Genomic DNA, 72,089 nt, shown 5'->3' with positions numbered 1-72,089 from the left:
TTCAGGCAGAGTAGCTACGACTTTGATAGATACTGGTGCTACTCATTCTTTTATGTCTGAATTGTTTTTGAGATCTTTGGGTATAGTTCCTTCTGTTCTTCCCCTCCAACTTAGTGTTGTTTTGCCTTCAGGAGATGTCTTGTGCCCGACATCGATAGTGTATGCTTGCCCCGTTCGTATTGTTGATAGGGAGGTTTTTGCTGATTTGATTGTCATCCCGATGGTCGCCTTTGATGTTATTCTTGGCATGGATTGGCTTTCGACTTACCGTGCAGTTATCGATTGTGTTGCTAAGAAGGTGACTTTTGCAGATGATGGCCAGGGAGGAGTTCTCGCCAGCACAGGTACTTCGCTGGTCCTTCCTTTTATTTCTTGTCTTGAGGCTGATAAGTTGATGTGTAGAGGTTGTGATGTGTTTATGGCTTCTATTGTGGATGTGGATAGACTGATTAAGTTGAATATTGATGATATCGATGTTGTGAGGGAGTTTGCTGATGTGTTTGAGGATGATGTTCCGGGTTTGCCGTCGGATAGGGATGTTGAGTTTTCGATCGATTTAGTTCCAGGTACGGTTCCTATTTCTAAGGCTCCGTACCGAATGGCTCCTACCGAGATGAAGGAGTTGAAGGCGCAGTTGCAGGATCTAGTGGACAAGGGTTTCATTCGACCGAGTTCTTCGCCTTGGGGAGCTCCGGTTCTTTTTGTCAAGAAGAAGGATGGTTCTTTGCGTCTGTGTATCGACTACAGGGAGCTCAACAAAGTGACTGTCAAGAATAAGTATCCGTTGCCACGGATAGATGATTTGTTTGATCAGCTCCATGGTGCTACTGTCTTTTCGAAGATTGATCTTCGGTCGGGCTACTATCAGTTGAAGGTTAGGGAGTCTGATATCCCTAAGACAGCGTTCAGGACCAGGTATGGTCACTATGAGTTTCTTGTTATGTCTTTTGGTTTGACCAATGCCCTTCAGTCTTTATGGATCTGATGAACCTTGTGTTCAAGCCTTATCTGGATAGCTTCGTCATTGTCTTCATCGACGATATCTTGATCTATTCCAAGACCAGAGAGCTTCATGCAGAGCATCTCAGAGTGGTTCTTCAGTTGTTGCGAGAGAGGAGGTTGTTTGCCAAGCTGAAGAAGTGTGAGTTTTGGCTGGATCAGATTTCTTTCCTAGGCCATGTTGTTTCGAGGGATGGCATTGCTGTTGATCCATTGAAGATAGAGGCGATTCAGAATTGGCCTATTCCTACCACTGTCTCTGAGGTACGTAGTTTTTTTGGTTTGGCGGGTTATTATCGTTGTTTCATTTCTGATTTTTCCAAGATTGCCCTGCCATTGCCCAATCTGACGAGGAAGACTGTGAAGTTCGAGTGGTCCATCGATTGCCAGAGTGCATTCCAAGAGCTGAAGGATAGATTGACGACAGCTCCTGTTCTTTCATTGCCCAGTGGTTCTGAGGATTTCGTTGTCTATACCGATGCGTCGAAGAGAGACCTTGGTGCAGTGCTGATGCAGCGAGGTAAGGACATTGCCTATGCTTCTCGCCAGTTGAAAGACTATGAGAAGAATTATCCGACGCACGATTTGGAGCTAGCAGCTGTGGTTTTCGTCCTGAAGATTTGGAGACATTACTTGTATGGCGAAAAGTGTGAGATCTTCACAGACCACAAGAGTTTGAAGTATCTGTTCTCTCAGAAAGAGCTCAATATGCGGCAGAGGAGGTGGTTAGAGTTTGTCAAAGATTATGATGTGACTATCAGTTACCACCCAGGGAAGGCGAATGTTGTGGCTGATGCTTTGAGCCGGAAGTCGAGTGCTTCTTTGAGTTCTTTGATTCAGAGGCAGTTGTTGATGGATTTGCAGCGAGAGGATATTTCTTTGGTAGTTCCGGGAACCATTGCTCGCCTTTCAGCGTTGGTCATTCGGGCTACATTGACGGACAGGATCCGTAGAGAGCAGTCGACTGATGTTCAGTTGACAGAGTTGAGAGCTAGAGCAGAGGAGAGAGGGAACTCAGAGTTTGGTTCGGATGGTGACGGTTTGGTGACTTTCAGAGGCCGTATTTGTGTTCCTGTTGGCGATGATATTCGACGGCACATTCTGACAGAGGCTCATACCGCGCCATATTCGATTCATCCAGGCAGTACGAAGATGTATCAGGATCTTCGTCGACTCTACTGGTGGCCAGGTATGAAGAAAGATCTTGCTTTGTTCATTTCTCAGTGCCTTACTTGTCAGCAGGTGAAGATTGAGCACCAGAGACCTTCTGGGACATTGCTATCTTTGCCGATTCCTCAGTGGAAGTGGGAGCACATTACGATGGATTTCGTGACTGGCCTTCCCAGAGTGCAGAAATGTTATAATTCCATTTGGGTTATCGTTGATCGATTGACCAAGTCAGCGCACTTTCTTCCAGTCAAGACGACGTACTCCATGAATCAGTATGCCGAGGATTACATAGCGGAGATTGTTAGACTTCATGGTGTGCCTGTGTCGATTGTGTCTGATCGTGACCCCAGATTTACCTCCGAGTTTTGGAAGAGTCTGCACAGAGCTATGGGTTCGCGGTTAGCGTTCAGTACAGCTTATCACCCTCAGAGCGACGGTCAGTCAGAGAGAGTCATTCAGATTCTTGAGGATATGCTCAGAGCTTGTACTATTGATTATTCTGGTAGCTGGGATTCTAAATTGCCACTTGTGGAGTTCACGTACAACAATAGCTACCAGGCGTCGATAGGGATGGCACCGTATGAGGCACTTTATGGCAGGAAGTGCAGATCACCTTTGTATTGGGATGAGGTTGGCGAGAGGAAGATGTTGGGACCAGAGTTGGTCCAGCAGACGGCCGATGTTGTTTTTGTGATCAGAGAGAGGATGAAGACTGCTCAGTCGAGACTGAAGAGCTATGCAGATGTTCGTCGTAGACCTTTGCAGTTCGAGGTTGGCGATCATGTGTTCCTTAAGATAGCACCTCTCAAGGGTGTGATGCGTTTTGGCAAGAAGGGTAAGCTGAGCCCGAGGTTTATTGGCCCTTTTGAGATCTTGGACAGAGTTGGTGACAGAGCCTACAGATTAGCCCTACCGCCAGATCTTGACAGAGTTCACAATGTGTTTCACGTATCGATGCTAAGGAAGTATGTTGCGAATCCTTCCCATGTCCTCCACCACGAGCCATTGGACTTGACGCCGAATTTGACTTACCAAGAGATTCCGATTCAGATTCTGGATCGCACAGTTAGAGTTTTGAGGAACAAAGAGATCGGCATCGTTAAAGTCCTTTGGAGGAACCATTTGATCGAAGAGGCTACGTGGGAACCAGAGGATGAGATGAGAGAGAAGTATCCTGAGTTGTTCGTGCAGTGACGTCAATTTCGCGGACGAAATTCCTCTAAGGAGGGGAGATTGTAATAGCCGAGCCTGGTGTACGCTACGATTTAAGTTTCGTGTGTTTATTGGGTTTTATGATTTAGATGATTTGAGTCGTGTTATGGGTTATAGTTTAGTTGGTATTATTGTTTGTGGCTTGGTTGTTGTATTAGATGTTGTTGGTTGCATCGTTTCAGCGTTACGAGTCGATTTTAGTTGCATTGGTTTTGTTCATTGCCGAAGCAAGAGTGCACCCGCGCTCTTAGAGGAGTGCACCCGCGGTGTACTGTTCATGATTTTGGTTTTGGGAGGCCGTGGCATCACCGCACCCGCGGTAGTGCAAGGACCGCACCCGCGGTGAGCACCGCACCCGTGGTGTTAGCAGCGCCGCACCCGCGGTCATCGTGCATGGGAATTTGGTTGGAATGCCGTGAGCTCAGCGCACCCGCGGTGCTTGTGGCAGCGCACCCGCGGTCAAGGTATGGGCGAGATTTTAAGTGACTTTTTGGGAGTTGTTGGCCATTCCTTACCTTATCTTCTTCCTTCATTTCCGATTTCCTCTCATTTTCTTAGGGTTTTCTACCATTTCATTCACTTCCTACCTTTGATTCTTGGATCTAGTTGGATTTTCGACTTGAGATCGAGCTTCTACGTGGTGAGAGGAAGCTTAGGTAAGTTTTTGGTTGAGTTCTACATTGGTTTTTGGTAATGAGATGCTATAGGTTGATGTATTGATTGGTTTAATGGATTATTTGACTTGTATTTTTGGATATAGAGATGATTTTTGGTGTTATTTATGGATTATTGTTGTAGGTGGTGTACCAAGAGTATAGTTTGGAGGTGTTCTATTGGTTGTAAGTGGAATTTCATCCCTTTGCTCACATGATGTTATATGTATTGTATTTCAAAGATTTTAAAGTGATATTCCCTTCAATTGATTCATTGTTATGTATTGATCCCATTGATTATCTATTGGAGGCATTGATGTCTCACTATTGTTAAAAGGGAATACAAGAGAAAATAAGAGATTGTGAAACGACGGCTTTAAATGCTACTCAGAGTTCAAATGTTTTATTGGATTGATTGAATCATAGTCAGAGCATTGCATGCAATTAGTTGATGAACGACCATAGGCTTTTATCCCTCACAGTTATCGATTTATATCGATAGGATATTTGCAACCACAGTCAGAGATACTATTGATATCAATCCAATCAGAGAAAAGAGAATACCATCGTATTCATATCTATTGCTATTGCTATTGCTACAGTTATTGCTACAGTATTTATGTTTCAGAGCTGATGGTATTTATGATTCCAAAGTCATGCTTTACAGAGTATACTATGTATCATTGCTATCTAGAGTTCCACTTGCTGAGTTTTTATACTCATTTCAGTTATTTTCATGTGATACAGATAAGAGTGACGGACCAGGACGTTGACTGTGGTCAGAGGTCATATGCATACGAAGAATGGAAGGATGATGTTTTTGCAAGTATTTTGGGACATGATCATAGAAATGATTGTTTTGTATTTTGTATATCATTTGAATGATCATGTATTTATTTTGTAAACATTTTATGAAATGTATTTTTGTAATGTCCAGAACACTGAGTGATCATTTTAAATTGATAGATATGTTATGAATAATGTGCATAGAGATAAGAAATATGAGATGAAGAAGTTTGGCTTGAAATGTAGAATTATGCAATTGTAATTCGAAGCCTTACCGCACCTGCGGTATAAGACAGAACCGCACCCGCGGTGTAAAGAGGGAAAATAAGATTTGGTGCGAAGCAAGACCGCACCCGCGGTCTTAACCATACCGCACCCGCGGTGTAAGTCCCGTAGGGTTATCGCACCCGCGGTCCCAACCTCACCGCACCCGCGGTCGATGCATTATGGAAAAAATAAAAAGTTCTGCCGAGAGCATGGCGCACCCGCGCTCCTAAGATCACCGCACCCGCGGTCATGCGTGGCTTTTGAAGAATAAGCCATGTGTTTGTTTCATGCAAGATATATATAGTGTTGTCTTCATTTCCTTCCTTGGAACAGCAGATGACCGAGAGCAACTAAGAGAATTCGGCAAGTTCTTCCAAGTTTCATTTGCTAGTTTTATACGATTCGATTTCCCGAATTTAGTTCCGAGTTCGGATTTGAGTTCCTGGCATCAAGAACTTCAAAAGGGTATAATTTTTATGTCTTTTCAGCCTGTTTTGAAGTTGACATGTTGGGGAAATTTTGATATGATTGTGAATATATGTTATTTAGATCATAGATGTTATAGAATCAAAAAAGTATCGAAGAAATGTCATCATATGCAATTTATATGAATTTCCAGCATATATATGTTGAGCTTATGCAAAATTTCAGAGTTTTAAGTGAATAATTGGATTATGAGTTGAGAATGTTATAGTATTGTAGTGACCCGTTCCAGAATCACCTACTAATCAAGAACTAAGCATGCAATTAACTTAATTAAAAACAATCAGAGATAATTGCAGAAAATGGTCAACAAATGATAGTTATACAACCCAAAAGATATCCAGAATAACTCAGAAATAAAATATGCGGTACAACCATATCGAATCAAATGGTACTGAAGAAATAACTCAACCGGCTACTCCACGTCCTCCTCATCCTCCTCCTGAGCCATCCAACCTGAGGCCTGCCCCGTGGGAATGGGGTGTCCAAGATAAACAAAACCGAGGACGTGAGCGATAAGAACGCCCAGTACAAAAGCATGAGTATACAAGCCTATATGAAATGCACATGCTATGATATGATACCAGGGTAGTCAAGAAACAGGAGTCACAAAAGATCTCAATATGCTCAGTCTAGAGGCGCCAAGTGGATAGTGCCGCGCGGTACTCCTCTGGGTCACTGCATCCACTACAAGATCAGACGTGGACCTAAAATGTCCCGGATCACCGAAGCCCTCCGGACCGGTCGGCCACTGTGTACTCTCGGTGTCCATGCGTCCACAAGACAGGGCTGAGCGGCCCCACAAGATATAGCTTATCTCGAAAGAGATACAGCTCAACAATAAAGGCTATCTCGAAAGAGATACGGCTCAAGATGAAAATGTAACATGCAGTAATAAACGTGACATAATAGCATGCATCATATGACATATATCAATGCACCAAATAATCATGCAACACATATAAGAATGTATACTCGACCAGGATATCTCGGATAGTACTTTCGTACCTCAAACCAGCAGATCCTAACAATCAGCCCTAGACTCACGCCTGCGTCCGCAGTCAGCCCACTGATGCCGCTAGCTCCCAACTAGAGCACAGCTCCGCTACAAAACCAGTAGCTCCCTGCTAGTGCCTGAACCTCGGGAAAAGACTAGAAACCCATCAGAAACGACTAAAACGCTCTGGAACGCTCGGAATTGGCGAGTAAGAAGTGAAACCTCGCGCCTCTATTTATAGCCAACGTTCGGACGATCCGATCCACTTCGGAAGATCCGATCCGGTACACTTCGGACGATCCGAACCCTGCATGTCTTCTACGTGTCCAGCCACCTGGCTCGGACGATCCGAATCCTGATCGGACGATCCGAACCCTGCATGTCTTCCACAGGTCTAGCCACCTGGCTCGGACGATCCGAATCCTGATCGGACGATCCGAACCTTGATCGGACGATCCGAACTCCGTTCGGTCCTTCCGATCCCACCGAAATATAATTAATCCAATAATTAACTCAAATTAGGCATCGGGATACTACAAGTATTGATATCTATTGAGATTTGGATTGACTGGTGTTAAGAATATACGTCGTTATGCCGTCAAATTGTATCGAGATCACGTAGTGACTTAGATATGTGTTGATTAGATAAGAGATTGATAGATTTTGTATCAACATTTCCATTTCAGATTCGTATTGTCAACCGTGACAGCGACTGTGCGACGAAAGGTATAGTACATGTTTTGTTTGGGGAATTACGACTCAAATGAGATCACAAAATAGTTTCCCAACCAAAATCACATACTTGTTTTATTGTTGATTTCTAGACATGATTATGATTGTTTATAGATTTGTTTATAGAACTTGTATACAAATCTTGCTATGCTTTGTTTACAGATCATGTGGCATTGCATTAGAATGATTATGCTTGTTTACAGATTGTGTATTCATGCATTAAGATAGGACAGTCTGGAGATCAGGCAGACTTCTAGATGTTCGGCGATATCTCAGCTTAGGGGAAGATCACCGCCCCTTTGTAGACGTGGATACAGATCAGGCCGAAGTCTAGGAATAAGACGTACAGCACCTCGATTGGTAGAGTAGGTGACAGCCAGTGACGTCTTATTCACAACGGGATCCCTAGAGTTCTAGTCGAGTCGCATCTAGACATGATTAGAATCGCATTGCATGATTTTATATGAATGACATTCATATTAGCATGTTTCATGTTTTAGATTGTTTCAATGCATGTATACATGTTTATATTGGGATTTGTTCTCACCGGTTTTCCGGCTGTTGTTATGTCTGTATGTGTGCATAACAACAGGTGGGGCAGGATCTGGGTCGAGACAGAGATGATCGTGTTAGCGTGGAGATCATTGGCGTAGCAGATGGACCAGTAGTTGTCTTTTATTATGTACTGTCTTTTAATACTGGTTAGTTGAGGACATACGGAATAAGACATGTATATTAGGTTTGTATGTTGTAAATTAAATAAAGATTGATACTTGTTTAATTACATTTGATTAAATGTAAAAGCGAAAATTTGACCCACGTTTTATAATAACGATCCATTTAATCCCAAGAAAAAGAGTTAGAGCCCGGGTCCCCACAACAGGTGGTATCAGAGCGATAGATCCTTTAGAGTAAGATAAGATAGAATGAGCGGGGTAGATCGAGTCTTCTTCCTTGCTTATGATGTGCTAGCATGATTATTGCTTGCCTTATTACATGTTGTTGTTATTTGATTTCGTTCAGCATGTGATTGACTGAATCAGAACTGATTCTAGATCACAGGTAACTGACTAGAGGATGGCTGAGACAGTTGTATATTTGTTTACTAATCCGTTGGTTTATTAGATATGCCTCCTAGAAGAGCAGCCGTACCTCTACGACCAGCAGCGCCAGAATAGGGGAGCACATCCGGAGATCCTATGGATGTTACGGCGACCCCTATGGAGACGTTGCTGAAGCGATTCCAATCCTTTCGACCTCCCACATTAAAAGGTACCGAGAATGCCATCGAGTGCGAAAGTTGACTTGAGGACATTGAAATGTTATTCGACTCTTTGGAGTACAGTGACGAGAAGAGAATAAAGCTAATTGGCCATCAATTGCAAGATATAGCCAAGAATTTGTGGCTGAACATTAGGAGAGCTTTAGAGCAGCGGGGTACCGAGATTACTTGGAAGGTATTCAAGACGGAGTTCTATCAGCGTTTCTTTCCCATCTCCTATCGCAAGGATAAAGGTGCAGAATTTGCCAATCTAAGGCAAGGGCCACTGAACATTGAGGAGTACGTTGCCAAATTCTCTTCTTTTCTTCGTTTTGCACCCCATGTTTCAGGTAGTGACGAGGCGGTGGCGGACCAATTCATAAATGGCTTGAACCCGGACATCTTTACCTTGGTAAACACGGGAAGAACTAATAACTTTGCGGATGCATTGAATCGAGCCAAGGGTGCAGAAGAAGGATTGTTGAGGCAGCGGAGTGCTCCTTATGTTGCTCCGATACCGAGACCACCAGCACCTACCATTCCACCCCCTCCAAGATTTGATAGTGGCGGTAGTAGCAGTGGCAGAAAGGAACAGCTGAAGGCGAAGGGGAAACAGTTTAAAAGACCAGGGAGCAGTTCGTCGAGCTCCAGCGGATCAAGACAGACGGGTTTTGATCAGAGTACCAGGTATTCAGGTGTTTATTGTAGTTCCTGTGGAGGAAAACATGCGACTGAACAGTGCCAGGGAGTTACAGGCCGATGTAACATTTGTAGGCAACCGGGGCATTTTGCCAAAGTCTGTCCACAGAGAGGTGTACAGCAATTCCAGAGTGGAAGAGTACCCGGTTCCGTACCTCAGATTGAGCGGCAGGCATCATCGGTTCACTCTTTTCAGCCTCCACCAGCACCGACTCCACCCAGAGGCCGAGGTAGTCAGACGGTGAGTCAACCTCCGAGGCAACAGGCTCAAGTGTTTGCATTGGCAGAAGAGCAAGCACAAGATGCACCAGATGATGTTATAGCAGGTAATTGTCTCCTTTATGGTTATCCTGCTTATATCTTGATAGATACGGGTGCATCGTATACATTCATTTCAGAACGATTTGCATTATTGCATTCATTGCCTGTTGAATCTTTGTTAGATGTTGTGTCTATAAATTATCCGTTGGGAAGTGGATTGATATCTGTAACTACGGTTAGACATTGCATTCTACAGTTTGAAGGGCATGAGATTGACCTAGATTGTATAGTGTTGGGTCTAGCTGATTTTGATTGTATAGTCGGTATTGACATGCTAACAAAGTACAGAGCTACCGTGGATTGTTTCCACAAGATTGTCAGATTCAGACCCGAGATGACAGACGAGTGGAAATTCTACGGGAAGGGTTCCAGATCTCGGATTCCCTTGATTTCAGCTCTTACTATGAACAGATTATTGCAAAGAGGAGCAGATGGTTTCTTGGTTTATGCTGTAGATATGCAGAAGACGAGTCCAGCATTGGCAGATCTGCCAGTAGTGCGGGAATTTGCAGATATTTTTCCAGATGAGATCCCAGGATTACCTCCGATTCGAGAGGTAGATTTTAGCATTGAACTTGTACCAGGTACGGTTCCTATTTCGAGAGCTCCGTATAGGATGACACCCATCGAACTAAAAGAATTGAAATCACAGTTGGAAGATCTTCTAGCCAAAGGATATATCAGACCTAGTGTATCTCCTTGGGGTGCTCCGGTGCTGCTCGTGCGAAAGAAAGACGGTTCGATGCGATTGTGTATAGACTACCGGCAACTGAATAAGGCAACGATCAAGAACAAATATCCTTTGCCTAGAATTGATGATTTATTTGATCAGTTGCAGGGATCCTCTGTGTATTCGAAGATTTATTTGCGTTCTGGGTATCATCAGCTCAGAGTTCGAGATGTAGATATACCAAAGACAGCATTTCGAACCAGGTATGGACATTACGAGTTTATTGTCATGCCTTTTGGTTTAACAAATGCTCCTGCGGTATTTATGGGCTTGATGAACCAAGTGTTTCAGAAATATTTGGATGAATTTGTTATTGTCTTCATTGATGATATTTTGGTGTATTCAAAGAATAGAAATGAGCATGCAGAGCATCTCAGAATTGTTTTGCATACGTTGAGAAACGAGCGACTGTATGCTAAATTGTCAAAGTGTGAGTTTTGGTTGAATCGCGTTGTATTCTTGGGGCATATCATTTCTGGAGATGGTATTTCTGTTGATCCGGGTAAAGTGGAAGATTTGATAAGTTGGTCGAGACCGACTTCTGTACCAGAAATACGCAGTTTCATGGGCTTAGCTGGATACTACAGAAGATTTATCAAAGATTTCTCCAGTATTGCAAAGCCAATAACTCAATTGACGCAAAAGAATGCACCATTTGTTTGGTCAGAGGAGTGAGAGTCTAGCTTTCTAGAGTTGAAGAAAAGGCTGACCAGTGCTCCAGTGTTGACGATACCTTCAGGTACGGGTGATTTTGTTGTATATTGTGATGCTTCTCATAGAGGTTTGGGATGTGGTCTTATGCAGCGAGGTCATGTGATCGCATACGCCTCGAGACAATTGAAGCCACATGAAGTTCGATACCCCATTCACGATCTTGAATTGGCGGCTATCGTATTTGCATTAAAGATTTGGCGTCATTATCTCTACGGCGAGAAAGTTGAGATCTTCTCCGATCACAAGAGCCTGAAGTACCTATTTTCTCAATCAGAACTGAACATGAGGCAGCGTAGATGGCTTGATCTATTAAAAGATTTTGATTGTGAAATCAAATATTATCCAGGAAAGTCAAATGCAGCAGCGGACGCCTTGAGTCGAAAGGTTTGTTCCCTATCCTTATCGACGATAGGTGTTACAAAACTCGTTGAAAGTTGCTGTCTCTCTGGATTAGAATTTGATACAGATAAGAGGCCACTACGACTTGCTGCTATTCAAGTTGAGCCTGACTTGATCAGGAGGATCAAAGAAGCTCAACGAACCGATCAGAATGTGCAAAGATCGATTCAGATGGTCAGAGCAGGACATTTATCAGAATAGCAGGTACGTGATTATGTGCTGTATGTGAATAACCGCCTTGTAGTGCCAGATGTTCCAGACTTGAAACATCAGATTTTGTCCGAAGCACACTGCAGTCGGTTCAGCATCCATCCTGGTGGCAGGAAGATGTACAATGATCTGAAGACACAGTTCTGGTGGAAACAGATGAAGTCAGACATCACAGAGTATGTGTCTAAATGTTTGAACTGCCAACAGGTGAAGGCCGAGAGGAAGAAGCCGGGAGGGTTACTTCAGAGTTTATCTATTCCAGAATGGAAATGGGACCACATTTCCATGGATTTCGTGACGAAGTTACCTCGATCATCCAGAGGCTGCGATGCGATTTGGGTTATTATTGATAGATTGACCAAATCTGCTTGTTTCATTCCGTACAGAATGACGTATAGACAAGGTCAAATGGCGGAGATTTATATTCGAGAGGTAGTCAGATTGCATGGAGTGCTGAAGTCTATCGTATCAGATCGTGATCCACGATTCACTTCACACTTTTGGCACATCTTATAGCAGGCCTTAGGTATGACATTACACCTGAGTACTGCTTATCATCCTCAGACAGACGGACAGTCAGAGCAGACTATCCAGACTTTAGAGGATATGTTGAGAGCCGTAGTGCTAGATTTTGGCACTAGTTGGAAAGATTCCCTACCTCTTTGCGAATTTTCTTATAATAACAGCTATCAGACGAGCATTGAAATGGCACCATTTGAAGCTTTGTATGGCAAGAAATGCAGATCACCGCTATATTGGGATGATATCTCAGAAGTACCGGAACTGGGGCCAGATATGATTCGTGATATGACAGAGATGGTGAAACTCATTCAGAAGAGGATGAAGACAGCACAAGATCAACAAGCAAAGTATGCCAATATCAGACGTAGACCGTTAGTATTTGAGGCAGGAGATAGAGTATTTTTAAAGATTTCTCCATTCAGAGGCGTTGTTCGATTTGGCAAACGCGGTAAACTATCTCCTCGATACATTGGTCCTTACGAGATTCTTGAGAAGATTGGCGAACGAGCTTATCGACTTGCACTTCCTCCTTCTCTATCCGGAATACATGACGTGTTTCATGTATCAATGTTACGAAGATATATGCCAGATGTTTCTCATGTCATTCAACCTGACGAAGCTGAGCTTGATCAAACTTTGAGCTACGTGGAACAACCGATAAGAAATAAGAGATGAAGAAGTTTGGATTGAAATGTAGAATTATGCAATTGTAATTCGAAGCCTTACCGCACCTGCGGTATAAGACAGAACCGCACCCGCGGTGTAAAGAGGGAAAATAAGATTTGGTGCGAAGCAAGACCGCACCCGCGGTCTTAACCATACCGCACCCGCGGTGTAAGTCCCGTAGGGTTATCGCACCCGCGGTCCCAACCTCACCGCACCCGCGGCCGATGCATTATGGAAAAAATAAAAAGTTCTGCCGAGAGCATGGCGCACCCGCGCTCCTAAGATCACCGCACCCGCGGTCATGCGTGGCTTTTGAAGAATAAGCCATGTGTTTGTTTCATGCAAAATATATATAGTGTTGTCTTCATTTCCTTCCTTGCAACAGCAGATGACCGAGAGCAACTAAGAGAATTCAGCAAGTTATTCCAAGTTTCATTTGCTAGTTTTATACGATTCGATTTCCCGAATTTAGTTCCGAGTTCGGATTTGAGTTCCTGGCATCAAGAACTTCAAAAGGGTATAATTTTTATGTCTTTTCAGCCTGTTTTGAAGTTGACATGTTGGGGAAATTTTGATATGATTGTGAATATATGTTATTTAGATCATAGATGTTATAGAATCGAAAACGTATCGAAGAAATGTCATCATATGCAATTTATATGAATTTCCAGCATATATATGTTGAGCTTATGCAAAATTTCAGAGTTTTATGTGAATATAATTGGATTATGAGTTGAGAATGTTATAGTATTGATATCTGTTGAGATTTGGATTGACCGGTGTTAAGAATATACGTCGTTATGCCGTCAAATTGTATCGAGATCACGTAGTGACTTGGATATGTGTTGATTAGATAAGAGATTGATAGATTTTGTATCAACATTTCCATTTCAGATTCGTCTTGTCAACCGTGACAGCGACTGTGCGACGAAAGGTATAGTACATGTTTTGTTTGGGGAATTACGACTCAAATGAGATCACATTTGAGTTTCCCAACCAAAATCACATACTTGTTTTATTGTTTATTTCTAGACATGATTATGATTGTTTATAGATTTGTTTATAGAACTTGTATACAAATCTTGCTATGCTTTGTTTACAGATCATGTGGCATTGCATTAGAATAATTATGCTTGTTTACAGATTGTGTATTCATGCATTAAGATAGGACAGTCTGGAGATCAGGCAGACTTCTAGATGTTCGGCGATATCTCAGCTTAGGGGAAGATCACCGCCCCTTTGTAGACGTGGATACAGATCAGGCCGAAGTCTAGGAATAAGACGTACAGCACCTCGATTGGTAGGGTAGGTGACAGCCAGTGACGTCTTATTCACAACGGGATCCCTAGAGTTCTAGTCGAGTCGCATCTAGACATGATTAGAATCGCATTGCATGATTTTATATGAATGACATTCATATTAGCATGTTTCATGTTTTAGATTGTTTTAATGCATGTATACATGTTTATACTGGGATTTGTTCTCACCGGTTTTTCGGCTGTTGTTATGTCTGTATGTGTGCATAACAACAGGTGGGGCAGGATCTGGGTCGAGACAGAGATGATCGTGTTAGCGTGGAGATCACGGGCGTAGCAGATGGACCAATAGTTGTCTTTTATTATGTACTGTCTTTTAATACTGGTTAGTTGAGGACATACAGAATAAGACATGTATATTAGGTTTGTATGTTGTAAATTAAATAAAGATTGATGCTTGTTTAATTACATTTGATTAAATGTAAAAGCAAAAATTTGACCCACGTTTTATAATAACGATCCATTTAATCCCAAGAAAAAGAGTTAGAGCCCGGGTCCCCACAATTTTGAAACTCCTTCCATTTGAAAGAAAAATTTTAAATTCCGCTGTATTTTTGTCGTTACGGGTCAGGGTGTCACAGATATTATGTTACTTATTATCAATTTTGATATGCCGTTGAAACATCAGTTGAGTCAGATTAATCAGATTCAGTATTGTTATATTATGATACTGTTGATATGAATCAGATTGTATGTTGTTCAGATATTGATCAGATTTTATACTGATGTGGGTATTTGTAAGGCTCGAGAGTAATAGTTCTCATTGACATAATACTCGGAATATATGAGTATGTATATATATATATATAAGGAGGAGTGTTAAGTGATATGTGAATAAGAAATACTTGGACAAGAGGAGAAAATCTTAAAATTGTGGACAGAACAGTTGGCGCATATGCGCGAAGATGAGTGGCGCATATGCGCGACAATTCCAGTAGCATTGGCGCATATGCGCGGAAAGAGTGGCGCATATGCGCGGAAAGAAGCGGCGCATATGCGCGACACCTCCAGTAGCTGTGGCGCATATGCGCGAGATAAGTGGGCATATGCGCGAGCGTTATTTTCTGCCAAGCTGCCGAGACAGTAGGTCTCGCGCATATGCGCGAGTAGTGACCGGGCATATGCGCGAGACGTGTACTTCAAAGGATTTGCCATGTGTGTGTAGGCATGCAAGATATATATATAAGATGGCTTTTCTTTGCCATTTCATCAGAGGAGACCACCGAGAAATTTTAGGAGAAGGGGTAAGGTGATTTCATCCTAGAAGCAAGATTGTGTCACTTTTATCCATCCAAACTAAAATCTAAGTATAGATTTGGATTCCTCTCTTCGAAAGCTACAAGGTGATGTAAGTATTGTTCACTTTCAACATGATTTGAGATATTGGGGTTAGGGAAACTTGGATATGCTTGTAGATATATGTTTTTATGAGTATAAGCATCATATATTCGCAAACGGATCGATTATCGGATGTCATATGCCATTGTTACGATTTTTATAGCATGTTTAGAGCTAAATATGCAGATTTTGAATACTATGACATGTTTAGGATGATGATTATGAGTTGATGAGTTTAGATTGATAATGTGTTGATATGTGTTGAGAATTTGATTGACCGGTATCGAGAATTACGTCGTTATGCCGTCAAATTGTACCGAAATCAAGTATTGACTTGGATAGGTGTTGATTAGATTAAAGATCGATAGATTGTGTATCAACATTTCCATTTCAGAGTCGTCTTGACGACTGTGACAGCGATTGTGCGAAGAAAGGTATAGTACATGTTTTGTTTGGGGAATCACGACTCAAAGGAGATCACATTTGAGTTTCCCAACAAAAATCACATACTTGTTTTACTATCTATATCTTGATATGATTATGATTGTTATAGAATTGTTTCTAGAACTTGTATGCAAATCTTGCTATGCTTTGTTTACAGATCATGTTGCATTGCATTAAGATGATCATGCTTGTTTACAGATTTTGTATTCATGCATTAAGATAGGAAAGTCTGAGAGATCATCCTGACTTCTAGACGTTCGGCGATATCACAGCTTAGGGAAAGATCACCGCCCCTATTGTAGATGTGGATACAAATTAGGCCGAAGTCTATGAATAAGACATACCGTCACCCCGATTGGGAGGGTAGGTGATAGATCGTCTTATTCACACCGGGATCCCTAGAGTTCTAGTCAAGTCGAGTCTAGACATGATTAGATTCGCATTGCATGATTCTATATGAATGATATTCATATTAGCATGTTTCATGTGTTTAGATTGTTTTAATGCATGTATACATGTTTATACTGGGATTTGTTCTCACCGGTTTTCCGGCTGTTGTTATGTCTGTATGTGTGCATAACAACAGGTGGGGCAGGATCTGGGTCGAGACAGAGATGAGATCGGGATAGTGTGGTGACTTCGGGCGCAGCAGAGGACTAGTGGTTTTACTCGCTTTGTACTACTTGTAGATAGTGGTCGGTTTAAACCCTAGTTTGTATGAATGTATAATAACAAGACTTGTATGTACATTTGATGAAATAAAGTAGAAGTATCTATTGTGCTTAGTTGATTACATTTGATTTAATGTAAAAAGCGAAAATTTGACCCACTTTTTATATTAATGATCCATTTAATCCCAAAGAAAAGAATTAGAGCCCGGGTCCCCACAACAGGTGGTATCAGAGCCATAGATTCTTTAGAGTGAGATAAGATAGAATGAGAGGGGTATATCGAGTCTTCTTCCTTGCTTTATGATGTGCTAGCATGTTTATTGCTTTCTTTATTACATGTTGCTTGTTATCTGATTGATTACAGCGTGTAATAAACTGAATCAGAGCCGATTCTGGATCAGAGGTAAATGATCAGACGAGGGCTGAGACAGTTGTATAGTTTGTATACTAATTCGTTTGAATAGCAGATACATGCCTCCTCGAAGAGCAGCAGTGCCTCTACGACCCACCGCAACAGAACAGGGTAGCACATCCGGGGATCCAATGGAAGTTACTGCTACGCCAATGGAGACGTTGCTCAAACGATTCCAGTCCTTCAGACCTCCTATCTTAAAAGGTACAGAAAACTCCATCGAATGTGAGAGCTGGTTGGAGGATATCGAGATGTTGTTCGAGTCTCTCGAATACAATGACGAGAAAAGAGTGAAACTCATTGGCCATCAATTGCAAAACGTGGCTAAGAATTGGTGGTTGAACATTAAAAGAGCATTGGAACAGCGTGGCACGGAGATTACATGGAAAGTGTTCAAGACAGAGTTTTATCTGCGATTCTTTCCTATATCCTACCGTAAAGATAAAGGCGCTGAATTTGCAAATTTGAGGCAAAGGCAACTGAACATCGAAGAGTATGTCGCTAAATTTTCTTCCTTGCTTCGCTTTGCACCTCATGTTTCAGGTAGTGATGAAGCCGTGGCAGATCAGTTCATAAACGGCTTAAATCCCGATATCTTTACGTTAGTAAATACTGGAAGACCCAACAATTTCGCTGAGGCATTGAACCGTGCCAAAGGAGCAGAAGCAGGATTGCTTAGGCAACGGAGTGCTCCGTATGTTGCTCCGAGTCCGAGACCGCCACTACCTCCAGCACAACCTCCTCCTAGATTTGATAGCGGCGGAAGTAGCAGCGGGCGAAAGGATCAGTTGAAAGCAATAGGGAAGCAGTTCAAAAGACCTGGGAGCAGTTCTTCAAGCTCCAGTGGATCCAGACAGGGTGGTTCTGATCAGAGTACCAGGTATACAGGTGTATACTGCAATTCTTGTGGGGGTAGACATACGACTGAACAGTGCCAGGGAGTAACAAGGAGATGCAACATATGTAGACAACAGGGGCACTTCGCCAAAGTGTGTCCCCAGAGAAGCTCCCAGTGATTTCTAGGTGCAGGGTCATCTGCATCCGTAGCTCAGCCGGAGAGGCAAGCTTCATCTGTTTACTCCTTTCAGCCACCACAGACACAGACGCAGCCCAGAGGCAGAGGTAGCCAGACCGTGAGTCAACCTCCAAGGCAACAGGCTCAAGTGTTTGCATTGACGGAAGAGCAAGCACAAGATGCACCAGATGATGTTATAGCAGGTAACTGCTCTCTTTATGATTATCCTGCTTATATATTGATAGATACGGGTGCATCGCATACATTCATCTCAGAACGATTTGCATTATTGCATTCCTTGCCTGTTGAGTCAATGTCGGATGTAGTGTCTATTATTTCTCCGTTGGGAAGTGGTTTGATAGCGGTGACTAAGGTTAGGCATTGCATCTTACAATTTGAGGGTCATTAAATTGATCTAGATTGTATAGTGTTGGGTCTAGCTGATTTTGATTGTATAGTCGGTATTGACATGCTAACGAAGTATAGAGCCACCGTGGATTGTTTCCATAAGATTGTCAGATTCAGACCCGAGATGACAGACGAGTGGAAATTCTACGGGAAGGGTTCCAGATCTCGGATTCCCTTGATTTCGGCTCTTACTGAACAGATTGTTACAGAAAGGAGCGGATGGTTTCTTTATTTATGCTGTAGATATGCAGAAGTTGAGCCCGGCATTGGCGAATCTACCAGTAGTACGGGAATTTGCAGATATTTTTCCAGATGAGATCCCAGGATTACCTCCGGTGCGAGAGGTAGATTTTAGTATTGATCTTGTACAAGGTACCGTCCCTATTTCGAGAGCTCCGTATAGGATGGCACCCATCGAACTAAAAGAATTGAAAACACAGTTAGAAGATCTTCTGGCCAAGGGATATATTAGACCTAGTGTATCTCCTTGGGGCGCTCCGGTGCTGTTTGTGCGAAAGAAAGACGGTTCGATGCGATTATGTATAGACTACCGACAACTGAATAAGGCAACGATCAAGAACAAATATCCTTTGCCTAGAATTGATGACCTATTTGATCAGTTGCAGGGATCCTCTGTCTATTCTAAGATTGATTTGCGTTCTGGGTATCATCAGCTCAGAGTTCGAGATGTAGATATACCGAAGACAGCATTTCGAACCAGGTATGGACATTACGAATTTATTGTCATGCCTTTTGGTTTAACAAATGCTCCTGCGGTATTATGGGCTTGATGAACCAAGTGTTTCAGAGATATTTGGATGAATTTGTGATTGTCTTCATTGATGATATTTTGGTGTATTCGAAGAACAGAAATGAGCATGCAGAGCATCTCAGAATTGTCTTGCAGACGTTGAGAAACGAGCAACTGTATGCGAAATTGTCAAAGTGTGAGTTTTGGCTGAATCGAGTTGTATTCTTGGCGCATATCATTTCTGGAGATGGTATTTCTGTTGATCCGAGTAAAGTGGAAGCTGTGATCAACTGGCCAAGACCGACTTCGGTACCAGAAATACGCAGTTTCATGGGTCTGGCAGGATACTACCGAAGATTTATTCAAGATTTCTCCAGTATTGCAAAGCCAATCACACAATTGACACAGAAGATTATGCCATTCGTTTGGTCAGAGGAGTGTGAGTGTAGCTTCCTAGAACTGAAGAAAAAGCTGACTAGTGCTCCAGTGTTGACGATACCTTTAGGTACGGGTGATTTCGTTGTCTATTGTGATGCTTCTCACAGAGGTTTGGGATGTGTACTTACGCAGCGAGGTCATGTGATCGCATACGCCTCGAGACAACTGAAGCCACATGAAGTACGATACCCCATTCATGATCTGGAATTGGCGGCTATCGTATTTGCATTAAAGATCTGGCGTCACTATCTCTATGGCGAGAAATTTGAGATTTACTCCGATCACAAAAGCCTGAAGTATCTATTTTCTCAGTCAGAACTGAATATGAGGCAGCGTAGATGGCTTGATCTACTGAAAGACTTTGATTGCGAGATCAAATATTATCCAGGAAAGTCAAATGCAGCAGCGGACGCCTTGAGTCGAAAGGTTTGTTCCTTATCATTATCGACGATAGGTGTTAATAATTTAGTTGAGAAATGCTGCTTGTCTGGATTAGAATTTGATACAGATAATAAGCCACTCCGACTTGCTACGATCCAAGTTGAACCTGATTTAACTAGAAGGATTAAAGAAGCACAAAGAACGGATCAGAATGTGCAGAGATCAATTCAGATGGTCAGATCAGGGCATTTGTCAGAATACCAGGTGCGTGATCATGTTTTGTACGTGAATAACCGTCTTGTAGTGCCAGATGTTTCAGATTTGAAACAACAGATCATGTTAAAAGGCGCACTGTAGTCGGTTTAGCATTCACCCTGGTGGCCGAAAGATGTACCATGACCTGAAGACACAGTTCTGGTGGAAGCAAATGAAGTCAGATATCGCAGAATTTGTGTCTAAGTGCTTGAATTGCCAGCAAGTGAAAGCCGAGAGGAAGAAGCCCGGAGGTTTACTTCAAAGTTTAGCTATTCCAGAATGGAAATGGGATCACATTTCCATGGATTTCGTGACGAAGTTACCTCGATCATCCAGAGACTGCGATGCGATTTGGATCATTATTGACAGATTGACCAAATCTGCTTGTTTCATTCCGTACAGAATGACGTATAGACAAGATCAGATGGCGGAGATATATATTCGAGAGGTAGTCAGATTGCATGGAGTGCCGAAGTCTATCGTATCAGATCGTGATCCACGATTCACTTCTCACTTCTGGCATAGTTTACAGCAGGCCTTAGGTACGACATTACACCTGAGTACTGCTTATCATCCTCAGACAGACGGACAGTCAGAGCGGACTATCCAGACACTGGAGGATATGTTGAGAGCCGTAGTGCTAGATTTTGGCACCAGTTGGCAAGATTCCCTACCTCTTTGCGAATTTTCTTACAATAACAGCTATCAGACGAGCATTGAGATGGCACCGTTTGAAGCGTTGTATGGCAAGAAGTGCAGATCTCCGCTATATTGGGATGATATCTCAGAAGTATCAGAACTGGGGCCGGATATGATTCGTGACATGACTGAGAAGGTGAAAGTTATTCAGAAAAGAATGAAGACAGCACAGGATAGACAAGCGAAGTACGCCAATATCCGACGTAGACCATTAGTCTTTGAGGCAGTAGATAGAGTATTCTTAAAGATTTCTGCTTTCAGAGGCGTGGTTAGATTTGGCAAACGCGGGAAAATATCTCCTCGATACATCGGTCCTTACGAGATTTTAGAGTAGATTGGCGACCGAGCCTATCGACTTGCTCTTCCTCCTTCGTTATCTGGGATACATGACGTCTTTCATGTATCAATGTTGCGTAAATACATGCCTGATGTTTCTCATGTCATTCGTCCTGACGAAGCTGAGCTTGATCAGACTTTAAGCTACGTTGAACAACCGATACAGATTCTTGATCGGAAAGAAAAGAAGCTCAGGACGAAGACTATTCCGTTAGTGAAAGTCCAATGGAGTCGTCATGGCATCGAAGAAGCGACTTGGGAAACAGAAGCGGATATGCAACAGAAACATCCTGAATTATTTACATGATGTAAGTAAATTTTCAGTATTGATTATATTACTTGTCATGTATGTTTGATAATTTGCCTGGGATTTCGAGGGCGAAATCATTTCTTAGAGGGGGAGAAATGTAAGGCTCGAGAGTAATAGTTGTCATTGACATAATACTAGGAATATATGAGTATGTATATATATATAATGAGGAGTGTTAAGTGAGATGTTAATAAGAAATACTTGGAGAAGAGGAGAAAATCTTAAAATTGTGGACAGAACAGTTGGCGCATATGCGCGAAGATGAGTGGCGCATATGCACGACAATTCCAGTAGCATTGGCGCATATGCGCGGAAAGAGTGGCGCATATGCACGACATCTACAGTAGCATTGGCGCATATGCGCGGAAAGAAGCGGCGCATATGCGCGACACCTCCAGTAGCTGTGGCGCATATGCGCGAGATAAGTGGCGCATATGCGCTAGCTTTATTTTCTGCCAAGCTGCCGAGACAGTAGGTCTCGCGCATATGCGCGAGTAGTGACCGCGCATATGCGCGAGACGTGTACTTCAAAGGATTTGCCATGTGTGTGTAGGCATGAAAGATATATATATAAGATGGCTTTTCTTTGCCATTTCATCAGAGGAGACCACCGAGAAAGTTTAGGAGAAGGGGTAAGGTGATTTCATCCTAGAAGCAAGATTGTGTCACTTTTATCCATCCAAACTAAAATCTAAGTATAGATTTGGATTCCTCTCTTCGAAAGCTACAAGGTGATGTAAGTATTGTTCATTTTCAACATGATTTGAGATATTGGGGTTAGGGAAACTTGGATATGCTTGTAGATATATGTTTTTTATGAGTATAAGCATCATATATTCGCAAACGGATCGATTATCGGATGTCATATGCCATTGTTACGATTTTTATAGCATGTTTAGAGCTAAATATGCAGATTTTGAATACTATGACATGTTTAGGATGATGATTATGAGTTGATGAGTTTAGATTGATAATGTGTTGATATGTGTTGAGAATTTGATTGACCAGTATCGAGAATTACGTCGTTATGCCGTCAAATTGTACCGAAATCAAGTATTGACTTGGATAGGTGTTGATTAGATTAAAGATCGATAGATTGTGTATCAACATTTCCATTTCAGAGTCGTCTTGACGACTGTGACAGCGATTGTGCGAAGAAAGGTATAGTACATGTTTTGTTTGGGGAATCACGACTCAAAGGAGATCACATTTGAGTTTCCCAACCAAAATCACATACTTGTTTTATTATCTATATCTTGATATGATTATGATTGTTATTGAATTGTTTCTAGAACTTGTATGCAAATCTTGCTATGCTTTGTTTACAGATCATGTTGCATTGCATTAAGATGATCATGCTTGTTTACAGATTTTGTATTCATGCATTAAGATAGGAAAGTCTCAGAGATCATCCAGACTTCTAGACGTTCGACGATATCACAGCTTAGGGGAAGATCACCGCCCCTATTGTAGATGTGGACACAGATCAGGCCGAAGTCTAGGAATAAGACATACCGTCTCCCCGATTGGGAGGGTAGGTGATAGATCGTCTTATTCACACCGGGATCCCTAGAGTTCTAGTCGAGTCGAGTCTAGACATGATTAGATTCGCATTGCATGATTATATATGAATGATATTCATATTAGCATGTTTCATGTGTTTAGAATATTTTAATGCATGTATACATGTTTATACTGGGATTTGTTCTCACTGGTTTTCATGTTGTTATGTCTGTATGTGTGCATAACAACAGGTGGGGCAGGATCTGGGTCGAGACAGAGATGAGATCGGGATAGTGTGGTGACTTCGGGCGCAGCAGAGGACTAGTGGTTTTACTCACTTTGTACTACTTGTAGATAGTGGTCGGTTTAAACCCTAGTTTGTATGAATGTATAATAACAAGACTTGTATGTACATTTGATGAAATAAAGTATAAGTATCTATTGTGCTTAGTTGATTACATTTGATTTATTGTAAAAAGCGAAAATTTGACCCACTTTTTATATTAATGATCCATTTAATCCCAAAGAAAATAATTAGAGCCCGGGTCCCCACAGTATTGATAAGAACAGATTGTAAATTGAGCTACACATTGATACAGTGTATTGATATTGTTATTTCAGATCGGATATGGACAGGTTTGATTTTGAGACGCCCTCCTCGTCAGATCAGGAAGATAAAGGTATAATTCATGTGATATTCGGGAAGAAACAACTCAATCGAGATCATCCTTGAGTTGCCCAATAAATCACATACGATATTCTTGTTTATGTTTTATCTGATCATGCTTGGTACTGATTGTATTCATGCATTTAAGATAGGACAGTTTGGAGATCAGCCAGACTGCTTGTAGTGACCCGTTCCAGAATCACCTACTAATTGAGAACTAAGCATGCAATTAACCTAATTAACCATAATCAGAGATAACAGCGGAAAAGTCAACAAAAATAATGGTTATACAACCCAATCGAAGTCTAGAATAACTCAAAATAAGGTAAAGAATATCTGGTACAACCACATCGAATCAAATGATACCGAAACTAAACCAACCGGCTACTCAACGTCCTCCTCCTGCTCCTCCGGAACCATCCAACCTGAGACCTGCCCCGTGGGAATGGGGTGTCCAAGATAAACAAAACCGAGGACGTGAGCGATAAGAACGCCCAGTACAAAAGTATGAGTATACAGACCTATATGAAATGCACATGCTATGATCATGATACTGGGGTAGTCAAGAAACAGGAGTCACAAAAGGATCTCAACAATGCTCAGTCTAGAGGCGCCAAGTGGATAGTGCCGCGCGGTCCAACCTCTGGGTCACTGCATCCACTACAAGACAGACGTGGACCTAAAATGTCCCGGACCACCGAAGCCCTCCCGACCCGTCGGCCACTGTGTACTCTCGGTGTCCATGCGTCCACAAGACAAGACAGGGCTGAGCGGCCCCACAAGATATAGCTTATCTCGAAAGAGATACAGCTCAACAGCAAAGGCTATCTCGAAGGAGATACGGCTCAACATGAAATGCAATATGCATCATAACTCGTGACATAATAGCATGCATCATATGACATATAACAATGCAACAGATAATCATGCAACACATATATGAATGTATACTCAACCAGGATATCTCGGATAGTACTTTCGTACCTCTATCACTGCAATCCTAATCCACTGGAACAACCAGACAACAGGTCTAATCCAAGCCTATTCATCAAAAGCATACCCAATGAACAATACTACCATGCTCGGCTAGCAAAACCAGTACTCCCTAGTACTACCAAAGGTTTAGGGTTTACCTTCGTCCGTCGACAGCCCTTTGATGTCGATTGCCTCGAAACTCCGGCGCTGCTATGCTACCAATCCCGGCAGCTCTTGGCTATCGCTCGAACAACAACTAGCCCTAGAATCCTTCCAAAACTCTCAAAGAGGAGACTTAACTCAAGGAATGGCAAGTCACAAATGAGAAATCCGAGCACTATTTATAGGCCATGTTCGGATCCTCCGAACATCACTTCGGAACGTCCGAACGCTACGTGTCCATTGGCTCTTGACAGCTCATGTTCGGATCCTCCGATCATACACTTCGGACCGTCCGAACGTGCATGAAAACTGACGTGTCGATCCACTCTTGACACCTCATGTTCGGATCCACCGAACCTACTTCGGATCGTCCGAACTCTTCGGTGCTTCCGAACCATCTTCAGACCTTCCGATCATGATTAATCACCATTAATCCGTTAATTACCCAATTCGGCATTCGGGCTACTACATTCTCCCCCCCTTAAAAGATTTCGTCCTCGAAATCAGGCTTAGAGAATGAACAAAACGAAATAACAACATCGTTATTATATCTCAATTGTTGTTGAATACAACTGATATCTCGATTACAATTGAAAAACACAAACATATACAAAGCACAACTCAAAAGAGCTCTGGATGCTCTGAACGCATACGACTCTCTAACTCCCAAGTGGCTTCTTCAGTGCCTCTGCGCTGCCACTGTACTAAGACAAGAGGAATGATCTTATTCCGCAACACCTTGTCTTTGCGATCGAGAATCTGAACTGGTCGCTCCACGTAAGACAAATCTGATTCAAGTTGAACTTCAGAGGGATGCAAGATGTGAGACTCATCTGCTACGTATCGTCTCAACAAAGATATGTGGAACACATCATGAATACCGGACAAATACGGAGGTAATGCTAACCTGTAAGCTAAATCTCCCACACATTCTAGAATCTCAAAAGGACCAATGAATCTCGGAGATAGCTTACCCTTGAGACCAAATCTCAAAATCCTGCGAAAAGGCGAAACTCGGAGAAACACTTTCTCACCTGGCTGAAAATAAAGAGGTCGCCGCTTGGTGTTCGCATAACTAGCCTGTCGATCCTGGGCAATCTTAATCCGCTTCTTGATTACTGCAACTTTATCAATAGCCTGCTGGACTAACTCCGGTCCCTCAACATGTCGTTCACCAACTTCGTCCCAGAATAAAGGAGTACGACAACGTCGCCCATACAACGCCTCAAATGGTGCCATACCAATACTACGATGGTAGCTGTTGTTGTACGCGAACTCAATCAAAGGCAAATGATCCTGCCAAGCGGGTCCGAAATCCATAACACAGGCTCGCAACATATCCTCAAGCGTACGGATAGTCCTCTCTGACTGACCGTCAGTCTCCGGATGATAAGCAGTACTCAGACTCAGTGTAGTACCCAAAACTGACTGGAAACTACCCCAAAACCGTGAGGTAAAACGAGGATCTCTGTCACTGACAATACTGACAGGCACTCCATGCAAACGTACAATCTCCTGAATGTACAATCGAGCCATACGATCGAAAGTGAAATCCCGGTTATAAGACAGTAAAATGAGCAGACTTGGTGAGTCGATCCACCACTACCCAAATAGCGTCACTATTCCTCGACGATAATGGCAAGTGAGTAATGAAATCCATCGCGATATGCTCCCACTTCCATTCAGGAATAGGTAGATTCAACAATAATCCTCCAGGTCGACGGTGCTCTGCCTTAACCTGTTGACAAACAAGACACTTGGAAACAAACTGATAAACACTGCGCTTCATCCCTTTCCACCAAAATCGTGTCCTCAAGTCTTTATACATCTTATTACTTCCTGGATGAATACTCAACTTACTCCGATGAGCATGAGATAAGATCTCCTCCCTCAAAGTATCATCTTCTGGTACTACAACTCGATTAGACAAACACAGAAGACCATTAGACTGATAGTGGAAACCGCTATCTCCACCCGCTAACCTAGCTAATCTCTGAGTCTTGAGATCAGACATCTGAGCATCTCGAATCCGAGCGAACAAGGCTGGCTCAGATAAAATGGTAGCAGCACGAATGCTCTCCATACCTTTCCGATGTTTGAAATTAAATCCCAACGAACAACAATCCTGAATAGTACTAATCATAGCACTGGTCTGAAGTGCAGAAACTCTCACTTTGCGACTAAGAGCATCAGCTGTGAGATTTGCAGATCCTGGATGGTACTTGATCTCGCAGTCATAATCTTTCAGCAAATCCATCCAACGACGTTGCCTCATGTTCAACTCAGCCTGAGTGAACAGATATTTCAGACTCTTATGATCAGTAAAGATTTCAAACTTAACCCCGTACAAGTAATGACGCCAAATCTTCAGCGCGAACACAATAGCTGCCAACTCTAGATCATGAGTAGGATACTTCTCCTCGTGAGATTTCAGCTGTCTGGAAGCATAAGCAATCACATGACCGTTTTGCGTCAACACACACCCTAAGCCTTGAGAAGAGGCATCGGTGTAAACACTGAAACCATCAGATCCTGACGGTAACGCCAAAACAGGTGCAGAAGTCAGAAGTCGACGAAGCTCTCTGAAACTATCTTCGCACTCAGATGACCACTCAAATGGAACATCCTTCCGAGTAAGTTGCGTCAAAGGTCTAGCTACCTGGGAGAAATTCACGATGAAGCGACGATAATACCCTGCTAGACCTAGAAAACTACGGATCTCAGCCACCGTCGTAGGACGTGACCAATTTAGCACTGCCTCAATCTTGCTGGGATCCACAGAAATTCCTTCCTTAGAAATCACATGACCAAGGAATACTACACGATCAATCCAGAACTCGCACTTACTCAGCTTAGCATACAATTGCTTCTCGCGCAGAATCTGCAACACAATCCTCAAGTGCTGGACATGCTCTTCCACATTATGAGAATAGATCAAGATATCGTCAATGAAAACCACCACAAACTGATCCAGAAAATCTCGGAAGACTCGGTTCATCAGATTCATGAACACCGCTGGCGCATTCGTCAATCCGAATGGCATAACTAGAAACTCGTAATGCCCATAACGAGTACGAAATGCAGTCTTGGAAATATCATCATCTCTGACTCTCATCTGATGATAACCTGATCGCAAGTCGATCTTGGAGTAAACAGAAGTACCCTGAAGCTGATCGAACAAGTCATCAATACGGGGTAATGGGTACTTGTTTTTGATCGTCACCCGATTCAGCTGGCGATAATCAATGCACAACCGCATCGATCCATCCTTCTTCTTGACAAACAAGACTGGAGCTCCCCAAGGCGAAACACTCGGGCGAATATAACCCTTATCAAGAAGATCCTGCAATTGCTGCTTCAGCTCTCTCATCTCTGACGGAGCCAGACGATAGGGGGCACGAGAAATCGGTGCAGTCCCTGGCATTAACTCAATGCCAAACTCCACCTCTCTAACCGGAGGAAAACCAGGAATCTCTTCTGGAAATACATCAGGAAATTCACAAACCACTGGAATATCCTCTATACCAACACTACCTGTGGACGTATCAATTGCATAGATGAGGTAGCCTTCCCCGCCCGCCTCTAAAGCACGACAGGCTTTCAGAGCAGATACTACTGGCATCGGAGGTCGCGCTCCTTCACCATAGAAAAACCAACTAGAGCTCTCAGTCGTACGAAACTGAACAAGCTTCTGGTAACAATCCACAGTAGCTCGGTAGGTAGTCAAAATGTCTATACCCAAAATACAATCAAAATCTTCCATCTCCAGAATCATAAGATTCGCAGTCAACTCGTTACCCTCAAAATCTAAAGGACAACCCATCACTAGACGCTTGGCTAAAACCGAATGACCCATCGGGGTAGAAACAGAAAGAATGACGTCTAGAGAAACATACGGTAACTTATGACGTTTAACGAATCGTGCAGAAATGAATGAATGAGATGCTCCGGTATCTATAAGAACAAAAGCAGGAATACCGCATAAACAAAAAGTACCTGCTATGACTCTCTCGGTCTCATCTGCAGCCTGATCCTGGTTCAACGCAAAAACTTGACCTTGGGCACGAGGTCGAAGATTCGAACTACCCACTGCCTGACCCTGCCTCCTCTGCTGAACAGTCGTCTGAGATCCAGAACCAGATCCTGCTCCACCTCGCAACTGAGGACAATTCTTCTTAATATGCCCCATCTCTCCGCACTGATAACAAGCTCCTGCGGCTACTCGGCATTGCTCCGATGGATGGTTCTTCCCACAATGCGCACAAGACTCCTTCTTCTTACCAAAACGGAAAACACCGCTAGATCGAGATCCAGATCCAGAAGAAGACGAACCAGATTTCTTGAACGACTGAGATCGAGGCCTCAAAGTACTCGGAGGTCTAGAAGAAAGAATAGCCCTACCACGCTGGAGACTGATCTCTGCCTGGCGACACCGGTTCACTAACCCATCGTAAGAAGTAGGATTATCACAGACAGTGACTCGATCAAAGATCTCCTGATTAAGGCCCTGGAGGAAATGATCATACTTGGCCTCAGAACTGCCACTGATATGAGGAGCGAAGGGTAATAACTCAAAGAATTTCTGCTGATACTCATCAACAGACATACTCCCCTGCTTCAGGTTCAAGAGCTCAATCGTCTTGGCCTGGCGAAGGGCTGGAGGAAAGTACAGCTGCATGAACGCTGCACGGAAATCGGCCCAAGTCGCTCTACCCTGAGACTGAACTATGGGCGCAGAAGTCGATCGCCACCACCTGCGAGCACGGCCCTCAAGAAGAAAACTAAGGGTCTCCATCTTCTGCTCATCGGTGCACTGGAATGCGCGGAAACAACTCTCCATGCGCTCTAACCAATCCTCCGCATCATCGGGAGTCTCACCGCCAACTAAAGGCTTAGGCCCCATCTGCATGAAACGATGCATATCAAAACGCCTAGGACCATTCCGACGATGACGATGCTCATGGTGACGTCTATGATCGTCCTGATCGCCCCATCGACCCACACTCCCCTGACTACTCTCGTCATCAAAATGGTCAGCCATCGCTACAAGATAGAATAGGGAAAATGGTCAACGGAAATCCCAAAACAGAATCTATATCCCAAAATCATACGCATGCTCTGATACCATAAATGTAGTGACCCGTTCCAGAATCACCTACTAATTGAGAACTAAGCATGCAATTAACCTAATTAACCATAATCAGAGATAACAGCGGAAAAGTCAACAAAAATAATGGTTATACAACCCAATCGAAGTCTAGAATAACTCAAAATAAGGTAAAGAATATCTGGTACAACCACATCGAATCAAATGATACCGAAACTAAACCAACCGGCTACTCAACGTCCTCCTCCTGCTCCTCCGGAACCATCCAACCTGAGACCTGCCCCGTGGGAATGGGGTGTCCAAGATAAACAAAACCGAGGACGTGAGCGATAAGAACGCCCAGTACAAAAGTATGAGTATACAGACCTATATGAAATGCACATGCTATGATCATGATACCGGGGTAGTCAAGAAACAGGAGTCACAAAAGGATCTCAACAATGCTCAGTCTAGAGGCGCCAAGTGGATAGTGCCGCGCGGTCCAACCTCTGGGTCACTGCATCCACTACAAGACAGACGTGGACCTAAAATGTCCCGGACCACCGAAGCCCTCCCGACCCGTCGGCCACTGTGTACTCTCGGTGTCCATGCGTCCACAAGACAAGACAGGGCTGAGCGGCCCCACAAGATATAGCTTATCTCGAAAGAGATACAGCTCAACAGCAAAGGCTATCTCGAAGGAGATACGGCTCAACATGAAATGCAATATGCATCATAACTCGTGACATAATAGCATGCATCATATGACATATAACAATGCAACAGATAATCATGCAACACATATATGAATGTATACTCAACCAGGATATCTCGGATAGTACTTTCGTACCTCTATCACTGCAATCCTAATCCACTGGAACAACCAGACAACAGGTCTAATCCAAGCCTATTCATCAAAAGCATACCCAATGAACAATACTACCATGCTCGGCTAGCAAAACCAGTACTCCCTAGTACTACCAAAGGTTTAGGGTTTACCTTCGTCCGTCGACAGCCCTTTGATGTCGATTGCCTCGAAACTCCGGCGCTGCTATGCTACCAATCCCGGCAGCTCTTGGCTATCGCTCGAACAACAACTAGCCCTAGAATCCTTCCAAAACTCTCAAAGAGGAGACTTAACTCAAGGAATGGCAAGTCACAAATGAGAAATCCGAGCACTATTTATAGGCCATGTTCGGATCCTCCGAACATCACTTCGGAACGTCCGAACGCTACGTGTCCATTGGCTCTTGACAGCTCATGTTCGGATCCTCCGATCATACACTTCGGACCGTCCGAACGTGCATGAAAACTGACGTGTCGATCCACTCTTGACACCTCATGTTCGGATCCACCGAACCTACTTCGGATCGTCCGAACTCTTCGGTGCTTCCGAACCATCTTCAGACCTTCCGATCATGATTAATCACCATTAATCCGTTAATTACCCAATTCGGCATTCGGGCTACTACACTGCTAGACGTTCGGCGATATCTCAGCTTAGGGGAAGATCACCGCCCCTTTTGTAGATGCGGATACAGATCAGGCCGAAGTCTAGGAATAAGACGTACAGAACCTCGATTGGTAGGGTAGGTGACAGCCAGTGACATCTTATTCACACCGGGATCCCTAGAGTTATAGATCAAGTCAAGTCTAGACATGATTTGATTAGAACTGCATGCTTATATGGATGTGGCTCCTAGATCATGGGACCCATCATTACTGCTTTCAGTTGGGTTAGCATGTTTTATGATTATGTTTTTTTATATGCATGTTTATCTGATTTGAGTTGCATGCTTATTTGATTAATTTCATAGATTATGAAATAGATTGTTTCTATACATGATAGCATGTTTTATAAATTAGTTTGTTTATATACATGCTTACCAAGTTTTATACTGGGATTTATTCTCACCGGAGTTATCCGGCTGTTGTCTTGTTTTGTATGTGTGCATGACAACAGGTGGGGCTGGATCAGGGTCGAGATGACGATGAGAGAAGACGAGTTAGCGTGGTGATTCCGGACTTGTATCAGACTTGGTTTATTACTTGAATTTAGTAATTGAACCTTAGACTTAGGTTGTACAGTATTGTACTTTTCTACTGAACTGTAGTTTTTATACAGAGATGTATATTGTTTAGATTCCATTACCTTCCGCAGTTACATTTTAAAAAGAAAAATTTTTAGACCATGTTTTATCTTAATTGATAATTAAATCCCAAAGATGATTAATAAGACAGATCAGCGTCCGGGTCCCCACAACAGGTGGTATCAGAGCGCTAGATCCTTTAGGAGGAGATAATTAGAGCTGATAGTTCCTTTAGACTTAGATTATCAGAGAGATAGAACCTTTAGACTGAGATAGTCAGAACTAATAGATCTTTTAGATTGAATTAGATTGAGATAGAAAAGATTGAGCGGGGTAGATGAATTTTCTTTCCTTGCATGTGTGTGCTAGCATGAGATTGATTCTAATGTTGATTGACATTGTGTGCTAGCATAAGACTATGTGTTACTGCTTTAAGGTACATGGCTACCTGACTATTTGATTTAAATTGGTATTATGTATTCTTGAGTATGAATCATATCGGATTCATGATCAGCAGTAAGATGATCATGATCAGAAAAAGATTGGCACAGATTTGCAATATTGGGTTACTAATGTTTTTGGTAATCAGATATACCTCCTAGAAGAATTCCAGAAAGGGGCAGTACTTCATATGATCTGACAGGTAGGTCAGAACCTAAGAGAGATGTGGCAGAGATTCAGATGGAAACACAGTTTCAGAGGTTTCAGTCGTTTCAGCCGCCGGTTCTGAAGGGAAATGAGACGCCAGCAGATTGTGAGAAGTGGCTTGAAGAAATAGAAATGTTATTTGAATTCCTAAATTTCACAGATGAGTGTAGAATTAGGCTTATTGAGAACCAATTGCATGAGGCTGCCAGAAGATGGTGGTTACTCACCAAAGGAGCTTTAGAACAGAGTCGTCCAATGATTACGTGGAAGATTTTCAAGTTTGAGTTTTATCAAAGATTTTTCCCCGTGTCATATAGAGAGGACAGAAGTGCAGAATTTGCAAACCTGAGACAAGGTCAGATGAGTATTGATGAATACTTGGCACAGTTCTTCACCTTGTTACGTTTTGCCCCTCTTATGGCTAGAAATGATTATGCTATTTCTAGTCAGTTCATTCAGGGATTGAATCCATAAATACGTACGTTGGTGAATGTAAAGCAATCAAGTAATTTTTCAAATACCTTGAATAGAGCTAAAAGAGCAGAAACGGTTCAGATAGGACAACAGGGAGCATCGTATGTTCTTCGAGAACAGACTGCACAGCAACTGCCTTCCAGAGTAGAGATTGGCAGTCGTAGTGGTAAGGAAAAAGAACCATTGAGAATTCAAAAGAAACAGTTCAAGAAGTTAGGAAGTGATTCCTCTAGTTCTAGCAGTCCTGGTCCGAGCTATACCGGAGTGTATTGCAGGACTTGTGGAGGGAGACACTCCACAGAACAATGTCAGGGAGTGCTTGGGAAGTGCAATATCTGTAAGCAGACGGGACACTTTGCTAAAGTTTGTCCTCAGAAACATTTTTGAAGATCTTAAAGAGCAAAGTCATTGGTGGTAATGACAGAAGAACAGACCCAGAATTTTACAACAGGTACTACTCTTTTACGATTATATAGCATACGTATTGATGTGTACTAATGCATTCTTCATGAGTATCTGTGATTGAGTAGCATGGTAATATGCTATATTTGTGGGGTCTGTGTATACTGTAGTATTGATTCCTTGGTTGTTGAAGAATATGTTGATATCAGAGATCTCTGTGACATGTTATATACTACAGTGAGATGAACCCGGGATTGGGTTAGATTATGATGTAATTGTGTTATATGATTTCGATTTCATTATTGACATGTAATGCTAAACAAGTACAAAAATATCGTAGAATGTGTTCCAGAAATGGTAAGATTAAGATCAGATCTAGTTGAGAAATGAGGATTATAGATCCAAAATTCCTTAGATTATTGTACTGTTATGACTCGATTATCACAGAAAGGAACAGATGGTAACCTTATGTATTTGGTAGATATACTGAAATCGAGTCTAACGGTGACAGATTTGCCCGTAATGTATTAGTTGACTGGTGTTTGCCTAAATAAGATTTCAGATGTGTTTGATATCAGAAAGGTAGATTTCAGAACTGAATCGATACCAGGTATTGTTTATATGATAGAATCCAGTAAAGAATGACATTAAATGTATAAAATGATACTGAATGATTAGACAGAATTGAAAGAATTGATAGATTAGAATACTGGCTGAGAATTACAGTTGATTGAGTATTCACTTGAAGACATTTCAGTTCTGTTTATAATTTAATAGCGTTTATGTTCAGAGGTATTCTGAAGATTATGCTTGGTATATCTATGATTTATTGATATATTGCAGCATTTGATGGATTATGTTGAATATTTAAAGACTGTGTTAAATATTCAAAGAACGGTGATTATTGTATACAGAAATGGATCAGGTATGAATCCGGTATGCAGCTATTGATACAGTGTTTATTCAGAATATACAGTATCTGGAGATTGATTGATTTAGACAGTTAAGACAGAAAGATCAGGAATGCCAGAAATGACAGAAATTTATTATCTGCAGATTATCTTATTCTGATTATCTTATTCTCTTATTGTTATATATCTGCTGAGTATTATTATTGTTCTAAATCAGTATTTGCTATCTTATATTGTTGGGAGCATATTCTATTTGCAGATGAAGTATAGCAGTTGATCAGATTGATATTAAGATATTTACCAGAAATCGTTGTTTTATGAGTTTTCTTAAACTCACTAGATCTGTATAGGTTCTTTCTATTCTGAATCTGATGTGATATTACTGTTATTGTGAATCAGTGTTGACACAATTTATTGTAATCAGTTGAGTGTACATCAATTCAGAAATCAGAGGGTTCAGAATTGTATTTTGCTAATCAGAACCGAGCATCAGTCAGATTAACAGATATTTGATTTTGTGATTGTATGGGACTGATTATTTTATGATATCAAAATGTTTCAGAATTGTTTACAGATTTTGATATCGGTGGTCAGAGCCGAATACCAGGTAGGTATTTTTTCTTTATCTTATATTATTACTGATTTGTTTATACAGAATAGTCCGAATCTAGAATCACAGATAGTGTCAGAACCGCACAGTAGTGAAGTCAGTTTCATTCAGATGTTTGTGAATGTATTATATTCGAACAAATAGTTGTTATATAAACAGATTAGATCAGTTGTGGCAGAAATTGTACAGAAATGTTGGCAGAAATTGTACTGATAAGTCTGAATTGCTAACAGAAGAAGACAGAAAGATAGAAATCAGAAGATTTGTTACAGAATATGTACATTTCTATGGTTTTCGTAATGACATTACAGCCATTTTCTTTAGATTTTGATATGACATGATTATGATTGACAGATTTCTCAATCTATATCTATCAGTTTGTACCAGATTACGTACAAACAGAACTAGATGACATAGATCGATGTCAAAGAAATAATCAGATGAATTAGAATATTGAATTAGATGATATCAGATTGTGATTTTGATGGAGTTGTACTTGTGATAGACTATATCATAAGCTCTCTTGTGCAGATTTATTACAGATTGGCAGGTAGTCAGAGAGATTGATAGATAGTCAGGGTGTAGTAATCAGACATTGGCAGATACTGGTAGAACTTTAGTGTTGGATGTTAGCACCAGTTATCCAGATAGTTCAGCATGAATAGATTTAAGACACCAACGTCGGATGATGACGATTGGTATTTGAAGATAAAGACTGAATATGTCCTGGATTGGGATAAGCAAATATGATAACAACTACAGGTAGTATTGTTTTGTTATAACTTCCAGGTTGGTATATACGGATGTTGTATAACCAATATGGTGAGATGAATTCAGTCAGAAGGATTGTGAGAAGTATTGTGATAGGATGCTTCTTGACTTTGTATTCCTGATTAGAATCAAAGATGGATACAAGGAAGATATTTCAGAACAAATCTAATGAAGCGAGTTTGGATGTTAAACTTTGTTATACATTTCTTCTAATAGATTTGGATTGCTTGTGGTGAGTTCGAGGACGAACTCAGATCTAAGAGGGGGAGAAATGTAATGCCCAAGAATTGTCGTAGAATTAATCAGACAAGATTAATGTAATGTCCCAAGACTTGTAGAATTGATCAGATAAGATTATGGGATGTTGCACGGACCAAAAATATAATTCTCAGAACTTGCGAGACCGCACCCGCGCTAGGGGAAAGACCGCACCCGCGGTCGAAGTACATTAGGTACGAGTTTGGCTACTGGAGTTGGAGCGCACCCGCGGTGCTAGCCAGAGCGCACCCGCGGTGCAGACACCGCACCCGCGGTAAAGTTAAGACCGCACCCGCGGTCGTGCGTGTAGCATGAAAAGCTATGCCACGTTTTGTACTTTGCATGCAATATATATATAACTGATTGACACGTTATTCCTAAGAAAAATTGGAAAAAGGGACGAGATTTTGGAAAGAAAATCCTTACGCCTTTTAGATTTGCGATTGTGGAAGATCCGTCTATCAGAATTCAAATCTGAACGCAGTATCGTGTTCCTCTCGACTTGAGCTACACAAGGACGTAAGTTTTATTACGTTTTGAGACGTTTTGGAAATATGATGTTGCTAGAATTGCATGTGATTCAGATATGGCGTTTCTGCTACTGTAGACATTGTATAATCGAAGTCAGATTTCAGAATAGACTGGTTATGCAATTGTTATGAATTGTGGAAGATATTGATTGAGTTTGAACATTAGACTTGTACGGTTCTTGATTGAAGAATACAAAGATGATTATTCTATGTGTTCTCAATAGATTATTCCGTAGATATGTGAAGTCTGACCGAAGAAATTATACCGTATGTCTGTGTATGTATTTCAGCAGCTTTGAAGTTAGATTTGTTAGATATTCATATGCTGGGATTAGAAGAATGATATTATGGTACTGATTATCAATTTTGATATGCCGTTGAAACATCAGTTGAGTCAGATTAATCAGATTCAGTATTGTTATATTATGATACTGTTGATATGAATCAGATTGTATGTTGTTCAGATATTGATCAGATTTTATACTGATGTGGGTATTGATCAGAACAGATTGTAAATTGAGCTACACATTGATACAGTGTATTGATATTGTTATTTCAAATCGGATATGGAAAGGTTTGATTTTGAGACGTCCTCCTCGTCAGATCAGGAAGATAAAGGTATAATTCATGTGATATTCGGGAAGAAACAACTCAATCGAGATCATCCTTGAGTTGCCCAATAAATCACATACGATATTCTTGTTTATGTTTTATCTGATCATGCTTGGTACTGATTGTATTCATGCATTTAAGATAGGACAGTTTGGAGATCAGCCAGACTACTAGACGTTCGGCGATATCTCAGCTTAGGGGAAGATCACCGCCCCTTTTGTAGATGCGGATACAGATCAGGCCGAAGTCTAGGAATAAGACGTACATCACCTCGATTGGTAGGGTAGGTGACAGCCAGTGACGTCTTATTCACACCGGGATCCCTAGAGTTATAGATCAAGTCAAGTCTAGACATGATTTGATTAGAACTGCATGCTTATATGGATGTGGCTCCTAGATCATGGGACCCATCATTACTGCTTTCAATTGGGTTAGCATGTTTTATGATTAAGATTTTTTATATGCATGTTTATCTGATTTGAGTTGCATGCTTATTTGATTAATTTCATAGATTATGAAATAGATTGTTTCTATACATGATAGCATGTTTTATAAATTAGTTTGTTTATATACATGCTTACCATGTTTTATACTGGGATTTATTCTCACCGGAGTTATCCGGCTGTTGTCTTGTTTTGTATGTGTGCATGACAACAGGTGGGGCTGGATCAGGGTCGAGATGACGATGAGGGAAGACGAGTTAGCGTGGTGATTCCGGACTTGTAGCAGACTTGGTTTATTACTTGAATTTAGTAATTGAACCTTAGACTTAGGTTGTACAGTATTGTACTTTTCTACTGAACTGTAGTTTTTATACAGAGATGTATATTGTTTAGATTCCATTACCTTCCGCAGTTACATTTTAAAAAGAAAAATTTTTAGACCATGTTTTATCTTAATTGATAATTAAATCCCAAAGATGATTAATAAGACAGATCAGCGTCCGGGTCCCCACAATTATGTTACAGCGGAAGTTTAACATTCATTTATAAACAGATCATTCCAACTTTCAAATGCACTTATTTCAGCTTCAGTTATTTTCCTCTTGTTCCAATTCGGGGATTCCTATGTCTGGAAATTAAAATAGACGAAAAGAAACAGAGGGTTAAGTCTTTGAGGACTTAGTGAGTTTGAATCAGTATATGGCTTTTAAATAACACTTCATCGTAATTATGCATGAAATAATATGCATAACAATTTAGATATTATGAATGATATGCAATGAAATAATAGATAAATGAAAAATCCATAAATTAACATTGGTGGCTCTAATTGAGCACTTTTTACGAGCCAGGTGAACCATTCTCCGGACCGAAATATTCTGTGCGCGTTGTTCAGATGAACCATATACCCGGGACTTTTGACCCGTTGTTCATTGGACTCATTTTCCGGGCCGAAGCCACGTTGTCCAGTGGACTCAATTTCCGGACCGAAAGCCGTTGTCCATGACTCCATTCATTCATGATATATCAATCCATTCATAAATATGCAAGAAAATATATCAGTAATTGAAATGAACAGTAGATGATATTTGAACATTAAATAAATTCTATTGAAATTTTCAGACCAAATGCCAAAGTCTTTAATAGAAGAATAAATAGTAATTTCCTCACCTGATAACTTACAGTTTAGACTTGATTAATACTCCGAGTTCCTGGAGCGAGTCCTAAAATATATTATGAATGATATTTATATGTTAGAGGTTTTTAAGTAACTAGCTGATCATTTCCAGATCATTTTTTGTTCAAAATTTAACCCAGTTGATTTTACTTAAGTTTCAAAAATTCATATTAATTAGAAGGTATATCCAAATATTACGAAAGTTGGCCAAAAAGTCGGAAATATCATCAGAAACGTTCGGCTGCCGGAAAATCACCGTTTCGGCGGCGTGCCGGCGCGTGGCTGGCCGTCCGGCGGCAACGCGCGGTCCGTTTTTTTCCAGCATGTGTAACTTTTTATGATCTTGAATTCTCTAATTGAAAGTCTTGTCAAATTCCTAACCGAACGATACCAGATTTAAATATCGTCTGTTTTTACGTCAATACGTTCCGCACTTTAAAAAGAAAAAAAAATTTAGACCCTGTTTTATAATTGATTAATTAGTCCCAATGATGGTTAAGAACATGATTAGCGTCCGGGTCCCCACAACAGGTGGTATCAGAGCGATAGATCCTTGAGACTGAGATAGGAGCTAGTGAGCGGGATAGATTGAGATTTTCTTTCATGCTTTTGATTGCTAGCATGATTTACTGCTTTATAGTACATGTTTATCTGTTTATCTGACTTGATTTGAAACCATGTATTATTGAGAATGAATCAGAACCGATTCTGGATCAGTAGTAAGATGATCGGAGGAGGACTGAAATAGAACTTTGGTTTGGGGTTGCTAATCCTTTTGATTTCAGATATGTCTCCGAGAAGAATACCAGAACAAGGGAGTACATCGAATCCTCCCATGGATGTGACAGCTACTCCCATGGAGAAATTGTTGAAAAGGTTTCAGTCATTCCATCCACCGACTTTGAAGGGTACGGAGTATTCCGTGGAGTGTGAGAGTTGGCTGGATGATATTGAAATGATGTTTGAGTCGTTAGAATATACTGATGAGAAGAGGGTGAAATTGATCGGACAACAATTATTCAACGTTGCTAAAAACTGGTGGATCACGACGAAACGGGCACAGGAACAACGAGGTACGGCCATTACCTGGAATGTGTTTAAAGCTGAATTTTATCAAAGGTTCTTCCTGGTATCGTATAGGAAGGACAAGGGGGCCGAATTTGCAAACTTGAAACAAGGCCAGTTAAACATTGAGGATTATGTGGCTAAGTTCTCTACACTGCTTCAATTTTCTCCCCACGTAGCTGAACATGATGAGGCCATTGCGGACCAGTTCATAAATGGCCTAAATCCCGAATCATTACCTTGGTGAATACTGGGAGGCCAAACAATTTCACTGATGCCTTGAACAGAGCTAAGGGAGCCGAAGCCGGCCTGATGAGACAGAGAGAGGCTTTGTTTGTACCTTCAGCACCGAGATCACAACTGCCTCCACCAGCTCCTCGATTTGAGAGCGGCATTAGTAGTGGGAAGAAAGACTTCCTGAAAGCTAAGGGGAAGAAATTCAAGAAATCTGGAACTAGCTCGTCCAGTTCAAGCGGCTCGAGACAGATTAGTCAGGGCCAGAGTTATACAGGACCGTACTGTAGCACTTGTGGAGGGAGGCATTCCACAGAGCAGTGCCGAGGAGTGGTTGGTAGCTGTCGTATCTGTAGACAGCAGGGACACTTTGCCCGAGTGTGTCCACAGAGAGGTGCACAGGGATCGCAGGCAGCTGAGTCATCGGGATCAGTGGCTCAGGCAGGTAGACGACCATCTACCGTTCATACATTTCAGCCAGCACCGCCTACTCAGTCACAGCTGAGGCCCGAAGGAAGCAAAACAGTGAGCCAGCCTCCGAGACAGCAGGCCCGAGTTTTTGCTTTGACCGAGGAGCAGGCACAGGATGCAGCTGATGATGTTGTGGCAGGTAACTGTTTTATTTTTGGTTATCCTGCGTATGTACTGATTGATACTGGTGCATCTTATACATTTATATCTGAGCGATTTGCGTTGATGCATTCTTTGCCTATTGAGTCATTGTCTGCAGTAGTGTCTGTCACGTCTCCGTTAGAGACATGATTGATATCAGTGAAATCTGTTAAATCGTGTATACTACAGTATGATGGGCATACAATTGAGTTAGGCTGTATTGTGCTTGGTTTATCTGATTTTGATTATATTATAGGCATTGATATGTTAACCAAGTACCGAGCTACAGTTGATTGCTTCCACAAGATTGTTCGATTCTGTGGGGACCCGGGCTCTAATTCTTTTCTTTGGGATTAAAACGGATCATTAATATAAAAAGTGGGTCAAATTTTTTTTGTTTTTAAACATTCACTCTAATGCATATAAACAAGCATCATATTTTTATTTAATTACAACATGAACACATAATATACATATCTCGTCTGGTACGTACTCAACAATCCAGTGTTCAACTACAGTACATAACAAAGTACACCTACTAGCCATCTGCTATGCCCGTGATCACCACGCTATGTCCATCTCTCATCCTCTGCGTGACCCAGATCCTGCCCCACCTGTTGTTATGCACACATACAGACATAACAACAGCCGGAAAACCGGTGAGAACAAATCCCAGTAGAAACATGTATACATGCATATAATCAATTAAACATGAAACATGCTATCATGAATGACATCATATGCACATGCAATGCAATGCGAATCAAACCATGTCTGGACTCGACTCGACTAGAACTCTAGGGATCCCGGTGTGAATAAGACGGCACTACCTACCCTCCAATCGGGGTAATGAACGTCTCATTCCTAGACTTCGGTCTGAGCTGTATCAACGACGGCAATAAGAGTAATGCCTACTCCTATGCTGAGATACACCGAAACGTCTAGATATTTGACAATGCCTGTCAAAGACTCTCCTATCTTATATGCAATGACTATCCATATGTAAACAAAGTATAATCATATTCATATCTGAATATCATACTGATCATACATGCTTGAATACAATTCTGAAATCAAAGCATAAACATGTTAAAAGATTGAATATAATGCTATACATAATTCATAAACATGTTACAAAATATCTAATAATACTCGTATGTGATTTTGATTGGGAAACTCAAATAATATCTTATTTGAGTTACATCTCCCCAAACAAAACATGACTTATACCTTTCGTCGCACACTATCTGTCGATGCCAAATACTCGATGTCAAAATCATCGACACCAATCTGAAATAGCAATGTAATATGTGTTTCATCAATTCCTAACCCAATCAAGACATATACTATCAATTCACTAGTACATTTCAACACCATTGACGGCATAACGGTGTATTTCTCGATGCCGGTCAATCCAATTCTCCCTAATCAACATTGTATCATTCCTCAATTCATAATCATCACCATATCCAAGTCAAGATCTCAAAATCTGCATATACTTCATTCTATACATGCTGAAAAATCCTAATAATAACATACGATATCCGTTCTTCGATCCGATTGTATTTCTACGGTAACAATTCTCTCAAGAACACATATATATAAGCATATCAGCATTTCCCCAATATGTAATTCTCAACACATGCTGGAATCGAATAAAACTTACATCACTTTGTAGATAATGAAGAGAGGAGTTCAAAACCGAAGTCGGATCAAAGTTTGGATGCTTAAATCTTACAAAATCACCATTATAAGTGAAGGAGAAATTTGAAAGCCTTTCTTCCCCAGAAAACTCTATTCTTGCTACTGAAATATGAAGAAATCGAGGCAATCATATATATATACTTTGCATGATCCAAGACACATGGCAAATCCTTGGATGTACACGGCTCTCGCTCGGGCGGACATAAATTTCCGCCCGGGCGAGAAACTCTCGGCCTTGGACTAATTTACACGCTCGCTCGGGCGAGCAAAAACGTCCGCCCGGGCGAACAACTCTCGGCCTTCGCCCATTCCAGCAGCCTCGCTCGGGCGGTCAAAAACATCCGCCCGAGCGAGTGACTCTCGACCCTCTTCTCCGAGGCATTCTCGCTCGGGCGGTCAAAAGCGTCCGCCCGGGCGAGTCACTTTCGCCCAAAAATTTACATATTTAACTTTTAAATCTCAACATAATCTGGTTGCATTCATATCTCAAACTAACGTGTTTTAAAATCTTGGGCATTACAAGTCTCCCCCTCTAAGACATAAGTTCGTCCTCGAACTTGATATAAATCAATTAGAGTATTTAAAACAGCATTACCATCTAAAACTGGATAAATACTCACATCATTGAAATAACTCGGGGTGTTTCTGTCTCATGCTGGCTTCTGTCTCCCATGTCGCTTCCTCGATACCATGACGACTCCATTGAACTTTCACAAGTGGAATATTCTTCGTTCTGAGTTGCTTATTTTTCCGATCAAGAATCTGTATCGGTTGTTCCACATAGCTCAACGTCTGATCAAGTTCAGCTTCGTCAGGTTGAATGACATGAGAAACATCTGGCATATATTTTCGTAACATTGATACATGAAACACGTCATGTATTCCGGATAGAGAAAGAGGAAGGGCAAGTCGATAAGCTCGATCGCCAATCTTTTCAAGAATCTCGTAAGGACCAATGTATCGAGGAGATAGTTTCCCGCGTTTACCAAATCGAACAACGCCTCTGAATGGAGAAATCTTTAAGAATACCCTATCTCCCGCCTCAAATACTAACGGTCTGCGTCTGACATTGGCGTATTTGGCTTGCCTATACTGTGCTGTCTTCATCCTCTTCTGAATGAGTTTCACCTTCTCTGTCATGTCACGAATCATATCTGGCCCAAGTTCTGGCACTTCTGAGATATCATCCCAATATAGCGGAGATCTGCACTTCTTGCCATACAAAGCTTCAAACGGTGCCATCTCAATGCTCGTCTGGTAGCTATTATTGTAAGAAAATTCGCACAGAGGTAGGGAATCTTGCCAACTAGTGCCAAAATCTAGCACTACGGCTCTCAACATATCCTCTAGTGTCTGGATAGTCCGCTCTGACTGTCCGTCTGTCTGAGGATGGTAAGCGGTACTCAGGTGTAATGTCGTACCTAAGGCCTGCTGTAAATTGTGCCAGAAGTGTGAAGTGAATCGTGGATCACGATCTGATACGATAGACTTCGGCACACCATGTAATCTAACTACCTCTCGAACATATATCTCCGCCATCTGATCGTGTCTGTAAGTCATTCGGTACGGGATGAAACAAGCTGATTTGGTTAATCTATCGATAACGACCCAAATCGCATCACAGCCTCGGGAAGATCGTGGTAACTTCGTTACAAAGTCCATGGAAATGTGGTCCCATTTCCATTCAGGAATGGCTAAACTCTGAAGTAATCCACCAGGCTTCTTCCTCTCAGCTTTCACCTGTTGGCAGTTCAAACACTTAGACACAAATTCGGCAATGTCTGACTTCATTTGTTTCCACCAGAACTGTGTCTTCAAGTCATTGTACATCTTCCTGCCACCAGGATGGATGCTGAACCGACTGCAGTGCGCTTCGGACAAAATCTGATGCTTCAAATCTGAAACATCTGGCACAACAAGACGATTATTTACGTATAACACGTGATCACGCACCTGATATTCTGATACATGCCCTGATCTGACCATTTGGATTGATCTTTGCACATTCTGATCAGTTCTTTGTGCTTCCTTGATCCTCATAATCAAGTTGGGCTCAACTTGGTGAAAGCGGACCGGTTACGGTGGCCGGAAGCGCAACGGAAGTACAAAAATCGAATTTTTGAGGGAAAAATTTCGGCCACCCCATTTCTTTGTGCAACAAATACAAAAACACACATAATGACATACATAGGGTGTTAATAAATTTTACCTATCAATCACAAGGATTGATGTATGGCTCCAACTTTGTTGTTAAACAACAAAGCTCTTGAATGGAAGATAAATCTACAAGCTCTCCTCCTTTCTTCTTGAATCTTTCCTTCAAATTAGGCTCACCACCAACTAGGTAGATCCCCTCATATTTTGCACTAGAAAAATATGAGGATTTTTCAAAGAGAAGAGATGAATTCCTCAACAACTTGAAGAACAAAAGGAGAGAAAAATTTGGGTGAGAAATGAATAGTATTTTCGGCACTATTCATGCTAGGAGAGAAGGAGAGACCTTTTTTTGGTTGTGGGAAAAGTTAAAGTTAAAAAGTTGCATGCCAAGCCTTGATATTTGAAAAAGTAGTCTCCCAACCTTTCACCTCCCATGCATGCATATTATATGGTTTTTAACAAATTAAAAACCATGGACTAAATTTAATTATCTCAAACATATTTGAGACTAATTAAACATTACTTGAATTTACCCAAGTCCCACTAGTTAAATAATTAATTTAAATTGAGCTCTACAAGACTCAATATAATTTAATTAATTCAACACTTGAATTAATTTAATTATTTGGACTCTACTAGGCCCACTAGTGTTTAATTAATTCAACACTTGAATTAATTTAATTTAGTCCATAATAATGTTTATGAAAATCACAATTTTCAAATACATTATTCATTTGGCCAACTTTTAATTTAGGAACACTTCCATAAATTAAAATTTACATTTCTCTCATAGAAGTCATACTTCTATTTTTCTTTACACTTATAAACTCATTTATAAGTCGTTCAACACATTGAACTATTTTCTCCTTTATAGAAGTCATACTTCTAATTTTCCTTACGCTTATAAACTCCTTTATAAGCCGTTCAACACATTGAACTATTTTTACTTCTCAACGGGATCTAGAAAGCTAGCACTTGTGTGGCCCTCAATGGTTCATTGATACAACTAGCCGTGGGTTCACATCTCCATGTGATTCGGACTAAACATGTCCTTATATGAGCATACCCCAATTGCTCCATTCTTATTTATCAACTCCTTGATAATAAGAACGTCAGAACTCAAGTCTGATAGTACCCAACCAATCATGTTAAACGCCTAGCAGCATCGCTTACATGATTCCCTAGGTATCAAATGATAGTGCCTGCAAGAACCATTCAATTATGGTTAGCGTACAGTACGGTCCCTTCAACTCATATATCCCGATCGATTCGACAACCATTGGTTTATCGAGAGTTGTCAATGAATCGATACTATGTGTCATGTTGTAGTTGCATCAATGGTGTAATCTATGAAACCCCTTTCATAATTACAACCATACTCTGGCCAGAGATTTCAACCTACATACACATGATAACACATAGGATATCCATACCCGAAGGTAAGCGGTGAATCCCCGACTACAATGCATCGACTCCTATGTGTTTCGACAGAACACCCAACCTTGCCACCTAATGACCCCAAGAGAGTCGGTAAACAAGTCAAAGTGTAATTCTAGCACATAGAGTCTCAATGTTGTCCCGGGTCATAAGGACTAATGGTGTACAACCATAAACCAGGACTTTTCCACTCGATAAGTGAGAACCACTTGGAAAGTCCTTTTATGGAGGGTTGTTCAGTGCACTCTACCAGGAGCACCTATCTGCATGTTCGGACATCACAATGTCCCCTACCAATGAAACATGGTACTCACATCGCAGATACTAGTCTCTAACTCGAGCGACCTATATCCTTCTTAGTGGCGGCTGAATCGACTAGGAACCGTTTAGAATATACAGTATTACAAATATGAGTTTCATGATACTCATCATATGAGCATCTCATATTCTTTCTACTATTTGTATATTCAAGGGCTTTATCTATGCAGCTAGCATGGGTATACAGATAAAGATTTGCCAAAATAATAATTTCAAATATTATTAAAATAAAGACTGCTTATACATAGAGTTTCATTGTGAACACTCGGCCAACACTTGGCTCGACGGGCACCTACTCTAACAATCTCCCACTTGCACTAGAGCCAACTACCCATATGCATTAATCCCATTGATTCGCGATGCTTGTCGAATAATGGTCCAGGTAAAGGCTTAGCTAGTGGATCAACAACATTATCTGCGGAGCCGACTGTGTCAAAAGACACTTCTCTACTTTCCACAATCTCTCTGAGGATGTGGTACTTTCTCAATACTAGTTTGGATTTCTGATGAGACCTTGGCTCCTTTGCTTGAGCTAAAGCTCCCATGTTGTCACACAACACCGGGACAGGAGCAACTCCATTAGGAATGACGCCCAACTCTTGGACGAAATTCCTTATCCAAACAGCCTCCCTTGCTGCATCCGATGCAGCAATGTATTCGGCCTCTGTGCTGGAATCCGTAGTATTGTCTCGCTTGGAACTCTTCCAAGAGACAGCAGCACCATAGAGCATGAATACAAAATCAGAGGTTGACTTCGAGTCATCGATATCGCTTTGGAAGTTAGAGTCGGTATGGCCTTCCAATTTTAGCTCTCCACCCCATAGACCAAGAACAATTTATTGGTCCTTCTCAACTCCTTGAGGATGTCTTTCACAGCTTTCCAGTGTGGAAGACCAGGGTTCGATTGATATCTACTCACTACATTTAGTGCGAAAGCCACGTCAAGACGTATAGATATCATCCCATACATGATGCTACCAATTGCCGAAGCATACGGAATGCGTGTCATCGCCACTATCTCTGCATCAGTCTTGGGAGACAGACTTGGATAGGGACACGCCATGACACATTGGTAGATGTCCTTTCTTGGATTTATCCATCGAGAACCTCTTCACGATGGTATCAATGTATGTGGACTGGGTGAGACCAAGCAATCTTTTCGATCTATCTCTATAGATCTGTATCACAATACAAAAGATGCTTCACCCAAGTCCTGCATCGAGAACTTACTCGCTAACCATATCTTAGTTGATTGCAACATTCCTACATCATTCCCAATGAGTAGAATGTCATCAACATATAACACCAGGAATGTCACAACACTCCCACTGACCTTCTTATACACATAGGGTTCCTCAGGATTCTTAGTAAATCAACTCTTTGATTGTACTATCGAATCCAAGGTTCCAACTCCTAGATGCCTGCTTTAGACCATAAATAGATCTCTGAAGTTTGCATACCATATGCTCACTTCCGATAGATGTAAACCCTTCTAGTTTGAGACATGTAAATCACTTTCTTAAATCCCCATTAAGAAAGACTGTCTTGACATCCATCTGCCATATCTCATAGTCATACCATGCAGCTATGGCTAGCAATATCCTTATAGACTTGAACATTGCAACTGGTGAAAAGGTTTCCTCAAAGTCAACTCCTTGTCTTTGAGTATATCCTTTTGCCACCAATCGCGCCTTGAAGGTCAATACCTTCCCATCCGCCCCAAGTTTCCTCTTGTAAATCCATTTACATCCTATGGGAACAGTTCCCTCAGGTGGATCCACGAGATTCCACACTTGGTTCGAATGCATGGAATTCATCTCAGATTCCATAGCTTCAAGCAATTTGGATGAATCGGCATTAGATAACGCTTCCTTGAAGGTCCTTGGATCACATCCATGGTTAGGCTCATCATGGCCCTCTTCAAGAAGCTGACCATACCTCATAGGTGGTCTCGAGACTTTCTCGAATCTTTTAGGAGCTTGTATCTCCTCACTTGGCTCTTCGGGTGTGGGTTCTATAATTGTGGGTGTCTCTCGAACCTCTTCGAGTTCTATCATCTCCCATTTTCTATCCAATAGAAATTCCTTTTCCAAAAAGGTTGCATTCCTAGAAACAAACACCTTTGTTTCTTGGGGATGATAGAAGTGATATCCAACTAAATTCCTTGGATATCCCACAAAGTAACATAAAATGGATCAACAATCCAATTTATCTCCCACTACCTGCTTCATAAGCAGGGCACTCCTTATTCTAAGATAAGAATACTTAGGAGGCTTACCCATCCATATCTCATATGGTGTATGCCTTTGAATGGACATTTAGTGGAATATCTTTTAATTTTAAGTTATAGAGAATGTTTTCAAGTTTTCAAGTACCAATCAAACATTCATTCATGTAAATGTTGCAAACACCTTTGCAAAATAAACAAGAATATCCATTTTTATCACTATAGAAATGGAAACAATGTTTTTACAAAATTAGGTACAAACAAAACATCTCATAAAATTAACTTAAACTATTGTTCAATAATAAGTAAACATCTTCAATAGCCTTGAAAGCAACTCTTGCTCCATTGCCCAACCTCTAGAAGGTCACACCTTCCTTAAGCTTCCTACTTCTTCCCATCACCTGTACCCCATTACAGAGATGTGAGTCACAACCGGTATCTAATACCCAAGAAGTAGAGTTAATTGAAATGTTTACTTAAATTTAGAACATACCGTTTCCAGAACACTTCTGGGCCAGATATTCCTTGCAATTTCGCCTCCAATGTCCAGGCTTCTTGCAGTGATGACATTCATCAGCAGTCTTGTCAGCCTTAACTGGTGTGGCTGCCACAACGGGATTCGGAGATTGCCTCATCAAGGGCACGTTCTTCTTGGGATGTTGGAAAGAACACTTCTTTCCCTTCCCATGTGTGTCAATCTTCGTACCAGATGAAGAACCCACATAAAGAACCAACTCCTCTTTCTTGATGGTTGATTCAAACGTAACAAGAATATTCACCAACTCCTCAAGGGTTGGTTCCATCTTGTTCATGTTGAAGTTCACCACAAAAGGATCAAATGAGCTAGGCAGCGATAAGAGCAACACGTCGGTGGTCAACTCCGAAGGCAAGATCAGATCCATGCCAACGAGCTTGTCCACGAGCCCGATCACCTTTAGGCCATGCTCATGGACCGAGGCCCCATCTCGCATGCGCAAAGTGATCAGCTCCTTGACGGTAGCATGCCTAAGAGGACGAGTTTGCTCTCCAAAGAGCTCCTTGAGGTGCAAATGAATGTCAGCAGCATTCTTTGCACCCTCAAAACGCCTCTGCAGCTCATCATTCATAGAAGTCAGCATATAACACCTGGCTATCAAGTCATGGTCACACCATTCCTTGTAAGCCTGCAATTCCTCAGGATTGCAGTCAGTCGGAGCCTCAACAAGGGGCGACTCAGTCAGTGTATATGCTACCCTTTCCGAATTCAAGACGATTTTTAGGTTTCTTAGCCAAGTGAGGTAATTAGGTCCAGTTAATATGTTTTTGTCGAATATTACGGATATTGGATTGCGAATCGATGACATCGTCAATATGTACTGAAAAGTAACAAAAAGATAAATGTTGATGACTATTTTAAAATATTTAATAAGATATGAAGTTTGGACTATTACTTCATAAATATTTGCTCCCACTGTTTTGACATCTTTCACTACCCTCTAGTGAAAACGGGAAACTCCTTTCCTCAGTAGGTACGTAAGGTCCAATTAGCGAATTGTGATCCCGAATAATATCAGCCAATCACAATTCCTAAAAGGTAGTTTCCAATTGCATCACAATGCAACCCTCTACGTAAACTTTTGTCTCACGTTTGATTAGGACCCAATAATATGACGTCGTTCATCTTTACGTGTCAAGCCTAACCCATCGATATTGAACCTTAATGGACGGTCGCCATGAATTCCCTCAATAATATGAGCCGAAATCATGGGAGTTCCACGTAGTTCACATCACTATGTCAATGGATGTCACAGCTTTCCGGCACCCAAGGCCCCCTCAATAATATGAGCCGAGCCCCGAGTACGGGTAGCGTTCATCATGCATCCATTGTCGATGGAAGACAAGGAAATTATAAACAAATTTATAATTCCCCTTTTCGCACTTGATATTAATTTTGAATCTTATTCAAAATGAGGGTTTTTAATTTTTGAAAGGTCTCATCATTAATTTTATTTAAAAGCTCGCCATGTTTGATCGTATGTTTGCCGGATTCATGCAACGTTGTTATTATCATAATAATAACGCACATACTCATTATTTATAACATATCATGCATATATTATAAATAGATAACAAGACAAGGATGATCAATTGCCCCAATACTAATGGACCGTGTGAGCTAAACACGGGCCTAGGTCCAATCCTAGGGAAATGCACGGGATGCAAATGCAACTATTACATAAGCTTCCAATATTTACATGTCTTCGATCTTCATAATCATCATGGCCACCATCTTCCAATCTTGATCATCCACTATACTAATATTTACAAATAAATATCCATGGCAAATAGGGATACATCTCATGGGGTGGGAACGGGCCATAAACCAAGCCCACTTTAAATTTGATAATTATTACAATCATTCAACACAAAATATCCTAGCATACACCTAGCAAATTGGGCTTGGGCTTTTGATCATCCTTCATGCATAATATCACATATCATACACCATCAATTAATTATCACAATAACTAATTGATCCAATATTATATATCTTGATCCAATCACTAACCGCCACGATTATAAACTAAATTAACAAAGTATACAAACACCTTAGTCTACTTTCAAATTAATTTATTTATAACCGAATTTCTTGTAAATCACCATTTACTATAAATAATTAAAGTCCAACTTAAATTATTTATTTCATGAGAAAAATTTGCAACTTTTGTAATTTTAAACTTAAGGGCCCAAAAACTTATTTTTCACCAAAAACATTTTGGCCCATTTAAAATCACAAACATGTTAGCTATCCAATGGCCCAACAACTCAAGGCCCATGACACTTTGATATTCCAAAACACTTTTGGAAACCCTAGCCGTCATCGCCGTCGCCGGAGCTCCGTCGCCGGATTCCGGCCAACATGCAAATTTTTTTTTTTTTTTTTATTAAAATGTAGGGGCTGTTCGGGCAGCCCCTCGGGCTGCCCTTGCTGCCCGAAACGGGCAGCCCCTCGGGCAGCCCGACCTGCCCGACACGGGCAGCAACATGCTGCCCGGAAAAATCCCTATCAAACCTTGAATTTTGTTGCAAAATTTCATTCTCATGCGGTTAGAAATCGACCTCAATATAATATCTTGTAAATGCTACACAAAAACGTAACCATAGCTCGGATACCACTTGAAAGCGGACCGGTTACGGTGGCCGGAAGCGCAACGGAAGTACAAAAATCGAATTTTTGAGGGAAAAATTTCGGCCACCCCATTTCTTTGTGCAACAAATACAAAAACACACATAATGACATACATAGGGTGTTAAGAAATTTTACCTATCAATCACAAGGATTGATGTATGGCTCCAACTTTGTTGTTAAACAACAAAGCTCTTGAATGGAAGATAAATCTACAAGCTCTCCTCCTTTCTTCTTGAATCTTTCCTTCAAATTAGGCCCACCACCAACTAGGTAGATCCCCTCATATTTTGCACTAGAAAAATATGAGGATTTTTCAAAGAGAAGAGATGAATTCCTCAACAACTTGAAGAACAAAAGGAGAGAAAAATTTGGGTGAGAAATGAATAGTATTTTCGGCACTATTCATGCTAGGAGAGAAGGAGAGACCTTTTTTTGGTTGTGGGAAAAGTTAAAGTTAAAAAGTTGCATGCCAAGCCTTGATATTTGAAAAAGTAGTCTCCCAACCTTTCACCTCCCATGCATGCATATTATATGGTTTTTAACAAATTAAAAACCATGGACTAAATTTAATTATCTCAAACATATTTGAGACTAATTAAACATTACTTGAATTTACCCAAGTCCCACTAGTTAAATAATTAATTTAAATTGAGCTCTACAAGACTCAATATAATTTAATTAATTCAACACTTGAATTAATTTAATTATTTGGACTCTACTAGGCCCACTAGTGTTTAATTAATTCAACACTTGAATTAATTTAATTTAGTCCATAATAATGTTTATGAAAATCACAATTTTCAAATATATTATTCATTTGGCCAACTTTTAATTTAGGAACACTTCCATAAATTAAAATTTACATTTCTCTCATAGAAGTCATACTTCTATTTTTCTTTACACTTATAAACTCATTTATAAGTCGTTCAACACATTGAACTATTTTCTCCTTTATAGAAGTCATACTTCTAATTTTCCTTACGCTTATAAACTCCTTTATAAGCCGTTCAACACATTGAACTATTTTTACTTCTCAACGGGATCTAGAAAGCTAGCACTTGTGTGGCCCACAATGGTTCATTGATACAACTAGCCGTGGGTTCACATCTCCATGTGATTCGGACTAAACATGTCCTTATATGAGTATACCCCAATTGCTCCATTCTTATTTATCAACTCCTTGATAATAAGAACGTCAGAACTCAAGTCTGATAGTACCCAACCAATCATGTTAAACGCCTAGCAGCATCGCTTACATGATTCCCTAGGTATCAAATGATAGTGCCTGCAAGAACCATTCAATTATGGTTAGCGTACAGTACGGTCCCTTCAACTCATATATCCCGATCGATTCGACAACCATTGGTTTATCGAGAGTTGTCAATGAATCGATACTATGTGTCATGTTGTAGTTGCATCAATGGTGTAATCTATGAAACCCCTTTCATAATTACAACCATACTCTGGCCAGAGATTTCAACCTACATACACATGATAACACATAGGATATCCATACCCGAAGGTAAGCGGTGAATCCCCGACTACAATGCATCGACTCCTATGTGTTTCGACAGAACACCCAACCTTGCCACCTAATGACCCCAAGAGAGTCGGTAAACAAGTCAAAGTGTAATTCTAGCACATAGAGTCTCAATGTTGTCCCGGGTCATAAGGACTAATGGTGTACAACCATAAACCAGGACTTTTCCACTCGATAAGTGAGAACCACTTGGAAAGTCCTTTTATGGAGGGTTGTTCAGTGCACTCTACCAGGAGCACCTATCTGCATGTTCGGACATCACAATGTCCCCTACCAATGAAACATGGTACTCACATCGCAGATACTAGTCTCTAACTCGAGCGACCTATATCCTTCTTAGTGGCGGCTGAATCGACTAGGAACCGTTTAGAATATACAGTATTACAAATATGAGTTTCATGATACTCATCATATGAGCATCTCATATTCTTTCTACTATTTGTATATTCAAGGGCTTTATCTATGCAGCTAGCATGGGCATACAGATAAAGATTTGCCAAAATAATAATTTCAAATATTATTAAAATAAAGACTGCTTATACATAGAGTTTCATTGTGAACACTCGGCCAACACTTGGCTCGACGGGCACCTACTCTAACACTTGGATCGTAAAAAGTCGTAGTGGCTTACTATCTGTATCAAATTCTAATCCAGATGTACAGCAATTTTCAACTAACTTGTTAACGCCTATCGTCGATAAGGACAAAGAACATACCTTACGACTCAAAGCATCTGCTGCTGCATTTGACTTTCCGGGATAATATTTGATTTCACAGTCAAAGTCTTTCAAAAGATCATGCCATCTACGCTGAGAAAATAGGTACTTTAGGCTCTTGTGATCGGAAAATATCTCAAATTTTTCGCCGTAGAGATAATGACGCCAAATCTTTAATGCAAATACGATAGCCGCCAATTCCAGATCATGAATGGGGTATCGCGTCTCGTGAGTCTTCAATTTTCTCGAGGCGTATGCGATCACATGGCCTCGCTGCATAAGAACACATCCCAAACCTCTATGAGAAGCATCACAATATACAATGAAATCACCCGTACCTGAAGGTATCGTCAGTACTGGAGCACTGGTCAGCCTTTTCTTCAACTCTAAAAAGCTAGACTCGCACTCCTCTGACCAAACAAATGATGCATTCTTTTGCGTCAATTGAGTTATTGGCTTTGCAATACTGGAGAAATCTTTGATGAATCGTCTATAGTATCCCGCGATACCCATGAAACTGCGTATTTCAGGTACAGAAGTCGGTCTCGGCCAACTAATCACAGCTTCCACTTTACTCGGATCTACGGAGATACCATCTCCCGATATGATATGTCCCAAAAAGACAACTCGGTTCAACCAAAATTCGCACTTTGACAATTTGGCATACAATCTCTCATTTCTCAGTGTTTGCAACACAATTCTGAGATGTTCTGCATGCTCAATCCTGTTCTTAGAATACACCAGAATATCATCGATAAAGACAATAACAAAATCATCCAAATACCTCTGAAAGATTTGATTCATCAAGCCCATGAATACCGCCGGAGCATTTGTCAAACCAAAAGGCATAACAATGAATTCGTAATGCCCATACCTGGTTCGAAATGCTGTCTTCGGTATGTCTACATCTCGAACTCTGAGCTGATGATACCCAGAACGCAAATCAATCTTAGAATACACAGAGGATCCCTGCAACTGATCAAATAAATCATCAATCCTAGGCAAAGGATATTTATTCTTGATTGTTGCCTTGTTCAGTTGCCTGTAATCGATACACAACCGCATCGATCCATCTTTCTTTCGTACAAACAGCACCGGAGCGCCCCAAGGAGATACACTAGGTCTGATATATCCCTTGGCCAGAAGATCTTCTAATTGTGCTTTCAGTTCTTTTAGTTCGATGGGTGCCATCCTATACGGGGCTCTCGAAATAGGGACGGTACCTGGTGTAAGATCAATACTGAAATCTACCTCACGAACCGGAGGTAATCCTGGGATTTCATCTGGAAAAATATCAGCAAATTCCCGCACTACTGGTATTTCTGCCAATGCCGGGCTCGACTTCTGCATATCTACAGCATAAATAAAAAAACCGTCTGCTCCTTTCTGTAATAATCTGTTCATAGTAAGAGCCGAAATCAAGGGAATCCGAGATCTGGAACCCTTCCCGTAGAATTTCCACTCGTCTGTCATCTCGGGTCTGAATCTGACAATCTTGTGGAAACAATCCACGGTGGCTCTATACTTCGTTAGCATGTCAATACCAACTATACAGTCAAAATCAGCTAGACCCAACACTATACACTCTAGGTCAATCTCATGCCCCTCAAACTGTAGAATGCAATGTCTAACCGTAGTTACAGATATCAATCCACTTCCCAACGGAGAATTAATAGACACAACATCTAGCAAAGACTCAACAGGCAAAGAATGCAACAATGCAAATCGCTCTGAAATGAATGTATGCGATGCACCCGTATCTATCAATATATAAGCAGGATAACCGCAAAGGAAACAGTTACCTGCAATGACATCATCAGGGGCATCCTGTGCTTTCTCTTCAGTCAAGGCAAACACTTGAGCCTGTTGTCTTTGAGGCTGACTCCCTGGCTGGCCACCTCTGGCTCGAGGCTGGGTCTGTGCTGGTGGCGGCTGAAATGAGTGAACAGATGAAGCTTGGCTGAGTCACGGAGGCAGACGATCCTGCAGCCTGAAATCTCGATGCACCACTCCTCTGAGGACAGACCTTGGCATAATGCCCCTGTTGTTTGCATACGTTACACCTGCCCACTACCCCTTGACATTGTTCTGTGGCATGCTTACCTCCACAAGTACTGCAATATCCACTTGCCACCTCTAGACTTTGGCCAAAACCTCTCTGTCTTGACCCGCTGGAGCTCGAAGAACTGCTCCTTGCCCTCTTAAACTGTTTACCCTTTGCTTTCAACTGATCTTTGCGTCCACTACTGCTACCACCACTGTCGAATCGAGGAGGATGTTGTGCTGGAGGTAGTGGCGGTCTCGGACTTGGAGTCACATACGGAACACTCCGTTGCCTAAGCAATCCTGCTTCTGCTCCTTTGGCACGGTTCAACGCTTCCGAGAAGTTATCAGGTCTCCCAGTATTGACCAACGTAAAGATATCTGGATTCAGGCCATTTATAAACTGATCTGCCATGGCCTCATCATTACCTGAAACGTGAGGTGCAAAACGAAGCAAAGAAGAAAATTTAGCAACGTACTCTTCGATGTTCAGTTGCCCTTGCCTCAGGTTTGCAAATTCAGCGCCTTTATCTTTACGGTAGGATATAGGGAAGAATCGCTGATAGAACTCAGTCTTGAACACTTTCCATGTAATCTCAGTGCCACGCTGTTCTAGTGCTCTTTTGATATTCAACCACCAATGTTTAGCAATGTCTTGCAGTTGATGGCCAATGAGCTTCACTCTCTTCTCATCACTGTACCCTAGAGACTCGAATAACATCTCGATATCCTCCAACCAGCTTTCGCATTCAATTGCATTTTCTGTACCCTTTAAGGTTGGTGGTCGGAAAGACTGGAATCGCTTTAATAGAGTCTCCATAGGCGTAGCAGTGACATCCATCGGATAACCAGATGTGCTATCCTGTTCTGGTGCTACGGGTCGTAAAGGAACGACTGCTCTTCTAGGAGGCATGAATCTGATATTCAAACAGATTAGTATATAGTCTATACAAACCGTCTCAGCCCTCCTCGGATCATTTACCTCTGATCCAGAATTGGTTCTGATTCAGTCAATTACATGCTGTAATCACATCAGATACAATACAACACATAATAGGGAAAGCAATAATCATGCTAGCACACAAAAGCAAGGAAGATGACTCGATCTACCCCGCTCATTCTACTCTAATTCAGTCTACAGAACCTAAGGCTCTGATACCACCTGTTGTGGGGACCCGGACTCTAATTCTTTTCTTTGGGATTAAAACAGATCATTAATATAAAAAGTGGGTCAAATTTTTTTTGTTTTTAAACATTCACTCTAATGCATATAAACAAGCATCATATTTTTATTTAATTACAACATGAACACATAATATACATATCTCGTCTGGTACGTACTCAACAATCCAGTGTTCAACTACAGTACATAACAAAGTACACCTACTAGCCATCTGCTATGCCCGTGATAACCACGCTATGTCCATATCTCATCCTCTGCGTGACCCAGATCCTGCCCCACCTGTTGTTATGCACACATACAGACATAACAACAGCCGGAAAACCGGTGAGAACAAATCCCAGTATAAACATGTATACATGCATATAATCAATTAAACATGAAACATGCTATCATGAATGACATCATATGCACATGCAATGCAATGCGAATCAAACCATGTCTGGACTCGACTCGACTAGAACTCTAGAGATCCCGGTGTGAATAAGACGGCACTACCTACCCTCCAATCGGGGTAATGAACGTCTCATTCCTAGACTTCGGTCTGAGCTGTATCAACGGCGGCAATAAGAGTAATGCCTACTCCTATGCTGAGATACACCGAAACGTCTAGATATTTGACAATGCCTGTCAAAGACTCTCCTATCTTATATGCAATGACTATCCATATGTAAACAAAGTATAATCATATTCATATCTGAATATCATACTGATCATACATGCTTGAATACAATTCTGAAATCAAAGCATAAACATGTTAAAAGATTGAATATAATGCTATACACAATTCATAAACATGTTACAAAATATCTAATAATACTCGTATGTGATTTTGATTGGGAAACTCAAATAATATCTTATTTGAGTTACATCTCCCCAAACAAAACATGACTTATACCTTTCGTCGCACACTATCTGTCGATGCCAAATACTCGATGTCAAAATCGTCGGCACCAATCTGAAATAGCAATGTAATATGTGTTTCATCAATTCCTAACCCAATCAAGACATATACTATCAATTCACTAGTACATTTCAACACCATTGACGGCATAACGGTGTATTTCTCGATACCGGTCAATCCAATTCTCCCTAATCAACATTGTATCATTCCTCAATTCATAATCATCACCATATCCAAGTCAAGATCTCAAAATCTGCATATACTTCATTCTATACATGCTGAAAAATCCTAATAATAACATACGATATCCGTTCTTCGATCCGATTGTATTTCTACGGTAACAATTCTCTCAAGAACACATATATATAAGCATATCAGCATTTCCCCAATATGTAATTCTCAACACATGCTGGAATCGAATAAAACTTACATCACTTTGTAGATAATGAAGAGAGGAGTTCAAAACCGAAGTCGGATCAAAGTTTGGATGCTTAAATCTTACAAAATCACCATTATAAGTGAAGGAGAAATTTGAAAGCCGTTCTTCCCCAGAAAACTCGATTCTTGCTACTGAAATATGAAGAAATCGAGGCAATCATATATATATACTTTGCATGATCCAAGACACATGGCAAATCCTTGGATGTACACGGCTCTCGCTCGGGCGGACATAAATTTCCGCCCGGGCGAGAAACTCTCGGCCCTGGACTAATTTACACGCTCGCTCGGGCGAGCAAAAACGTCCGCCCGGGCGAACAACTCTCGGCCTTCGCCCATTCCAGCAGCCTCGCTCGGGCGGTCAAAAACATCCGCCCGAGCGAGTGACTCTCGACCCTCTTCTCCGAGGCATTCTCGCTCGGGCGGTCAAAAGCGTCCGCCCGGGCGAGTCACTTTCGCCCAAAAATTTACATATTTAACTTTTAAATCTCAACATAATCTGGTTGCATTCATATCTCAAACTAACGTGTTTTAAAATCTTGGGCATTACAGATTCAGACCTGAAATGGCTGAGGAGTGGAAATTTTATGGTAAGGGTTCTCGTGCCAGAATTCCTTTGATATCTGCAATGAATATGACTCGATTGTTGCAGAAAGGAGCGGAAGGATTCCTGGTTTATTCAGTGGATTTACTGAAATCGAGTCCATCATTGACAGATTTGCCAGTGGTGTGTGAGTTTGCTGATGTCTTTCCAGATGAGATTCTTGGATTGCCTCCGATGCGAGAGATAGACTTCATCATTGAATTGATGCTAGGAACAGTTCCGATTTCGAGGGCTCCATACCGAATGGCACAAATCGAGTTAAAAGAGTTGAAAGAACAGTTGGAGGATTTACTTTCCAAGGGGTATATCAGACCGAGTGTATCTCCTTGGGGTGCTCCAGTACTGTTCGTGAGAAAGAAAGACGGGTCGATGAGACTTTGTATCGACTACCAGCAACTGAATAAGGCGACGGTAAAGAATAAATATCCATTGCCCTGTATCGATGATTTATTTGATCAGTTGCAGGGTTTATCTGTATATTCCAAGATCGACTTTAGATCTGGATACCATCAATAGAGAGTCAGGGACTCTGATATCTCTAAGAAAGCATTAAGAACCAGGTATGGACATTATGAATTTATTGTCATGCCATTTGGTTTGACGAATGCACCAGCGTTATTTAGGGATTGATGAATCGCATCTTTCAGAGATATCTGGATGATTTTGTTATCATATTCATTGATGATACTTGATTTATTCAAAGAATGTGATGGAGCATGCTGAGCACTTAAAAACTGTGTTGAGAATTTTGAGGGCGGAGAAATTATATGCTAAACTGTCGAAATGCGAGTTTTGGTTGAAACATGTGATATTTCTGGGACATATTATATCCGGAGACGGGATATCCATTGATTCCAGTAAGGTTGAGGCAGTGATTTCTTGGCCGAGACCGACATCAGTACCCGAGATTCGCAGTTTTAATCGTTTGACAGGATATTATCGCCGATTCATTAAAGATTTTTCGAGTATTGCCAAACCGATTACACAGCTGACTCAGAAAAATGCTCCATTTATTTGGTCAGAAGACTGTGAATCCAGTTTTTTGGAATTGAAAAAGAGATTGACTAGTGCACCTGTGTTGACGATTCCTTCAGGTACTGGTGATTTTTTCGTTTATTGTGATGTATCTCACCGCGGATTGGGTTGTGTTTTGATGCAGCGGGGGCATGTGATTGATTATGCCTCGAGACAGCTGAAACCCCATGAATCTCGTTATCCAATCCATGATCTTGAATTGGCAGCCATAGTCTTTGCATTGAAGATATGGCGGCATTATTTGTACGGTGAGAAATTTGAAATATGTAATGCCTGAAGTAAATATCACAAGTTGTTGATTTAGTAATGTGAGATTACTAAATAATTAATTATTTTTATAGAGCGAAATATGACATATGTTGGTCATATGAAGTCCAAATGATTTGAAATTTGGATATAACGTAGAAAACTCAAAGATGTAAAAGTTTCATGTTTTGAGTTTTGGAAAATTTTATCGTTTGACTGGTCCAAATGGATATATCGGTGTTGAAAATGTTAAATATTATAAATTATATTATATTATATTATATTATATTATTAATATAATATAATATAAAAAAAAATATAATAATAATAAACTAAATTTTGATCGGTGGAATTGATAGAATTGAAATCAATTCTATATGCACGAACAGAGGCCAAAGACGTGAGATGAGAGAGTGAGAGAAATAAAGTTTCGATTTTTCTTTTCGATCTTGCGACTTATCGGTTTATCCAATCGACGAACCGACTTCAGTTCTGGGATCGTTGACACGAGGTCTTCGATTTGAGGTATAAATTTTATAGTTTTGGTGATGTTTGAAATTCGTCGATTTCTAGAATAAATCTGATAAATTGTTAAATCATACTGAAATTGAAGATTGTTGAATAGTGTATGATTTTTACGAAGTAGAGAAGATTATAGTGGTGTTATTTTGAATTATTCCTAATTTGTTTTAATTAGGGATTTTTAATCGTTGGATTGAGATTGGAGAGTTGTTTGTCAGTTGTTATTAATTCTGATTATATATTCGGAGTCTACCAAGTATAGGCTACACGTTGATATAAAATTTTCGTAATTTGACGGATGTTGTAAAATAGCCTATTATTTGAAGTTAATTAATTATGGTGTATTTAATGGTGGTATTGTGAATTAATTACACCATAATATTAAATTGTTGAACAATACGAATTTATAATCGAGTTTTATATTTTGTTAAATTAATTGTTGTTGGGTTATTTGATGTTGTATATTGAGGCTATTATGACTGTGTTGATACGTTGGCAATGATCTGATAATTGTTGTTGAATTATTTAGATACATCACAAGCCTCGGGATCAAAGAAATATCCAGATTTTATATATATACTCGATTATCAGGTACGTGTTGACGTACGAGCATATGTTGTTATTGTTTAGTATTGATGAATACTATTGCGTTAAACGATGATAAATCGCCGGAATTGGGTGATTTGATATTATATTTGTTGTTGTTTATTATTGTTGATATTGTTGACTATCGTTGTGTGGAGACGCTCGTTGATGTTGTTCGTTCAACGATATTGCTGTCGCCGGTGTTGGGGTGCGACGTATCGTGGATGTTGTTATTCGTTCGACGATATTGCTGTCGCCGGTGTTGGGGTGCGACGTATCGTCGATGTTGTTGTTCGTTCGACATGTGCATTATATTATTACGTCGTCGAAAAGAAATTTTTTTATGCATATGACGTCACATGTTGCATGATTATGTGGCGAGGTTTGGGGCGCCACATTTGGTGGTATCAGAGCATATGTTAGATGTCTGGGATGGTTAGGAGTTGGGTTTGTGATGAGGGAGTTGGATGACGATATTATCTGCATGTGTCTGTGCATTTGACTTGTTATTGATGATTTCTCGATATAATTGATTGTTCTTTAGTTGCGTGTACTTTCGTGCGAAAGGTGTGATGATGATTACTGGATTGTAATTGTTAAATGTTATGATTAACAATTTGATTTCCAGTGATGGCAGCTAGAGAACAGATACATCCACACGAGGAAACAGACGAGGTTGACATTGGGTTTGGTCGGATGAATCCATTGCCACCTCCTCCTATGGGACAGGCACCTGCAGATCAGCCTTTATTACCTGGTGAGTTGACTTTGGCACAGTTCGCAGTTATTTTCCACCGAGATTTGATAGTTCTGAGACTGGTGAGCGAGCAGAGGAGTGGATTGAGAGGATAGAGAAGATATTTGTGACCGCTCCGTGTGCTAGGTCTGCTTGGTTACGATTGGCTACATTTCAGCTTTCGCGGAATGTACTATTGTGGTGGCAGACGACTGAGGCCGGATTGAGAGCTCAGGGCCGTACTGTTGATTGGGATGTGTTTCGGGCTCGTTTTCTTGATAAATATTTTTCTATAGCAGCCAGACAGAAGAAAGAAAGAGAATTCGAGGATTTGAGACAGGGCAGTATGTCTGTTGCTGAGTATGAGTCTCGGTATTCTGCATTATTGAAATATGTGCCACATGTTGCTACGAGTGTTCATGCTAAGATGAGGCATTTCTTGAAAGGGTTGAAGTTAGAGTTATTTGATCGTGTGCAATCAAATAACCCAGTATCATTTGAGGATGCAGTGACGAGGGCTGAGATGGCTGAGTTGGTGATGCAGGAGTATGGGGCTCAGGGACGATTATCAGAGCCGACTAGAGAGTCATTGCGACCGCAGGGACAGTCATTTAAATATCAGAAGGGTTCATCTTCTTCTTCAGCATCATCTGGGAAGCGTCGATTTGATTCACGACCTGTTGAGAGTCGTGGGGGCAGTTCTCAGTCTGTTCAGGGGCAGAGAGGAGAGTCCAGAGCAGTGAGATGTTAACGTTGTGGGGGACCTCATCTGATCAGAGAGTGTACACAGACCGAGATCACCTGTTTTGAGTGTGGCGGTGCTGGTCATCTGGCGAGACAGTGTCCTAGTCGTGAGGGGCAGCGAGAGTCTAGGAGTGCTAGAGGTAGATCCTCAGAGAGAGGAGGACGACAGCCTCAGCAGTTTACACCACGACCTTCTAGGGGACAGCCACGTATGCAGGGAGCTGGTCCGCCTCAGGCACAGGTGTATGCTTTGACACGAGAGCAGGCAGAGGAGGCACGAGAGGAGATGATAGCGGGTAAGTGTTATTTATGTTCTTACCCTGCTTATATTCTTATTGATACTGGTGCCTCGCATACTTTTATATCGAAGAGGTTTGTGGTTGAGCATCATATGCGCTCGTCTCCATTGTCTATGCCTCTTTCTGTTTCGACACCTTCTGGAGTTGATATATCAGTTGTATCTATGATATCAGATGGTATTATTTCTTACGAGGGCTATGAGCTGAGATCTGATATGATTATTTTAGAGATGACTGATTTTGATTGTATTGTGGGAATTAATGTGCTGAGGAGATATTGTGCGACAGTTGATTGTTATCAGCGGGTGGTATATTTTTATACAGATGAGAAAGAGCGTTGGACATTTTATGGGAAGGGTTCTCGTCCCCGTGTTCCGTTGGTATCTGCCATCCAGATGTCTCGGTTATTGGAGCATGGACATGAGGGTTATCTTATTTATGCTATAGATGTGACAGAGAAGAAGAAGGAGGTGGGAACCGTAAAATTTCCACTCTTCAGCCATATCTGGTCTGAATATCACTATCTTGTGGAAACAATCAACTGTCGCTTTGTACTTGGTCACTATATCAATACCGATAATACAATCAAAGTCAGATAGCCCAAGTACGATGCAATCTAACTCAATCTCATGCCCGTCATACTGTTGTACACAACGCTTAACAGAATTTACAGATATCAAACCCATCCCCAACGGAGAAGAGACAGACACTACAGTAGCTAACGACTCTACAGGCAATGCATGACTCAATGCAAATCGTTCAGAAATAAATGTGTGTGAAGCACCGGTATCAATCAGTACGTAAGCAGAGTAACCACATAAAGAACAGTTACCTGCCACAACGTCATCTGGTGCTTCCTGGGCCTGCTCTTCTGTCAAAGCGAAGACTCTGGCCTGCTGTCTCGGAGGCTGACCAACTGTCTGGCTTCCTCCTGGCCTCTGCTGTGACTGAGCTGGCGCTGGCTGAAAATGAACAGCAGCTGATCGTCTCTCAGTCTGTGCTGCTGATCCCGATGATTCGGCCCCCTGAGTTCTCTGCGAACCTCTCAGTGGACACACTTTAGCAAAGTGTCCCGGATGTTTACAGAAATTGCAACTACCAGTCACTCCCTGGCATTGCTCGGTTGCATGTCTTCCTCCGCATGTCTTGCAATAAACTCCAGTGTAGCTCTGGCTCAGTCTGGAACCTCCGGAGCTGGAAGAACTACTCCCCCATTTCTTGAATTGCTTTCCCCTGGCTTTCAAAAATTCTTTCTTTCCTCCACTACTGCTGCCATCCTAAAATCTTGGAGTTGGTTGCTGTGGTCTCGGTGCTGGAGGCACAAATGTAATGTTAGAGTAGGTGCCCGTCGAGCCAAGTGTTGGCCGAGTGTTCACAATGAAACTCTATGTATAAGCAATCTTTATTTTAATAATATTTGAAATTATTATTATGGCACATCTTTATCTGTATACCCATGCTAGTTGCATAGATAAAGCCCTTGAATATACAAATAGTAGAAAGAATATGAGATGCTCATATGATGAGTATCATGAAACTCATATTTGTAATACTGTATATTCTAAACGGTTCCTAGTCGATTCAGCCGCCACTAAGAAGGATATAGGCCGCTCGAGTTAGATACTAGTATCTGCGATGTGAGTACCATGTTTCATTGGTAGGGGACATTGTGATGTCCGAGCATGCAGATAGGTGATCCTGGTAGAGTGCACTGAACAACCCTCCATTAAAGGACTTTCCAAGTGGTTCTCACTTATCGAGTGGAAACGTCCATGTTTATGGTTGTACACCATTAGTCCTTATGACCCGGGACAACATTGAGACTCTATGTGCTAGAATTACACTTTGACTTGTTTACCGACTCTCATGGGGTCATCAGGTCGCAAGGTTGGGTGTTCTGTCGAAACACATAGGAGTCGATGCATTGTAGTCGGGGATTCACCGCTTACCTTCGGGTATGGATATCCTATGTGTTATCATGTGTATGTAAGTTGAAATCTCTGATCAGAGTATGGTTGTAATTATGAAAGGTGTTTCATAGATTACACCATCGATGCAACTACGACATGACACATAGTATCGATTCATTGAAAACTCTCGATAAACCAATGGTTGTCGAATCGATCGGGATATATGAGTTGAAGGGACCGTACTGTACGCTAACCATAATTGAATGGTTCTTGCAGGCACTATCATTTGATACCTAGGGAATCATGTAAGCGATGCTGCTAGGCGTTTAACATGATTGGTTGGGTACTATCAGACTTGAGTTCTGACGTTCTTGTTATCAAGGAGTTGATAAGTAAGAATGGAGCAATTGGGGTATGCTCATATAAGGACATGTTTAGTCCGAATCACATGGAGATGTGTACCAACGGCTAGTTGTATCAATGAACCATTGAGGGCCACACAAGTATTAGCTTTCTAGATCCCGTTGAGAAGTAAAAATAGTTCAATGTGTTGAACGGCTTATAAAGGAGTTTATAAGCGTAAGGAAAATTAGAAGTATGACTTCTATAAAGGAGAAAATAGTTCAATGTGTTGAACGACTTATAAATGAGTTTATAAGTGTAAAGAAAAATAGAAGTATGACTTCTATGAGAGAAATGTAAATTTTGATTTATGGAAGTGTTCCTAAATTAAAATTTGGCCAAGAAAATAATGTAATTGAAAATTGTGATTTTCATAAACATTATTATGGACTAAATTAAATTAATTCAAGTGTTGAATTAATTAAACACTAATGGACCTAGTAGAGTCCAAATAATTAAATTAATTCAAGTGTTGAATTAATTAAATTATATTGAGTCTTGTAGAGCTCAATTTAAATTAATTATTTAACTAGTGGGACTTGGGTAAATTCAAGTAATGTTTAATTAGTCTCAAATATGTTTGAGATAATTAAAATTTAGTCCAAAGTTTTTAATTTGATTAAAAACCATATAATATGCATGCATGGGAGGTGAAGGGTTGGGAGACTACTTTTTGTCTTTTCAAAGCATGGCATGCAAAAAAGTGATTATACCTTTTTCAACAACCAAGGCTAGTCTCCGCCCCACTCCATTCTCTCCCTCATGGCCGAAATTCCTCTTGCTTTTATCTCCATTTTTGTTCATTTTTTGTGTTCTTCAATTTGTTGAAGAAAACACTATCTTCTCTTTGAAAAATCCTCATATTTTTCTAGTGCAATATATGAGGGGATCTACCTAGTTGGTGGTGGGCCTAATTTGAAGGAAAGATTCAAGGACTTGGAGGAGGAGGCTTGTAGATTGTCTACCTTCAAGAGCTTAGTTGTTTGACAACTAAGTTGGAGCCATTACATCAATCTATAAGATTGATAGGTAAATTTCTCAAACACCCTATGAATGTGTTTTTATTGTATTTGTTGCACAAAATTGAGGTGACCGAAATTTTTGACTTAAAATTATGATTTTTGAACTTCCGTTGCGCTTCCAGTCACCGTAACCGATCCCCTTTCAAGTGGTATCCGAGCTATGGTTACGATTTTGTGTAGCAATTACAAGATATTATGTTGAGATCGATTTCTAACCGCATGAGAACAAAATTTTGCATCGAATCAAGGCCACCTTTTTGGAAAATTTCGGCAGCTTGTTGCTGCCCATTTCGGGCAGCCCAAGCTGCCCGAGGGGCTGCCCGAAACGGGCAGCAAGGGCAGCCCTAGGGGCTGCCCGAAAACCCCTAGTTTTAATAAAAAAAAAATAATTTTTTTGTTGCCGGAATCTGGCGACGGAGCTCCGGCGACGGCGATGACGACTAGGGTTTTCAAAATGTGTTTTGAAATATCAAAGTGTCATGGGCCTTGAATTTTTGAGCCATTGGATGGCTAACATGTTTGTGATTTTAAATGGGCCAAAATATTTTTGGTGAAAAATAAGTTTTTGGGCCCTTAAGTTTAAAATTACAAAAGTTGCAAATGTTTTCTCATGAAATAAATATTTTAAGTTGGACTTTAAATATTTATAGTAAATAGTGATTTACAAGAAATTCGGTTATAAATAAATTAATTTGAAAGTAGACAAAGGTGTTTGTATACTTTGTTAATTTAGTTTATAATCGTGGCGGTTAGTGATTAGATCAAGAAATATAATATTGGATCAGTTAATTATTGTGATAATTAATTGATGGTGTATGATATGTGATATTATGCATGAAGGATGATCAAAAGCCCAAGCCCAATTTGCTAGGTGTATGCTAGGATATTTGATGTTGAATGATTGTAATAATTATCAAATTTAAAGTGGGCTTGGTTTATGGCCCGTTCCCACCCCATGAGATGTATCCCTATTTGCCATGGATATTTATTTGTAAATATTAGTATAGTGGATGATCAAGATTGGAAGATGGTGGCCATGATGATTATGAAGATCGAAGACATGTAAATATTGGAAGCTTATGTAATAGTTGCATTTGCATCCCGTGCATTTCCCTAGGATTGGACCTAGGCCCGTGTTTAGCTCACACGGTCCGTTAGTATTGGGGCGATTGATCATCCTTGTTTGTTTACTGTTTATAATATATGCATGATATGTTATAAATAATGAGTATGTGCGTTATTATTATGATAATAACAAAATTGCATGAATCCGGCAAACATACGATCAAACATGGCGAGCTTTTAAAATAAAATTAATGATGAGACCTTTCAAAATTAAAAACCCTCATTTTGAATAAGATTCAAAATTAATATCAAGTCCGAAAAGGGGAATTATAAATTTGTTTATAATTTCCTTGTCTTCCATCGACAATGGTTGCATGATGAACGCTACCCGTACTCGGGGATCGGCTCATATTATTGGGGGAGCTTTGGGTGCCGGAAAGCTGTGACATCCATTGACATGGTGATGTGAACTACGTGGAACTCCCATTATTTCGGCTCATATTATTGAGGGAACTCATGGCGACCGTCCATTAAGGTTCAACATCGATGGGTAAGGCTTGACACGTGAAGATGAACGACGTCATATTATTGGGTCCTAATCAAACGTGAGACAAAAGTTTACGTAGAGGGTTGCATTGTGATGCAATTGGAAACTACCTTTTAGGAATTGTGATTGGCTGATATTATTCGGGATCATAATTCGCTAATTGGACCCTACGTACCTACTGCGGAAAGGAGTTTCCCGTTTTCACTAGAGGGTAGTGAAAGATGTCAAAACAGTGGGAGCAAATATTTATGAAGTAAAAGTCCAAACTTCATATCTTACTAAATATTTTAAAATACTCACCAACATTTATCTGTTTTTACTTTTCAGTACAAATTGACAATGTCTTCGATTCGCAATCCGATATCCGTAATACTCGACAAACACATATTAACTGGACCTAATTACCTCACTTGGCTAAGAAATCTAAAAAACGTCTTGAATTCGGAAAGGGTAACATATACACTGACTGAGTCGCCCCCTGTTGGGGCTCCGACTGACTGCAATCCTGAGGAATTGCAGGCTTACAAGGAATGGTGTGACCATGACTTGATAGCCAGGTGTTATATGCTGACTTCTATGAATGATGAGCTGCAGAGGCGTTTTGAGGGTGCAAAGAATGCTGCTGACATTCATTTGCACCTCAAGGAGCTCTTTGGTGAGCAGACTCGGCCTCTTAGGCATGCTACCGTCAAGGAGCTTATCACTTTGCGCATGCGAGATGGGGCCTCGGTCCATGAGCATGGCCTAAAGGTGATCGGGCTCGTGGACAAGCTCGTTGGCATGGATCTGATCTTGCCTTCGGAGTTGACCACCGACGTGTTGCTCTTATCACTGCCTAGCTCATTTGATCCTTTTGTGGTGAACTTCAACATGAACAAGCTAGAGCCGACCCTTGAGGAGTTGGTGAATATGCTTGTTACGTTTGAATCAACCATCAAGAAAGAGAAGTTGGTTCTTCATGTGGGTTCTTCATCTGGTACGAAGATTGATCCACATGGGAATGGAAAGAAGTGTTCTTTCCAACGTCCCAAGAAGAACGTGCCCTTGTTGGGGCAATCACCGAATCCCGTTGTGGCAGCCACACCAGTTAGGGCTGACAAGACTGGTGATGTTTGTCATCACTGCAAGAAGCCTGGACATTGGAGGCGTAATTGCAAAGAATATCTTGCCCAAAAAAGTTCTGGAAATGGTATGTTCTACATTGAAGAAAACATTTCAGTTAACTCTACTTCTTGGGTATTGGATACCAAGTGTTGATCACATCTCTGTAATGTGTTACAGGTGATGGGAAGAAGTAGAAAGCTTAAGGAAGGTGTGACCTTCTTTAGGATGGGCAATGGAGCAAGAGTTGCTGCCAAGACCTTAAGAAATGTTTACTTATTGTTGAACAATGATTTTTAAGTTAATTTTAAGAGATATTTTGTTTGTACCTTTTTGGTGAAAACATTGTTTCCATTTCTATTGTGATAAAAATGGATATTCTTGTTTATTTAGCAAAGGTGTTTGCAACATTTACAAGAATGAATGTTTAAATGGTATTTGAGAACTTGAAAACGATCTCTATAACTTAAAATTAAAAGATATTATACTAAATGTCCATTCAAAAGGCATACACCATATGAGATATGGATGGGTAAGCCTCCCAAATATTCTTATCTTAGAATATGGGGAGCCCTGCTTATATGAAGCAGGTAGTGGGAGATAAATTGGATAGTCGATCCATTTTATGGTACTTTGTGGAATATCCAAGGAATTAAGTTGGATATTATTTCTATCATCCCCAAGAAACAAAGGTGTTTGTTTCTAGGAATGCAACCTTTTTGGAAAAGGAATTTCTATTGGATATAAAATGGGAGATGATAGAACTCGAAAAGGTTCGAGAGACACCCACAATTATAGAACCCACACCTGAAGAGCCAAGTGAGGAGATACAAGCTCCTAAAAGATCCGAGAAAGTCTCGAGACCACCTATGAGGTATGGTCAGCTTCTTGAAGAGGGCCATAATGAGCCTAACCATGGATGTGATCCAAGGACCTTCAAGGAAGCGTTATCTGATGCCGATTCATCCAAGTGGCTTGAAGAAATGGAATCTGAGTTGAATTCCATGAGTTCGAACCAAGTGTAAGATCTTGTGGATCCACCTGAGGGAACTGTTCCCATAGGGACTTGGGGCGGATGGGAAGGTATTGACCTTCAAGGCGCGATTGGTGGCAAAAGGATGTACTCAAAGACAAGGAGTTGACTTTGAGGAAACCTTTTTTCCAGTCGCAATGTTCAAGTCCATAAGGATTTTGCTAGCCATAGCTGCATGGTATGACTATGAGATATGTCAGATGGATGTTAAGACAGTCTTTCTTAATGGGGATTTTAAGAAAGTGATTTACATGTCTCAACCTGAAGGGTTTACATCTGTCGGAAGTGAGCATATGGTATGCAAACTTCAGAGATCTATTTATGGTCTAAAGAAGGCATCAAGGAGTTGGAACCTCAGATTCGATAGTACAATCAAAGAGTTGATTTACTAAGAATCCTGAGGAACCCTATGTGTATAAGAGGGTCAGTGGGAGTGTTGTGACATTCCTGGTGTTGTATGTTGATGACATTCTACTCATTGGGAATGATGTAGGAATGTTGCAATCAACTAAGATATTGTTAGCGAGTAAGTTCTCGATGTAGGACTTGGGTGAAGCATCTTTTGTATTGGGAATACAGATCTATAGAGATAGATCGAGAAGATTGCTTGGTCTCACCCAGTCCACATACATTGATACCATCGTGAAGCCGTTCTTGATGGATGAGTCCAAGGGAGGACACCTACCAATGTGTCATGGCGTGTCCCTATCCAAGTCTGTCTTCCAAGACTGATGCAGAGATAGTGGCGATGACACGCATTCCGTATGCTTCGGCTATTGGTAGCATCGTGTATGGGATGATATCTACACGTCTTGACGTGGCTTTCCCACTAAGTGTAGTGAGTAGATATCAATCGAACCCTGTTCTTTCACACTGGAAAGCTGTGAAAGACATCCTCAAGTAGTTGAGAAGGACCAATAAATTGTTCTTGGTCTATGGGGTGAAGAACTAAAATTGGAAGGCTATACCGACTCTAGCTTCCAAAGCGATATCGATGACTCGAAGTCAACCTCTGGGTTTGTATTCATGCTCAATGGTGCTGCTGTCTCTTGGAAGAGTTCCAAGCAAGACAATACTGCGGATTCCAGCACAGAGGCCGAATACATTGTTGCATCAGATGCAGCAAGGGAGGCTGTTTGGATGAGGAATTTTGTCCAAGAGTTGGACATAATTCCTAATTGAGTTGCTCCTATCCCCGTGTTGTGTGACAACACGGGATCTTTAGCTCAAGCAAAGGAGCCAAGGTCTCATCAGAAGTCCAAACATGTATTGAGAAAGTACCACATCCTCAGAGAGATTGTGGAAAGTAGAGAAGTGTCTTTTGACATAGTCGGCTCCGCAGATATTGTTGTTGATCCACTAGCTAAGCCTTTACCTGGACCATTATTCGACAAGCATCGCGAATCAATGGGTTTAAATCATATGGGTAGTTGGCTCTAGTGCAAGTGGGAGATTGTTAGAGTAGGTGCCCATCGAGCCAAGTGTTGGCCGAGTGTTCACAATGAAACTCTATGTATAAGCAATCTTTATTTTAATAATATTTGAAATTATTATTATGGCACATCTTTATCTGTATACCC

The sequence above is a fragment of the Primulina eburnea genome, chromosome 18 (assembly GCF_022965805.1).
Source record: "Primulina eburnea isolate SZY01 chromosome 18, ASM2296580v1, whole genome shotgun sequence".
In the NCBI taxonomy this organism is placed as follows: domain Eukaryota; kingdom Viridiplantae; phylum Streptophyta; class Magnoliopsida; order Lamiales; family Gesneriaceae; genus Primulina; species Primulina eburnea.
This window is presented reverse-complemented; position numbering follows the sequence as displayed.